The following is a 71275-nucleotide window of genomic DNA, read 5'->3' as shown; positions in this document are numbered from 1 at the left end:
CTGTACAAATTCCAGAGTGAGAAGCAGAAGTAGGCAACATTAGCCTTGTGGGTTACACCTAGTTTGCCAAAGCACCTGTCCTCCCCACTGTTTTTGTATATGGCAGTTATTTGGGGTAGATGTTTGTGGGAAAGCCCTGCAAAGTCAGATACAGCCTGCTGGGCTTAAATTGCCTATCTGTAGTTTGGCATTTAAGACTGGATTGTGGAAGGCATGTGGCCTGTCTGAGTAGTGACTGACATAAGTTTTGAGATTGCACATGAACACATTTGGGCATGATAACATTTGTTTTGTCCTGCACCACTGCATAGAGCTCTGTAACACATGTGTAAGAATTAGCTATAGATTGCATCAGTGCTAGCATTTTCACTATAAATGGGTCCAAGAAATTTCAGATGAGTTTCCCCGAGTATTGTCTGGTTGCCATGCTGAACTTTAGAATGATGATGCGTATCACAGCTTTCTTGATATTAATACGTTTAAAAAGCTAATACATACATGTGGATCTTTTTTTAAAAATAGTTATATGTATACAAGGACAAAATATGGTTATGACATAATTGGACACTGAGTTGTGTCCAATTATGCCTCTCTGCTCACAGAAGTCTCCTTGATCCAGTGGAGGCTTTCAAAAACACAAGTGTAGGAGGCAATTTTTGTTGTTTCTCCCTACCCTCTGAAGTCCCCTGCACCCCCATCCAAGATCTGGTCCAGAGGCTTTGAAACAGTGTGGGAAGTGGTGTGTGTGTGTGTGTGTGCGTGTGTGGTGGTGGGGTTGCTGCAGAAGAAAGGTGGATCTTTTGAAAATTGCCTTCCTCCCGCTTCTGTTGGCAGAAGCTTTAGATGGCGCAAAGAGGCTTCTGTGAGCAGAAAAGCACAATTGGATACAACTCATTATTTCCTCCCTTTTGTTATACATTACTTATTGCGTACGTTTGGCCCTTTAGGAACAATTGCCAAAACTGAGCATAATAAACAGGTGCTGGATAAATTGCAAGTGGAGCGGGAAAGAGGAATCACCGTGAAAGCCCAGACTGCCTCTCTCATTTATAACCATGAAGGAACAAATTACCTCTTAAATCTCATTGATACACCTGTAAGTTAATCATCAGTGTGGCTGGAGTACTGTGAAACTGAGCCATGGTGTGTGCATCCTTATTATGGGGCTGGAGCAAAGTTAGTAGCTGCATTCCAGCAGTTCTGATTTGCTTGTGTCATTAGGTTTATGCAGAGGTACTGTGTTCTATTCGCAGTGAGAAATCCTTATGCATGTGTGAGGGTTAGATCAAACCCCATTGTTATCAGGAAGAAGCGAAGTAGGTTTTTAATTAATCACTAGACACATTGCTGTCAAACTAATACAGCTGATTAACTAAAATAGAAGAAGCTAAGGTACTGAAACAGTTTACAAAGACTGCAGCCAACAAAGCTGGTGAGTCCTCTGGAAATCTTCATCACTACGTTTAAGAACTCACTGGAGACATTGGTTGGCTCTTCTGTCATCTTCAAAAGAGAGCGCAATGCACACTTCTGCTGGCCTAAAACTTAAAACTTTTTTGTGGGGTGGGATTACCATGCCTGGAACCATTTCCTCAGTCACAGCATTTTACCAATTACAGGTCAAGAAAGGTTTCCTAATCTGTTCCCTAATGGGGGTTGGTTCTGGTTAGGATGGTATGATGACCGGGTCCACCAAGATTATGAGGACACTGATATTAGAGCCCCTTATATCATGGAGAACCTGTCCATTATCTCGCTGGTCCTAGATTATCTGCAGCCCCTATTCCATCTCAGAAAATGAATTCATGAAATAGCTGAAACTGGATTAAGGCCTTTTTGGTAAGCAGGCTGACAGTGGGTAACACCATGACTTCATGACATGATATTGACAACCTTCTTAACCAGGCCTCAAATTGTCAAGTAAGCATTGTTCTTTGAAATTCCTTCATTATGCTTTTTTCCCCCTTTTGCTCAGGGCCACGTAGATTTTAACTATGAAGTATCGCGATCATTGTCAGCTTGTCAAGGTGTCTTGCTTGTAGTGGATGCAAATGAGGTAAGGTCTTACAGTATTTTCCTTGGCTGTCTGATGTATAAATTGTACGGGTAACATCCATGTGTTTTGTTCCTTTTCCAAATGTAGATAAGGGATAATTGGTTCGAGAAAAGATCTGTTGACTGCTGTGTATAACTTAAAAACATTGTGGAAAGGGACCAACTAGGTGTCCATCATAGGCATTCCTTTCTTGTGCAACAAACATATTATGGAATTAATGGCTTTGTGAGAGTTTGATCCTGTGTTTTGTCAAACATCATGAGTCCCTCGCTGCTACAAGTGCTAGGGAATAAGCTGCATTGAACACAGTGAGACTTATTTTTGAGTAAACTTGCATAATTCCATTGAGGATTTGGAGGAATCTAGTTTCTGCTCAGTAGTGATTAAACCACGCAAGGTAAGGCATCAAAATTGGAGAGCCAGTGTAGTGTAGTGGTGAGAGTGACGGACTGGGAGCTGGGAGATCCGGGTTCTAGTCCCCACTTGGCCATGGAAGCTCACGGGGTGACTTTGGGCCAGTCACAGACTCTCAGCCCAACCTACTTCACAGGGTTGTTGTGAAGATACAACGGAGAGGAGGAGGATAATGTAAGCCGCCTTGGGTTCCTTGCAAGAGGAAAAAAGGCGGGATATAAATGCAATAACAAACAAACAAACAAATAAATAAATAAAATTCAGAATGGTTGCAGCATTGGTAATAAAGCTCTAGTGCCACTGAGTCAAAACTAATGTTGTTGAGAAGTATCTTGTCTTAAGACTAGAGGGCTCATAAACATTAGATGGTCACAGTGTTGGGAAGCAGGTGGCTGTTCCAGCCTTCTTTTTTTTAGCAGTATTTTTTGCAGTTGTTGCACAGGAGACCAGGCCTTACGATAACAGTGGTGCAGAAATTTGCATTTACCTAGAATTCAAGTCCCAGTGCTTCATTATGGATTCATTTCCCTTCTGGTGGAGCACATATCGTGACCCTGGAATACTTGTGGATGGTTGTGTCTGCATCTTGGGCAAGTACTTGTGACATTGTCAGGCACAGGTCTTTCCTTCACCAACGCTTGCGCCATTTTGTGTGGTTTGTCTTTTTTAATCTTTAAAGCAGCGGTGGGGAACCTCTTCCAGCCCGAGGGCCCAAATTCAATTTTGGAGAAGCTCTTGAGGGGCACATTCCATTGGTGGGCAGGCCCAAAAGCGAAAGGTGTGGGCCTCAAACACAACAGCATATTTTAACTGAACGCTCTTACTGCCAGAAGCCAAGCCTTAGGAGAGGCATTTCAATCTTTGGGAGAAATGGTGTTCTGCCAAAGGCAGAGAGGTCCTTTCTTGGATTCAGAGCAATGACCACATATGGGAGCAAGAGTCAAAAAGCTTTATTAACTATAGCAGGTAGAGTACTACAGTTAAGCATATGATGTTATAAAGCAAACCTAAGCAAAATACCTTACTACTCCGTTCTGCTGTCGGGAGCCCCAGATAATGACAGTGGAGAGATTCCAGTCGGCTGATGCGCAACACCTCTGCTGTCCCGATCTGTGCCGAAGCTCCAACTGGGTGACGCTCCAGAGTGACATATCTACTCAAAGTCCCACGTGGCTGCATGCTGTCTTTCACAGCTCCCTAGTCCATCACACCTGCTGTGATGGGCTCATGATGTCTAAGAATTTTTTCACCTTCAGTTAAATTAGCAGGTGGACCGCAGCCAAAGAGATCCTCCCTGCCTTCCAAGGCCATACCATCCTAACTGGTTAGAAAAACCAGGAGTCAGGCCAAGAGGCTAGAAGGCTCTTAAAGAGGCCTAAGACTTGATTTTTAAGGTCTCACAGGAGTTTCAGGCATAAAAGAAGCAGCTGTAGCACGTCACACTATCTCCTCAACATGCAGAAGTCTTTCTGGGCATTTCCACTACAAATTGGAGGCGGGGGGAACCTGCATAGAAGCCAGGGGACCACAGAACAATTGGCAGCCAGGGGAAAGGGGGTAGCCAGGAAAAAGGTGCCTAGACATGGGGAACCCTGGAGGGCTGGATTGGGACTCTAGGCCCAGGGGCCAAATCAGGCCCTCCTGAAGTTCTGCATCTGTACTTTAGGGGAAGAGCTTGCTCATGCTTTTATCACTCATGTTTGGGAGTGCTCATCTTTAAACAACAGTAGAAATGGGAAGACCACTGTGTGGCCGCACCTCCATGCTGGATTCCCCCTCCCCCCCCGCCGCCGCCGCCGCCACCATTATAACACCTTTCTGCATGCACAGAATTTGACCCAGAAGGGCAGTTTGCATTCAGACCTGGTTTCTGCCGAGATGACCCTTGTGCTCTGGTTGGGGCAGTGGAGGCTGGTGGCTCTGGAAATCAGTGGGGCTGGAAATCCCTTCTGGGTTATAGTCTGAACCAGCCAGAACTCTAAAGGAGCTATCCAAGGTGCTGAGCCCCAGTCCCCAAATAGGTTCAGCACCCTGGATGGCTCCTTTAGAGTTCTGGCTGGTTCTGACTGAAACCCGGAATAGATGCACTGCCCCACCGAAATCAGAGCCACCAGCCTCCACTGGATTGGGGGTGACCCATTACACCACATCTCTTGTTACACAGACAATGTTTTTTGCACATTTCCTTTCCTTTTCTGTGGAACGGTATTTTGAAAAAGTAAAACAAGCACAAGCCCTCAGATATTTAATATTGATGTTTTCTTCTAGGGTATTCAAGCTCAGACAGTGGCAAATTTTTATCTTGCATTTGAAGCACAACTATCAATAATTCCTGTGATAAATAAGGTAATACTGACCACACATCGTGCAGTATTAATAACTCTTAGATAGCTTACAAATATAGAATAATGACTTTCCTGCAGTACCTTCTAGTGCATTTGCGACAGAGGCAAAGCTCAGTAGGGCTGGTCGTCGGGTTGATTGTGTATATTTCTGAATATTTCTCTTCAGTGATTACCTTTTCCTGCCTGTAGTTATAATAAACTATTTCGTACTTTTAAAGCCCCTATGGTCTTCTTATTTCTCCTCCTTGATTTTCTTGATCTTTCATCATGTTCTTTACGCTTTGCTCAGTTAAATGTTGTGGCTAAGCCTCCAGTTTCCTTAGTGATGAATTATCTTTGGTCACTGAGGTTGCAATTCGCTACACTTACCTGGGAGTGAGCCTTATTGAAAATAGTGGGAGTCCTTTCCAAGTAAACATGCATAGGATTGTGCTTCACATCTGGCTTCTCTCTGTGCCTTTTGTGTGTGTGTATGTCTCCTCTTTCCCTGTGCCTCTTATTTACTCTTCTCTTTCTTCTTCAAAGCAGCAACATAGTTTAAAATCTGCTTATTCTGCCTGCATTTTCTTCCATAAACTCATGTTTTGCTGTGCTTCCCCTTTTTACATCTACTGCCTTACTTTTTCTTTTGTAGTTGATTTTAGACTGTGAGGCTGCAGGCAGAGAATTTGTCTTTAAAAAAATAAGATAGATACATTGTACAATGTGTAGCAATTTTAGGCACTTTATAAATTAAGTATGATGGTGAACCAGATCCTTCTGATTTCACATAGTTGCTCTAAATTAGCCTTCCCCAACCTGGTGTCCTCCAGAGGTTTTGGACAACAATTCCCAGCATTCCTGACCATTCACCATGCTGGCTGGGGCTGATGGGCATTGAAGTCCAAAACATCCAGAGGGCACCATGTTGGTGAAGGCTGGTCTAATAAACTCTCCCTCCTTGGTGGAAGGTCACTAGGTTGGTTCTTAAGAAAGACACAGAAACTTTCCAGGTTGCTAGTAAAGGATAGGGGCTGAGGCAGGGGGGACAACAGTGAATGTGCAAACACAACATGCATTTTTTTCAAAACATCAATAAATATGGTTGTCTTCTTTCATGTTTGCTGCAATGCAATTTACTTCAAGTTTCTGATGCATTTTATGTATTGTCCTAACAGTCAAGCTAGTGTAACAAAAACATTATTTTTCAGATTGATCTAAAGCGTGCAAATCCTGAGAGGGTTGAAAATCAAATTGAAAAGGTATTTGATATCCCCAAAGGAGACTGCATTAGGGTAAGAAGCCTTTCTTTTAGGTTTATAAAAGCATGTGTTTTGCGGGTTTGCCTTATAAAAACCCTTCTACATGGAAACCTGACTGTTTAGAAAGAAAATTATATCCTTACAGTGCATGACTGTGCTTGTTTACTCAGAAGTCAGTTGCACTGAGTTCAGTGAAACTACTGTCTAGTAAGTGTGTATAGGATTGCAGCTTTTGTCGTCAGATACCCAAACATAGCAAGGTTGATGCATGCCAAGGAATAGGCTTCTGCACACAGAATGCCTTCCTCCAAGTGTGGGGTAAAATCCCCCAGCATCTAGGACTCAATGGATCTGTGTGTGAGCCCCCCTATTAGGTGGTTGGTATGGCCAGCTTTGAAAGTACCTATCACTTCATTGTCAAGTACCTATCTAGCTGATCATGCACTGACAATCTGTTTGGCTAGTGCCTGTACAGACATGCTTGTATGTGTTAGTGTACTTGGATCTGTGGTTTGAATCCATGGACTGCGGTCAGTTGAATATTACATGTGCTTAAATATCGTGTGGCCTTAAGTGCATGCCTTAACTGTTCTGAATTTCAGTCGTAATGCATATGTTGTCGGTATTGTTTTCACAGTCTTAAATTTTCCTGTTGACTGCTAGAAGAGGGTAAACATGTTTGAAATAAGCTGTTTTTCTACATACTTACAGCATTTGTATCCCACCCTTTAGCCAAAGGCTCCCAAGGCAGCTTACAAAGATAAATAAGACAATCCCTGTCTGCAGGCTTATAATCTAAAAGGGGGACACAAAAGGAAAGGAGATTGGGAGGGAGGAGGAAAGAAAAGCAAATTGAGGCACTAGATTCGTAGTTTCAAAATTCACCAGGTCATGGATGCAGTGGAAGGGCTGCTGCTTCTTCTCCCTCTGACGCCCTCAGCAGTGACAGTTGGTAGCAGGAGGGAGGGAGGCTTTCAGCTGGAGCTGTATCCAGGCACTCTTCTCAGTCCTGTTCTTGTGTGTCTGAATACGCCTGTGGAGTTAACTGTTAGAAGGTGTTGAATAAATGCACTTGTTTACTTTTCCTAGTAAAGGATTTTTTTTAAACTACAGTTTGGCATCATGAGTGAATCATATTGGGTTGGATGAGATTGAGGTGCATGCACCTGGGCTGGTGGGAGCAGCCTTCCCTGCCCTCTCCTGCCTATGGTAGCACCTCCAGCCTCTTGAAGATGTTGGGGGGACACTGCTGAATGGGGTCATCTGTGGTTCTGGGAGGATCCCCTAAAATCGGGTGAAGGCACTTTCCATGAGCGAAGCCCTTCTGTACACAGAAGAGAGATCCTGAATCCAACCCAATATATAAAGCTACCCTTGTGGTTTGCTAGTTAGTGTGCACTCACAGCATTCTCTTGAAATAAGGCTGACCTGCATTTTTAAATTGTCTTAGATTTCTGCAAAACTAGGAACAAATGTTGAAAGAATACTTCCGGAAGTTATTGAAAGGATCCCACCGTAAGTTTTCGTTTCTGGCATCTTCTACTGTTGAGAATTAGTCCGACTTGCAGTCATGTCTAGCTTTCCCCTTCACCCAGTTTAGGGTGTAATCCTATGCATGTTTAGACAGAAGAAAGTCCTACAACTCCCAGCATGTGGCTGACTGCGGCATGCTGGATGTTGCAGGACTTTTTCTGTCCAAACATGCATAGGATTGTACCCTTATATGTTGTACTTTTGAAGCCTTTTAAGAATACCCTTAGTTTGGTGAGTATTAATTTTAGTATATGTGTCTTGTAACTCAAACATGATGAAAAATCAGTATGTGGAGTGGCACAAACATTTCAATATTCAGTGTGCCATATTTATGAATGTTACATGTTATACATGTTTTTCTTATTTGCTGTAGTAACTGGATCTGTAGTTATGTGAGCACTTTAGAAAAATACATATTAGTTGTAGCCCAGTTGTTGTGGGCTGCTTTTATGGTGTTCATTCTAGGCTGTGGAGGATATTGTGAATGAACATTTTTTTGTATTGTATTGATTTTAGATTGTGTTTTTATGGTGCTTATTTTTATTTGTAATATTGTGCTGATTATGGTTATATTGATTTTTTTCTCTTGTTACATTAATTATGGATTTCTGTATTTGTGTGTGCAAGTTGCTTTGAGACTGTTCTTTGCAGTGGGAAGCAACACATAAATGTAATAAATAATAAGTTTTACACTGCAACTCTCTCTCCTAACAGGCCCAGTGTTAGCACACATGACCCACTGAAGGCATTGGTGTTCGACTCTACCTTTGATCATTACAGGGGTGTGATTGCTAACATAGCCCTGTTTGGTGGGGAGGTTCGCAAAGGCCATAGGATCACTTCGGCTCACACAAAAAAGATTTATGAAGTTAATGAAATAGGGATTCTGACACCCAACGAACAGCCAACACATAAATTGTAAGTTTTTAAAGTTTTTGAAAAAGAAAGGAAATTATTTGTGGCCTTTGGAGAGATCAGCTGTTATCTTTTCCTTTGATATGCAGGGCACATGTGGAACAGGGGTATTTTCTTGCTAAGCCCAGTAGGTGGAACTCGCTGATGGCATTTAGGACTTCTTGGTGCCTCTCAGTTCCTGCCTTAGTAGTAGACCATTTCAGGCAACCCCAAAATGCTTGTATTTATGTCAGTTTGCAAAAGCTATGCAACATTTTTTTAAATTAAAGTCTGTAGCTGTGAGCATGGGAGAAAGGATCTGTCAGAATTGTAGGCCGCTGATGATTTGTGACCAATTTCCTAAATAGCCTATCTGTAAGGATTGATTTGCAATATTTAATATATTCAGTATTTCCATATGATGCCCATTTTGTTTAGGTATGCTGGCCAGGTTGGCTATCTAATTGCTGGAATGAAAGATATTACGGAAGCCCAAATAGGAGATACTATCTATTTACGTGACCAGCCAGTGGAGCCATTTCCTGGGTTTAAATCAGCAAAACCAATGGTTTTTGCAGGTGAGGTGCATGTATTCGAAAGATGGGAAGCAGTTTAATGTGTACCACTATTGGGAAAGTGCCCAGGTCCCTTATGGAATCCCCACTGCTACAACTGGAAGCACAGGCTTCTCGCACATATAGAGATATGAAGATCCAGAAAAAACATGGAAAATGGTTTTTCTTCCCCTCTAAAAAACTGGGGAAAAATTATTTATTTATTTATTTAATTTATTAATCACCCATCTGGCTGGTCACCCAGCCACTCTGGGCAATGTACAACAATAAAAACAGTTTATACAATAACATTCAACATTAAAAACATCGCATTTCTAAAATTACCCTAGCCCACCCCAAATGCCTGCCTGAACAACCATGTTTTTAATGCATAGCGGAAGCTCATTAAAGAGGGGGCATGGCGGAGTTCCCTAGGGAGGGAGTTCCACAAAAAAATTTGAACAGCTTTAGACTATGAAATATTTTCTTTTAGAATGATGAATAAAATATTTAATTCAAGGTATTTGTATGTTCTTACTCAGGCTTTACACTTCTAAATGATTTCTAAAAATTATGTAATAAGAAGACTTTCATAGAAAGATTAGAGATGTTAAATTTCTGGAAATAATGAAGCCATGGGGGCAAATGTTTTTTAATCCTTCCAGCATAGTTATTTCTTCCATGCCTTATTAAAATTATTTACGTAATGTATTTTTACTGATAGACATTTAGGGATGCTCTAGGTCATGCTCAGTTTCCCAATGAGTGAGTAGAGTCACCTTATCATAATATGGAAGAAAATGTGCACCCTTGACTGTTTGGGTTTTGTTCTGTAGAATCCGGTGTTCCTGGGCTTGTTCTGATTAGATGCTGTAGCAGTCAGTTCATGTCATTCTAATCTAAAACCTACATGTGAAAGAAACACTATAGGTTATCCCTCCACTGCCACCAGAACAGCATGTGGGTTATCCAACTATGTTTCTTTTTTAAAAATTAGCTTTAAAGTTTGGGTCTATGGAACTCACTGCCATCGTTTTTAATCAAGTTCTCAATTCAACCTCACCACTAGTAAATGCTGCCTCAGCTATAAAAGCTTTTAACTGCTGCCACCAGAATAAACCCTCTCTCTCTAAAAGTAACTCAATAGCCTGGTTCCTATGGCATAAGCATGGGATTGACAGCACCACTAGAGACATTCTTCCAAAATGAACTAAAAATAAGATGTTTATTAACAGAAATTAATTATAAACAAGAATAAAATGTCACTCTTCAAATAATAGGTTGAGATTGCTTAAAGATTCTTAAATTAAATACGGTTGCTTACCATTCCTAAGCTGAGTCCTTCCTAGCTAAATAAAATCTCAAATGCTTTATATTACTACTACTACTACTACTACATTCATATCCCACCTTTTTTCCTCTTGCAAGAAATCCAAGGCAGCTTACATAGACCTTCTCCTCTCAGTTTTATCCTCACAAGAACCCTGTGAGGTAGGGCACCATGTATATTACTTTAAAAAGTATAGTTTATTAAGGCAATAATTTCAAATTTACTGAGTTTACTTTTTAAAGTTTTTAATTTTAATGATAATTTTATCCAAGTTATGTTCTTTTATGTTCCTAAAGCAACCTTCCCCAACCTGGTGCCCTCCAGATGTTTTGGACTACAGCTCTCACAAGTTCTGAGCATTGGCCATGCTGCTTGAGGATGATAAGAGCTGAGGTCCATAACATCTGGAGGACACTAGGTTGGGAGAGGCTCTCCTAAAGCAACAAAGTGACTTTCAATCTGTAAAGAGCGCTAAAAGAAATGAGTATTGCTTATTTTCAATTTTCCCCAACTACCAACTTTTTTCTGAGGTTTTCCTGTGGCTTCAAAATTTCCAGAGATTTTACATGTCTACTCACATTACTCTGGTGACATGGATAAGAGTTCTAGTATGGTAGCTACTTCATGACAAACATAACATGACAAGGAGTCACAAGATGAATGGTGGTTCAGCATCTCACGCTGTCAAGATTAGAGACAAGTGGCTCCTTCAGGAGTCCATAACATGTGGAGTGTGCGTGTATTTACCTGTGTATTGGTAAGAAGCGATTACTGAAGGAAAAGTTACAGATCATTTCAAGTCTTGAATGCTTCACACAGTACTGGGTACTGAAGAGTCCACATAGTTTCAAAGATACAGGGCATTGATCTTAGCAGTATTATATGTGAACAAAATTCTAAGAAATATGGGTGACTTGTTTCTTTAGCTGTTGCAGAAAATAACAAACAGTGCCATCACTTTAGTGGCACTTTATAGAATGAGCACAGAAGAAAGCCTTCTGCCCCAAAGAGCTTACAATTTGGTGTTTGACCAGGGGGAGAGAATACAGGGCTGGAGTCTGGAAGGGGTAAGAATAAAGTCCAAATTACATGTTACATTAATACACTTTTAAAAAAAATCATATTAAGGCTGGCCACGTTTATTTTGAAAGAACAGATGTGTGGGACCCTGGTCCAGACTGGCTGAAAATCACTCAGACTACATGAGCAGCCAACTACCCACACTGTCTGTTCAGGATCCTGGAAGCAACCAAACCACCAGGATAATATCTGAAATTACCCTCATCATGATTAGTACTATAGCTTAATACCTTCTGTCTGTCTGCCTGTCCTTCCATCCCTCCATCTCTCTGTCTCTCATCTATGTAATCTAACGTAACCTAATCTAATCTATATCTCCTCTTCCCACACCTTCCATGCAGTGTGGGTGGGCTGTGGCATATGAAGTCATTGCCTAGCAACTTCTGCACAACAGTAGTATGAAAGCTTTCCCCTGTGTCTATATTTTCCCCTCCTCTATTTGCCAGAAGCAGAGGTTGTGTTTTTTTTTCCTTTTACAGAAATGGGCAAGGGAGGCATTGATCAAACTACATGTTATATTAAACAGCTGGGGAAGGGCAATTCTCAGTCATTCCTCATATAAACAACTACTCAGACTGGCATCCATGTGGTTCTGGATCCCAGTACAAATCATGCTGCTGCAATAAACATCTGAATCTGCCCAAATTAACCTGTTGTCAAAATCAGTGATTTAATTAGAGAATCTAAGAAGACATCATGAGGTGATGTTTGTTTACTGGCTTGGAAGTGTGGGAATGCAGGATCTAAAGGTGTATGCTGCTTCCTATTGAAGAGCAACCAACTTTGCAAGCATTTGCAAGTAGGGAACTTTAGAAGAAAGTGTGTTTTCCCAGAGGAAGGCCTTCAGTGGAAAGCTTCTTCTTCATCATGTCCTGATGGAGTTTAAACATGCCATCACAGGTATAGCTTTTGAGAAAGCACTAGGGTTTTTTGGTCACTGCTGTAATGCAAGTATATTCAAGGAGTCACCTAGAGGATAAGCACTATCTTCTTGTTAACAGCGCTTTCCTTTTGTGCTCACAAAGGATTTCTGTAAGTTATGCAAGGTGATGCTTCAGAGCCTTATTACAACAGTAACTTGGGAAAAGTGGCTTATTGTTTTGCTGAAAGAATCGTAATTTTGGATAGGCTTAAGAATATCTTTTTCTTTTCACATTCATTTAGATAACTAGTTTTACTTTATTAGCTTTAATTTCAAAAAAGCCATTTCCTTCTGTGGAAAATTCCATAAAACATTCCAGCTAATTTATTCCATTGGAAATATATATGAATATATACATATATAATATGAAAATAATATTTAAGACTTTTCTGTGTAAAATGAGACTAAAGAGCTGTAGTTTAAAATGTGCTATATTATTTGTGGGCTGCAATTGAAAAGGTATATGTTGCTGCAAACAGAGCTTTTAAAGTGGGCCTAAAGAAAGTGCTAAGTGCAAAGTATGATGGTATTGATTAGCCACGTTTATCACTCAAAGTTCTGTGTGTATTGACAGGAATGTACCCAGTAGACCAGTCAGAATATAACAACCTGAAAAGTGCTATAGAAAAACTGACACTTAACGACTCTAGTGTTACTGTTCACCGTGATAGTAGCCTTGCCTTGGGAGCTGGATGGAGGTGAGTTTTATTGTGTTCAATCTACTACTTTGGGCTTCAGCTTCAGGGAATTTTTGTAGATGCGATAATCTTTAGTGCAATGTGGAAACTTCTCTTGATTTCATTTGGCTTGAAAGTTAAACTTGCTTAGTTGGCGTTGGTGGGCAAATTATTCTTTAGCATGGTGTAATTGACAATGCAGGTGGCTGGAGAATACAGTGTAAATCTTGTATTTACAGGTTGGGTTTCCTCGGCCTTTTACATATGGAAGTTTTTAATCAGCGTTTGGAGCAAGAATACAATGCATCTGTCATTTTGACAGCCCCTACAGTTCCATATAAGGCAGTTCTTTCTTCAGCGAAATTGATAAAGGTGATGAGGTATTTTTAAATCTAAAGAAACCAAGAAATAAATGATACATGTCACACAGCATCATGGGGCAAATTGTAGCTAAAATGATTAAAAATAAATAAATTTCAAGTGTCAAGGGGTGACACGATGCTATAGCTGGTTTCAGGTGTCATGCTGGGTCAGTTGCCAAGCCATGGTTTTGACAATCAAGAGCACCTTGCAGGCTCACACTCTCCCCCCCCGCCCCCATTGGCCCGATTTCTCCTTGTATTCGTTAGTGTTAACTGGCATAGCATATGTCTGAATCAGTGTAGCTATAGCTTCCAGAAACCTTAGCTAGGCTTTAAACCAGTGATTGAAACCCTACTTTTAATGTTGCTTGCAGTGTCTGGTTAAGCTAGTTATGGTAGTAATAACTGATTACGCTCTTCCAGACCCAATTCTAAACCATAGTTAACATTAACCAGGGAAGGGAGTGGAAAAGAGTGTGTAAGCCTGGTTGGGGGTGGGGCTGGCACCGTGCTTGAGCCTGCAGAACACTCCACATAGCTCAGTCATGGTTTGATGATCAGCTTGGTGTGACTTCTGAATCAGACCTGTATGCTATTATTGCCTTTCTGTGGAACAGTACCTAAATTGTGTTGATTAACTGGCACTAGTAATGAGCCTGTAATTCCACCTGTCTTTGAACCCATTTCATTGGTTCCCCATTTCAACCTGAATCATTGCAAGGGCTCAGAGAGCAATTCAGAGATGGAGAAGAACTACTTAACCTCAGTGGTGGTTGACGGTTGCATCTATGTGTGAGTCACTGTTTTGGGCTTGCCTCCTTCCAGAAAGAAGGGAGTGTGCAGTTCTTACCCTGGGGCTAAGAACTAAGATCTGAAGATAGCAGTTCTTCCCCTTTTGGGGCGTAAGAAGCAGACGAGCCTAGAATTTTAATGAATAAGTGCCTATTCACAATTGTGACAAAGCATTGAGGAATTCGCTTTTGATAGGAATTTGTGGCCAGTAGTCTTGCAAACTGTTCTCTGTTTTTGTAGGAACATGGGAAAGAGGAGGTCACCATTATAAATCCTGCTGAGTTTCCTGATAAGTCAACTGTTGTGGAATATTTGGAGCCTGTTGTTTCGGGTACAATCATAACACCTGATGAATATATTGGGAAAATAATAGCTCTGTGCCAGGTTTGTACCATTGGGTTGCAAACATTAACAAATTAAATGAGGCCATTTTAATTAACCAATGCAGTGGTTTTCACACTTTCAGGAAACAACTTGTCTGCAGCCTAGTGTAGAAACCTTTCATATTGCAGAGGATTCTGGGGGCATATTTTAGAGCACACACTTGGCTCACACTGGCCAGGTATTTTGAGCCTCATTATTACCTGTATGAACTGAGTGTACCCCCTAGAACACACCAAACACTCCCCTGCAGCTGTGCAGTGTAAAGAGGTTCAGTGGTGGGCAACCCCAGGTTCCCCAGAACTACTTAATTCAGACAATTCATGTGGACTAGATGATTATGATAATACAATATAAATTCTTCTTCTTCATCATCATCATAATTTCTCCTTCATCTCCTTCTCCTTCTAGTGTTCATGTTTTATCTTGGCAGTTCTTATAACAACCCTATAAAGTAGATCCTTCAATATTCATTTTGACTGTCAAGCCAGTTTTATAGCTTGTCTGGGCTAAGCACGCAGTTTTCTTTCAGCTTCACAGGTTTTGCTAGATTGCCCTCTGAAAACTTTCCAGCTTTTCAACAGGTTTCAGAGTTGAACACATTATTCCAAAGAAATGCATGTGGTCCAGTAACTGGGCTCCTGTTGAGACAAACCTAACATAAGCCAAAAGATAAGTCTTTGTCCTGAGCAACTTGCAATCTAAATTACAATTCCTCTTTCCATGCTACTTGGGCTCCTGACACCATTTCTCACCCTGCAAGCAAAGCTATAGGACCTCAAAGATGGAGAACCTATGGCCCTCCAGATGTTGGTGGACTCCAACTCGCATAAACCCTGACCATGCTGGCTGGGGCTGATGAGAGCTGGAGTCCATCAACATCGGGGGAGGGGGCACAGGTTCTCCACTCTTGCTGTAGGTGAGCAAGTAAAAATACTTTTCTATGATTTCCAGGAATCTATTGGAACCTTAGCAATAAGAAGTGTTAGGAATTTTGGTGATGGAAAAAAGAACTACTGAAAAAGATGCTAAGCAGGGTCAGCCCTGGTTAGTGCTTGGATGGGAGACCGCCTGGGAATCAGGCTTCCTGCAGTGAGCAGGGGGTTGGACTCGATGGTCTCGTAGGCCCCTTCCAACCCTATGATTCTATGACTATGATTCTATATGCAACAAGATAGGTCAGAAAATAAATCTTTAATGGCTTAGGTATAAATAAATTGCCAGGCTTATTATTATTAGTCCCTCAGTTTAAAATTTACCCATCATGTTTTAGAATTTCACATTTTGTGAAGATTTCTTCTTCTTCTAAACCACACCATCCGAAAAAGGATTTCAGAGCAGTATACGTAAAATGCAATACAATAAAAATTATCTAAACATCAAAAAAATTGAGAGCCATAAAACTGTTTCAACCAGCTAGAAAGATACAAACTTAAATCTGAAATACAACAAAATTGAAAGTTTGTTTTAAAATGCCTGTGCAAATAAAAAGTAAATGGCAGTTGACTCTCAAACTACTGTGTTTCCCGTCAGAATCGAAGGGCTGTTCAGAAGGACCTGGTGTACATTGATGACCACAGAGTCATGATGAAGTATTTCTTTCCACTGAATGAAATTGTAGTCGATTTCTATGACACTCTGAAATCCCTCTCCTCTGGATATGCCAGGTAATGTAATTTTTGTGTCAATGCAGGACATTCAGGGTGTGTGTGTGATTTTCAGAGAACTGGGAACTCTGTGCCAAATTCTAAGATTTTGGAGAAAAGATGGTGTCTCTCCCAAGTGCATGACATGAGGATTGCTGCGATCTTGTCCCTGTTAATGGTGGTAGGCAGAATGGGCAGGCATTGTTATAGAATGAGATGACATGGGCTGTTGATGCGATCACCCCCAAACCCCCTCTCCATTGTTGTGGATCCTGTGTATCACCCTGTTTCTCATTGGAGCTATGAGCAACGAGGCAGGCTGGACAAAGGCTAGAGTGGAAGTGGTGGAAAACATTTTGCGAAAATGATCGAACTTGGGCTAGAACACGTGATCATGCCTATCATGTGGCAGTGAGGGCAGCAAAGAAGGGTTTCTTCACTGCCTCCATTGCATCCTTGAGTAGCCAGCCATCAGAGCTGTTCTGTGTGGTTCAGGGTCTTTTTAACATCTACTCCAGTAAATGGAGTTTTGGAGCCCACGGACACTTGCTGTGACGTATTTGCAAGGCACTTCGAGGGTAAAATTGCTCATCTTTGTGCTGATTTGCAAGTCCAAATGCGGTGTCCAGTGTGCCATCTGGTCTGATTTTGTGGGATCAGTTTCCGCTTTTGAGGCCCGATGATGTGGACAAGCTTGTTGATGTGGTGTGTCCAACTAGTTGTACTCTCAACCTTCATTAGGACGTCATGGCTAATTTGAACTAGACAGAGGGGGCTGACTGGGTGGGTCCAGTCTGTGGTAAACACATCACTGAAGGAAGGGCAGGTGTCCAGTGCTTTGAAGGAGGTGGTGGTGCATCTGCTTGTCAGAAACCCACACTAGACCAAGAGGTTCTTAATGACTACTGCCGGGTCACTAATATCCCCTTCTTAGAGAGAGTGCTCAAGGGGGTGGTGGCCGCAGACCTTCTTGGAAGAAATGGATTTTCAGTCCGGGTTCAGGCCTGGTTCTGGGATTGAATTAGCCTTGGTCACCCTGACAGATGACCTTTAACAGGAGAGAAATAGCAGGAGCACGACCCTGTTTATTCTCCTTGATCTCTGAGGCTTTTAATACAGTTGACTATGGTATCCTTCTGGACCAGCTAGGTGGGGAGTTGGGGCACAGTGCCACAGTGGTTCCAGTCCTTCCTCCTGGGTCATATGCGGGGGACAGGATTGGGTGACCATACCTTGGGCCCATGGAAGGTAAGTTGTGGGGTCCCACCAGGTTCTGTCCTAATGCTATTTAACACCTATATGAAATGGTTGGGAGTGGTTATTGGGAGATTTGGAGTAAAGCATCATCAGTACGTTGATTATATTCAACTCTTATTTCTCTGTATCATCCGAGCCAGGAGTGGTTGTGCAGTCCTGGACTAGTGTCTGGATGCAGTGGTGGGCTGGATGAGGGCCAGTAAGCTGAGGCTGATTCCTGACAAGACAGAGGCACTGTGGATAGGTGGTTCCCTTGTCTGGAAAATAGGGAATTTGCCTGTTATAGATGGGGTTGCACTTCCTAGGAGTGGGTGTGTATCTTGGGAGTACTCCTAGATCCATCAATGTCACTGGAGACACAAACGGCCTCCACAGTGAGGAGTGCCTTTTTCCAACTTTGGTTGGTTCTCCAGCTATAGCCATTCCTGGACAGTGATAGCCTTGGCCACCATGATCCATGCAGTGGTAACCTCAAGATTGGACTATGGCAATGTGCTTTACATGGAGGGCATTTGAGGCTGGCCTGGAATCTGCAGCATGTGCTAGGCTGTTGAGTGGGACAGCCTACTGGGAACATGTTATACCAGTTCTGAAACAGTTGCACTGGCTGCCAATAAACTACCGAGCCAAGTTAAAGGTGCTTTTGCTGACAAATAAAGCCCTGCACTGCTTAGGACCTGGGTACCTGATGGAGCGCCTTCTTCCTTATGTACCTGCCTGAATATTAAGATCCAGTGGGGATGCCCTCTTGATGGTGCCACATTTGCCTGGGGCTCAGTATGCAGCAACCCGAGAGATGGCATTCTTGATACAGGCACTCCAGTTGTGGAACTCTCCCCATTATATATGGTCAGTGCCGACTTACAAGGCTTTGCCGCCAACTAATGATCTATGAATCTGTGTTGCATCTTGTAAACATAATTATCTGTGTTTCTGTTCTCCCCTGTTTGTACTGGTTGGTGCTGTATGTTCTTATTGTGTTTCATTGGTTTGTAGCCTGTTTTGGAATTATTTTATAATGAAAAGCAGGTAATAAATTGTATAAATAAATGTCTGAGGGCAAATAGCCTGCCCTCTTTCTTTTAAGACCTTCCGGTCCTAGGCAGGTTATTTCCTTATTTTACTATCTGCTTTGTTTTTTTGAAGTTTTCTAGCAAACTCTAGTGGAAGCTGGAGGCATACTTTAAAAGAAAAGAGAAAAAAACCTCCAGAAGAGATGTCATCTCAAGTATGGAGGAGCAGTGCCTGCTTGGATCTGTGTCTTTATAGATGTAGTTGAACTAAAGAGTGTACTCAGTATCTTGGTCTGTGGTTGAACAGGGAATAGGTCTGTAGTGGGGTAAGAATTTTCCCACTTTGTAAAAGGTGAACATTTTACTGGGGGACAAAAATTCTGTGTCCTTATTTGAAGAGCTATTCAAATGTTATGTGAAAAATGCTATGTTTTAAAAAGCTAAAATAAAAAAAACATTTTGAGTGATAAATTCAGTGTTAGCTTTTCCTCTTCAGTTTTGACTATGAAGATGCAGGATACCAGACGGCAGATCTTATCAAAATGGACATTCTTTTAAATGGAAATGCTGTAGAAGAACTGGTAACTATTGTACATAAGTAAGTCAACTAAAAATGCACTCCTATTTTCAGAGAAAACTAAGTGTCCATTAGATACCCTCCACAAATCATAAGGAACTTCTTCCAGATATGCTCTTCTTTTGAAGAAACCCAATGTTTGTGGAGTAATGGTCAAACAATTAAACAAAAACAAACAAACCCTCAGATAGGAATGGTTAGAAATATAATGGAGAACTGCAGAAACTGTCTGGGTTTCCATTTAAGTGGGATTTCCTGCTTTTGGTTATATTCCAAAAAACTACCTTTTGAATTCTCAGTTTCATTGTACAAATAGTTTACTCTCAAGTACGATGCTAGATCTGTCTCTTGGAGTGATTTCCTTGCATTAACTCAGCCTTTATCTAGTTAAATTGGAATCTTAACACTTTTTAAGGTTTACAGTGATGGGTTTAGACTTTGATATCAGATGATGATATTCTCCCTTTTTCTTTTTCAGGGACAAAGCATACCCTGTTGCTAAAGCCATGTGTGAACGTTTAAAAGATGTTATTCCAAGACAACTGTTTGAAATAGCTATTCAGGCAGTGGTTGGAAGCAAAATAATTGCAAGAGAAACGTGAGTTGTTAGTCTGGATTCTGTTTTAAAAGGCAACGGAAGTGTAATTTGTTCAACCAGATCTGTACTTGTTGATACTACTACAAACCAAATAAATACATTGCTTTTTTCTTTCATCTCTCTTAACTGTTAAAGTGTTTTCTAGTATTCACTTGATATTCAAATTGAAATCCCAGTCTCTTTAAGGAATACAACTAAAGACAAATTCAAATGCACATGTAAAAGAGGAGTTTCGTTCAACATGATAGTTCATTTACTCTTTGTACCTGCTTCCAGAGCATTTCAGAGACCAGGTTCCCCTGTTGAAAAAGCCCTGCTCCTAGTGGGTGCCAACCTTATTTTAGAGAAGGCATCTAGACCACGGCCAACCTGAGGATCTTAATGTACAGGGATGTTTGTATGGGAGGTGTTCAGCACCTTGAATTTGGCCTGGAGGCTAACCAATAGCCATTGAAGCTTTCTGAACATGGGTGCCATGTGGCCAGTGTTTGCTAGCAATTGCAATGCTGCCTTCTGAATCACTTGAAGTTTTTGAACTATCTTGAAGGGCAGCCGCACATTGAATGCAGAACGGGGGGTATAGTTGGGGCAGTAACAAAATGATCTCCCATTCTGAATAAAAGGAAAACTCTCTTGAAAGGAAGGACAATCACATTTCTCTGTAGCACCTCCGTGAGTAGGAAGTGCATGTGCAGAGTAGGTATCTGAAATATTTTGGACAAATTGTCCTCTTTGCTATGTGAAAAGTAGACAAGAAGTTATATTGGCTCAAGTGTCTTTAAAACGTGTGGTTCAAATAAGCAGACTGTAGGAAGTTCTAGGCTTCATTCAGATCAAATAGTTGTAGGTGCTCAGTACCAAAGTTCATTCGTGATTTGAGGTCACATGCTATTGATTCAGAGCATTTGTGATCCAACACTAGGTCACGCTGTGGAATATCTTTACATTATAACCTCTGAAGAACACAGTTTAGTTTGAGCATTGAAACAAGCAATTTCTCTCTTCCAGGGTCAAAGCTTATAGAAAAAATGTCCTGGCAAAATGTGTAAGTATCTGGATTCTTCATCTTTTGGCAAAAACGGACTGATCATCTCCTTTTTCCTTCAATAGTGTTTCAGATTGCAATTATAGTTTCCTGTGTATTCTTCTGTTGTTCCAGTGATATGCTATCTACATGCTCCTAGTTTTCCAATGTGTTTTCGATTCCTCTTGATGCATTGAGTCAGGAAAACTGACAAGCTTGTTCAAAGCTGTAGATTCAGTATGTCAAGTAAAGAATTCTGATTTGTATAAGTTGTACTACTTAACTCACTCAGAGCTCTGTTACATTCATTGTAGCACTTTTAAATTTATTAGGAACGGTTGATAGCACAGTTGCCACAATTCTGCATAGATCTTTTTATTGTCCAAGGTACTTGCGAAACAGTAGAAGAAATATGGTCAGAGCCTTAGTAAAGCCTCCTGGTTGGTGTTGCGGATTAATTCTATAAAATTTGAATGAACTAACATATATTTTTAAAAAATAGTATGGAGGAGATATTTCACGGAAAATGAAACTTTTGAAGAGGCAAGCAGAAGGAAAGAAGAAGTTGAGGAAAATTGGGAATGTGGAAGTACCAAAGGATGCATTCATCAGTGTTCTAAAGAGACAGCCAGACAAGTAGCTGGAAGTCCACAAATACTGCTTCCAGCTTTTTTTTTTTAAAAGTAAAGCTAAAGAACTGTTTTACTAATGTTATTTATAAGGTGTGTATCCTGTCTTGAACATGATATATCCTATGTATATATACAGCTTGGGCTATGAATGATCTTGATGTAAATGTACATTTGACATATATTCTAATTTAAGAAAACTTTTATAAATGATTGTAAATGGCTAGAAAGCCTGTAACTCTTCAATAAAGCATTCTGGCTGATGGTCAAATATTCAGATGGACCAGCATTACATTACATACCCCCTTCTATTACATAAGCATTTTTGCTAATGTGTTCCAATACAATTCCTTATAGCACCTTATTATGTAGACCACTTTAAAACAGATACTAATTTCTCTCCACTCTTTTGATTACAATCTAGATAATGGCTTGTGCAAACTCTTGGGCAGCCTAGGTAAATAAGTGGTGTAGAAAGGTTGGGCAGGAGGTTGTATGTGAGCATGCTTGTTTATTTTTTTTTAAATACTGTTAGCTATCTTAGCATGGACTGTAAATCCAAATATCTGCCTTGTGGTATATTGTCTCGCTATCTATTAATTTATTCTTTGTTTATACATAAAAGCTTGCACAAGCAGAACATATTTGGATGTTGTAGAACAGTGGAAACATCTTCCAGGTTACAGAAGGGCAACTTTAGATCCAACCTTTCAAATGTATTCTAGTAGACTGCAGGTTGCCTTCCTACTTCAAACAAGTTCCACCATTATATGTAGGCAGTGTCCTATATCTGTAAAATCCCATTTTCTTTGCCACTTCGTTGGTGTGAAGTGACAAAGAAACTTCCACTAGAAAGTTTCAGAAAGTAAACTTCTGTAAAACCCCCACTTCCGTTACAGGGAAGAAAGAAAGCCTCATTCTGTGAACAGAGCTGTTCCTTTTATGGAAAGCTAGATAGGTTCCTAGCCAATCATGGACAGCAGCTATAAAACAAAGGTACATTGCAGGAAGGCACATTTGAACAGAAAAGTTGTTGGCTGACATGGAAAGATGAATATTGGGCCAAGGCTAACTGGAGGTCATGTGGCTACTTTTGAATTGCAATGCGAACAAGAGCCAAGTTGCTTGACTTTATTCGTTAAGTTGAAGAAACTGTAGCGCATGTCTTGTATACTTGTCTGTATATTTTGACTTGAACAGGTCTAAACAACTGTAATAAAGAGTATTTTGATTTGATACTGAGAAGCACCTCAAGATGGCAGCGAGATATAGTGCTGGACTACAGTGTGTGAACAGGTTAAAAGGAGTGGAGGCAGCCATTCTGGTAACCATGTTTGATTGCCTCCAGCAAAACTTACAAGATCTGGATATCTCATAAAGACACAGGAAATAAGTTAGCATCAACATTGTCAAGAGCATGATCTACTACAGCAGGGAAGGGCAAAATTCAGCCTGGCAGGATCTACTTTATTTTCTAGAACCTGAAGATCCACCAACTGTAGCCAGGTGCAAAAGCCGAACCCATAGAATTAAAGAATTCTGAGCCCAAGAGTTTGAGTGCCAGAACTGAATGGAGCTCACAGTCCTTCCACACAAAAATCTACTGGCTTATTTTTCTTCATTGCAGCAATATAACTGTGTGTGTGCCTGTGTGTCGTTTTGTTGTTACCATTTTTGAACCGGGAGTCGGAAACCCTTGCTGATCTACTTCAAATCACCCAGTGATCTACCAGTTGGTACCGATCTATTTTTTGCCACCCTGGTCTACCGCTTATCCTCCATTCTGGCTACCCGGTAATGGACTTGCAACTAGGACTAGGCACCCATTGAGGCCCATGCTCAGCTAGTTTCCCCTTTGCACCATCCACCTGCTTAGGTCATAACTACAATGTATTAATGTAATACATTAAGGTTTTGGATGACAACAGCACTGGCCATGCTGGCTGGGGCTGCGGGGAGTTGTAGCCAAAAACATCTGGAGGACACCAGGTTGGGGAAGGCTGATGCAGGTGATAGCAGCAGAATGTTATCAGTTTAGATGGATTACTCTCCTAGCTCCTCTGCTTGGTCAGCAAGAGTAAAAACTTAGAAGGAAACACTGGTTTTATTCATTTTAGAAGCAACACACAGAGTTGCATTTCATGAACAGGCTTGTTTGCAGCATCACATGATGATTGCTGACATGCAAGAATGAACCACCATAGATTAAGCAGGCCTTTCACCTTACACAGTATCCTTCGATGGAGTTGGTTCACACATTCAACTGCAAGTATTTAGTAGGGTTTTCTCCAAGCTGGTGTCCTCCAGATGTGTTGGACTGCAACTCCCATCATTTTCAGCCGGAAGGGCTAGTGTTTAGCATATAACTGAACCTTAAACTGAAACCATTGGTTTACCTTGCCTGATACTTGACAGAGCGCCTTCTCTCTTACCATTCTGCCTGGTCACTGAGATCATCAGATGAGGTGCCTCTGCTGGTTTCGCATGGACCTACAGCCTGGTTGGAATCTACCCAAGAGCCTTCAGTATGGTAATTCCCTCTGTGGAACTCCCTGCCTCTGGATCTCAAGCAGGCACCAACAATGCTTCCAGCACTTGCTGAAGACATTTTCATTTCAATGAGCCTTTCCCGACTGACGAGACACATTTTTTATTGGTATTGAGGGTTTTTTTAAGAACATTTAGTATTGTGTTTTAGTCCTTTTATCTTTTATTGTTCACTGCTCAGGAATCTGTTTAGATATGGAACAGTATATAAACGTAAATAAAACACTTTTAAAATAAAGTATTTGCTCTGACAGTAGTTGTCCCAGGTCTCAGAGTGAGTCCTCTCATAGCCCTGCTTAAGGTCCTTTAACTAGAAATGTCAGGGATTGGATTCAAGACACAGTACTTGTGCTCAACAACTGAGCTACGGCCCTTCTCCAGTAGTAAAGTGATACAAATGCATGTGTAAGACAGCCCTTACTTCCCTACTATAGTAAACATTTTAAAATTCCTGGATCAGGTATACAACAGACTAGAAAAGGAACAGACGTATTTCACCGTTTGTGTAAGGAGGTCCTGTGTGATCAAGTTGGTTTCTTGCCTTCTAGAAACTGGCACAGTGTACCTTCCCAGGACATAGCACCCTTCTCTCTTTAAAACAACTGTCAAAAAACCAATTGTAGACAATGCAGATAGTTATGTTAAGCTTTACTGGTGTGGCATTTTTACTTGCCATTTAACACAATGGGAAATTTAATGGTTGTATTGGCATTCAAATTGTGTAGAACCCCCCTCCTTTTGTAGGATTAACCATAGCAAACCCTTCAGAACATAAGCTCAAATCATTTAACAAAAGTAAAAACAAGTGCTATAGCAGAAAGTTACATATAAGCCCTAAAAATTAGTCTTAAAGGTGCAATTGACTGCAATATACCTGCATTTGATGCAATTGACCAGCACAGCTACCTCTCTAGAAGCTATCAAGACATTACTGAAATGATCACCTGTAAAGCAAGTGCTATCTTCAAATTCACTTGCATTGATTCTCTGCCCCATAGATAATGAGGTGTAGATTTTAAGGCAACCAACTGCTGAGGTTTAACTGACAGTTCTGTATATGTAAACATTTGATAGTAATATGCCCTCTTATCAGTTCATAAGTTAATATTACAGGTCTACACAGACACACACATATAAATGCCTTGAGACAAAAAAAAAGTGTTTTTATATCTGAGTTACACAACATTTTTCTCTGCTTGTGGGCAGCTTGTCAAAGGCTATTCTCTCAAGTCAAAACTGATCCACTGGTTTCTGATAGGTGTACAGGGTGTAACAGGCAAAACAAATATGGGTAGCAGAAAATGAAGCTTGTAACAGAAAGCAGAAAATGAAGCTTGTAACAGTGCTAAGAGGAATGTGTGTACATTTGGACCATTAGGAAAAATAAGACAAATCCCCCACAGTACTTGAGATTCTCCTGTGTAGCCAGTTCTCAGCATATGGCATAGCGGTAGATTCATCTGTTGCCTAAAAACACTGCCAGGGTCAGCAAAATGGAGTCCAGCTTGGATTCTCGTTCAGTTTTGCTCCTTCATACTGTACAGTGGGTCCACGAGTTTATTGTGCACATGCATTAAACCTTGAGGGGGGGAAAGCAGTATTAGTAATATCTAATGTAGAAGAATGAACTTGAGCACACTCCGGGCAAGAGCAGAGGACAGGAAGGCCTGGTGCTATGGTCCATGGGGTCATGAAGAGTCGGACATGACTTAATGACTGAACTACAACGCAGAAGAACTGCCACTCCGGCCCTTGATTACATTTTTCACAATACTGGATTTGAGATTAAAGATCCCTATGTATGGAAAATAGGGCTGTTCTATTTGAGGCCATGCAACACAGATTAATTCCATTTTACTACTTCAGCCATGTTATAGTCTAGAGACCAAATGAATGAATTTTAGAGACAAACACTGAAGAAAAACCAAGCGTTCCACAGATTGATGTTATCCCTTTGATCTTTTACATGGTGTTAAGTAATATGCTAGATGTATAAGCTCAAGGAATAAATTGTCTATTATTATGGTTTTTTGTTTTTTTTTAAGAAGTGTTTCTTCAGTAACTTGGGGAATGGGAGAAAACAGAGGCATGTTTGGTCTACACATGTAGCAGAATGAGGGGGTAGAGCTCTTGAGTTACTCAAGCAGATGGGGAGACAACGGGTGAGACAAAAGTGGGCACCCTCTTTTGCCACCACATTGTTTAGGCAGCAAATTTAGAGTAGCAGTTTTGGTAACTTTTTAAGGTGGGGCCCAAAATGTTTCCGGGCAGGGAGAGGGTGCTTCCCATGGCAGCACTGATGGTTTCTGCTTTTCTCCCTGTCTCACGATGTAAGAAACTGGCATTATGGCAGCTGCAACGCCTTTTTTTCCCCCAATAGTCAAAACTTCACTCCAGAGGCATTCTGGGAGGTTGGGAATGTTAACTATCACAGCACATTCATACATGCAACTACTCATTTGCTGTCTGGACCTTCACTTGATGGCTTGCATCAATTTTCTCAACAAGCTGTTGCAGATAATACCACCAAAAGGACTTCTGTATCCTCTCAATAGCTTTTCAAAGACATCAGTTTACATAATGAGCTGGGAGTCAACTGCTGAGTTAGCAAGTGGTACAGATGCATGTGTAAACTAGTTTAGACCAGTGGTGGGAACCAGTGGCTCGTGGGCCAGATGTGGCCTGGGAGGGCCTTCTCAACCAGCAAACCCCCCTATCAACTCTGACTTGCCAATGGGGGGCTTTTTTCAAGCCTAATCACTGTGTGCGCATGCACGTGTATCAAGGCTAATTACAGCATAGGGGCAATTGGGTTTTTTTCTGCAGCTGTGGAGAAAAGGGTTAATCCTCTCAAATACTGTGCAACCCCCCCCCTCCCCCAAATCATCTCCCAATGTGGCAATTGAGCCTGAAAGAAGCCTCTCACTGGATCCAATGGGAGGCTTTTTTCAAGTCAATCTGCTGAGGGGTGTGTGCGTATACGTGTGTGTGTGTGTGTGTGTGTGTGTGTGAGAGAGAGAGAGAGAGAGAATGTTGCTTTGGCCCCACTCACTTTTGCGTGTGATTCTGCCCACCACTGGCATGAGGTCCCTGGAAGGCTACTGTCATGGTCCCACTGGAAGAGTCCTCCTCAGAGGAGCTGGAGTCCCAGGACACCCCAGATCAGGTACTGCCACCAGACCAGCAGGAGCCTGGGCCCTTGGGGGTGATGGCTGCAGGTCCATCCCTGTTAGGAGGGGATTCTGCCACTGGGGCAGAGCTGAACAGCTCCCTGGCCCCCAGGAGCGTCGTCGCTTCAAGTGAGAGGCTAGTAGGGCCCTTGCAAGAAGGAGTGCTTGCTTGCAGAGAAGGACTCCTCAGGAGAAAGCAACGCTTCAAGAGCAGGGTGCTGAACAGGCAGTTTGGATTACTGTAGCTGAGCTCTGGGTGGGGCTCAGCAGGCTTTGAGGTTAAAAGTCTTCACTGTAGACCCACCCAGTACTGGAACAACAATGTTCATCCAGCTCCCGTGACATGTACCTTGCCGTGATTGATGCAATCAATACTACTGACCTTTGGACTCCCTATCAACTCTGTCTCTGGGCTGTGCAACTTATCTGACTGATTGCCTGTGTTTTGACCTGTGCGTGTTATTTGGCCCGCTTCTTTCTTAGGCCTGAACCCCACTGGATAGAAATCTGTATGCTGGAACATTTGCTGGCTTCATTGCAATGCCTCTGTGTTAACCCTGCACTCAGAGTCTGCTGCAGTCAAAGCAGGACAGCTACCCACAAGGCAATGTATCACTCAGGCTGGAAAAAAAGGCTCCCTGTCCCCTAATTTAGTCTATCGAAGGACAGTACTCACTTTTAAAATACTTGACAGTTTTAACTCTTAGTTCTAAGGTAGCGTCTTCGTCACATACAAAGATAGTGTGAGGATGTTGCTGAAAAGCAGAAACTGTCCACATGTGATTGACTCCTTCTTCAATTGCCTTGTACAAGGCAAAAGCTTTGTGCGCACCAGTGATTAGAATCATCACCTGGAAACAAACGAAGGTAAATGTATTAAGGTCACTCAAACACTGTCCCTTTGCGAACGTAGATCTGTTGCTGACTGCTACAGCAGAGATTAAGCACATATTTCCTATTGGCTTTTTGAGACATTTTCCCTATGTGTAGGAAATATCCCTACGTCATAATTAGTTTTATGTTATTTACTTTAAAAAATGTCTTGGCTGCCTTTCAGGGCAGAAGCACTCCCAAGGCAGTTCATAGCAATAAAATACATAAAACAGTTAAAATATTAAAAGTGATAAACACATAAACACGATAAAATAACGATAAAACAACAATAAAAGCTGACAATGAAACCAACAACAGCAGCAAAAACAGCAACAATAGCAATCATATCAAGAGAAGGCCATGGTAAAATAATACGTTTTCAAGGCCTTCTTAAAAGCCCGCAATGATGGAGCATGGCAGACCTCCGATGGCAACTTGTTCCAAAGGTGTTCATATAAGACAGGGATGGGCAATTTGTGGCCCTCCAGATGCTTTGGCCTACAAGTTCCCTCAGCCCTAGCCAGCACAGCTAATGGTGAGGCATGATGGGAGTTATAGGCCAAACATCTGGAGGACCACATTATGCACCCGATGTAGGAGAAAACATTTTTTACTGTAAAAAAAAAAAAAAGTACTCTTGTTTTATTTTTAAAGAACACTTCTTCTGAGATTACATCTGTTCCGGCATCAAAATAGGGTGATATACGGGGACTATGGCTTGATTCAGTTCAGTTGGAAGGATAACTCACTAGCAGGGCAAGTGATGTTAATGGAGGTAGGAGTGTTGTGGAAATAAAATTATCCTTTTCCCTGTCTCACTGAGAGGGAAAAAAAAAAGACTTACTGGGCAAAATGAATTTACTTTACAAAGACTGAATCAGACGTTAGTGGAGAACATTTGTAACCACCTGATTAATTCTGAAATGCTTTCTTTTTCATTGTAAATTGTAGTAGACTTATTTCAGATGCAGCTTCTGTCTCAAGAAATGCAAAAAATATCCAGAAGATAAAAACAAATGTTCTTACTTCTCTGGCATCCATTACTGTCCCCACACCAACCGTTAATGCCATCGTTGGAACTTTAGATAAATCCCCATCAAAGTATTTTGCATTTGCCAGTATGGTGTCCATCGCTAACGTCTTCAGTCTTGTTCTTGATACCAAACTTGATCCTGGTTCGTTGAAAGCTATGTGGCCATCTGGACCAATGCCTGGAAAGAGCCAATGATAACTGTGTAAGTAATCCTTATAAATATTATGCTGTAGGTGACATTTATTCTGAGCTATAACTGAAGAACTGAACAATGATAACACTAGCAAGTAACATGTGCTAAGAGGCCTCGCATCAGGTTAACACTGCTGAAATAGTTCCAAATTGGTTTGTAAGTTTTGCCCAAACAATCTTTCTATAAGCTGAATAGTTTGAGTTATCTGACAGCTCACCTTTTTCTGTATAGGTATCTACTTTCTGAAGGGGAGGCCTTGCTTACCATACTGTGGCTTACTGAGGTTTGTTTGGCCACGGTATGGAGGAGGGCCTTCTCAACCGTGGCACCTCTCACATGGAATGATCTCCCCATCAAGATCAGGCAGGCTCCTAGTGTGGAGTGTTCCCGCCAATAATTCAAGACAATTTGTTTGCCCAAGCATTTCCCTGATAGCACTGTTGCCTCTGGTTATTTTTAACGAGATTTTATTTTGGGTTTATTACCATCTTATTGTTTTAATGATTGGTTCTATTGTATTTTAGCATGATTTTATCTTGCAAGCTGCATAGGTTTTTTTTTAACAAAATGAAAAGCAACATGTAAATTCTCTGTAATAAAATAAACAAAATATTGCAACAAATGTGTTTGACAAGTTTCCTGCTTTTTGTAAAGATGACTGGGGAAATCAGGCTGGAATATAGATGAAATATAGAGGCATGTGAAGAAACATGTACCACATTTTACTGCTATATCTGCTATGAACAGAGACTAAATCTAATATAAGCACTTCATGTACACATATAACAGCCTTCCCTAACCTGGTCCTCTCCAGATGTTTTGGACTTCAATTCCCATTAGCCCCAGCTAACATGGCCAATTGTCAGGAAAGCTGGGAGTTGTGGTCCAAATATCTGGAGCACACCAGGTTGGGGAAAGCTGGCAAACAAGTTTAAAGACTGCGAGTAAATGAGAACGAGCCAAGCTTATCGGCTACCCCATGTTTCAGTCTTTTCACCTTCCTTTGTTCCCTCCAGATACTTGAATTACGTTCTGAGCACCACACTGCTCACTCACTGAAAGTTCTCAGTTTTGCATCCATTTAATAAAAAAAAAGTTTACCTCCAACAAATAGATCTATCCCGCCAGCTTCCTCTATCTTTTTTTCAAATGCATCACACTCTGCCTTTAGATCTGGAGCATTTCCATCGAGAATATGAGCATTGTTTGGATCTATATCGATGTGCTTAAAAAAATTGTTCCACATGTAAGAATGGTAGCTTTCCGGATGACTTCTGGGAAGCCCTGGAACAAAACATTTAACCCAACGGCTAATTTAAAATAGTTACTCAATTACTGAAATTATTTTGCAAACAAAATGTAGATTTCCACAGCATACATTAAACAATTCAGAACTATCCTCTTTTGTGTAAGGCCATTTGTGAATTCCGGCCCGTATCAGAAATGCAAACATTTTAAAAGACTTACCCACATATTCATCCATATTGAAGGTCTTCACATATCTGAAAGACAGATCGCCTCTTTTGTGATATTCTATCAGTTTCTGGTAGCATCCCAGAGGCGTACTTCCTGCATTAAGCAAGTTAGGAAAAAAGCCTTTACTTAGCTGCAAAATGTAACGATAGTCACAGATCCTGTTATAGTTACGTTGATCTCTAAACCAACTTTGAGTTTTGTTTCATTTTTTGGGTGCAGAGGGAAAACAGCTCTCCTCCAAGTCCTCAAAGAATATTTTTTTTTTGAGAAAGCAACGTTTTAATGTGTCCAAATGACTGAAATTGCAAAGACATCTGACTTTACCCTGAGCAGTATTTAAAGTGTTATAAAGCTGACTCCATCCTCACTGTAGAAAGAGTGTGACAGTTTTGACACCAAATTGTTTAAGGTGGTTAAGGGCCAGCAAAGAGCTCCAAATGATCTCTCCAGACTGGGGGAACGGGCATTGAAATGGCAAATGCAATTCAGTGTCCAGGTTTGGATGATCATGGGGGAATAACAACGGGGGGAGAAGAAGCCATCATGGCTTCTCCCCCCGCTGTTTCCATAATTACCTGCGCCGCAATATAGACTGGTGTGTTGTTCAAACCTGGTGCAGGCTTTATACAAGCCACGATGTGCGATAGGGGTTGTAGGGTGAGTACAAAGCCACCCTGCTGCACTGCCTTCGTATGGCATGCTAACCTGCATTTCAGCATGGGTAATTATGTAAACAATGGGAACCTGCATGGAGGGAGAAGCCACGATGGTTTCTTTTCCCCCTGCGATCATCCAAACACGCCCAGCATAGGTAAGTGTAAAGTGATGCACATTGGGGCAAGAATTCCTAACTGCTGGTGCCTGAGCTGGTGATGAACGACAAGAATGGTGGTGAACAGTTCAATAAAAGCACTGGACTGGCATGTAGGTGCTGAGAAAAATGTAAAATCCATGCTGAGGATCATTAGGAAAGAAATAGAACATGAAACTATCATAATTCCTTTATACAAATCTATGGTGCAACCACACTTGGAATACTGTGCACAGTTCTGGTCACTGTACCTCAAAAAGGATATTACAGAGCTAGAAAAGGTGCAGAAAAGAGCAAGCAAATGACAAAGGAGCGACTCCTCTATGAGGAAAGGTACAACATTTGGGGGCTTTTTAGGTTATGAAAAAAGGTAAGTAAGAGCAGACATGATAGAGCTGCATAAAATTATGCATGGTGTGGACAAAGTGGACAGGGACAAGTTTTCCTCCCTCTCTCATTATACTAGAAACCAGGGTCATCCCATGAAGCTGAATGGTGGAAGATTCAGGACAGATAAAAGGAAGGACTTCTTCACACAGCACATAGTAAAACTATGGAATTTACTTGCACAAGATATAACAATGGCCACCGATTTGGATGGCTTTAAAAGGGGGTTAGACAAATTCATGAAGGATAAGCTAGTCATGATGGCTATATACTACCTCCAGTATCTGAGGCAGTATGTGTCTGTATATCAGTTGCTGGGGAAGATGGGCGGGAGGATGCTACTGCGCTCTTGTCCTGTTTGTGGGCTTTCCATAGGTGGCCAGTGTGCACAGAATGCTGGATTAGATAGGCCTTTGGTCTGGATTAGAGTGCTGGATTGGACAGGCCTCTAGCATGGCTCTCCTTAGGTTCCTACCCTATGCAGATTTCCTTAGAAACTAATCTCACGGAGTTCAGTGTGTATACAAGGTTTCAGCCTTAGCCCCCACTAAACACAGTCATGGTTGGTTTACAAGTTCACCTGTTCATGAGGCACCACATGCCCGGGCACACTTGTACTGACCTTCAAAAAGGGAATCTTTCCCCAGAAGCCTGAACAGACAACAGGTGTTTGAATGCACTCCCACTTCTAGCAGTCTTTGGGGGCAGTTTCCAGCTCCCCTCCATTCCCCTCCCTGTAACTGACTCACTCTGGAAGCCAGTTCAGGCAGTTCAGGCGGAGTCTGACAGAGAAACCAACGTATGAGCTAGTCCCTAAGCCCCGCCGAAATCAGTGGAAATTGGTTCCAAGTAAACTTGACTAGGCCCTTGTTGAATTTTTTTTCAGGGCTCAACCAATGTTGCCCTGCATGTGTAACGACAACCACGCATTCCTTTGGGAGTGGGCAATGTGCAATGCAGCAGTGGTAGCGTGTGCAATTTTTCTTGCCTTTTCTTCTTCCTGTTATATGACAAAAGCAGATTTCTGTCTGCTTTTTGTGGTCAGAAGGAATTTAGAATTTTAATAAATAATAATAATCCAGTTTCCCCCATCATGGCGCTTTCCAGATGTTTTGGACAACAATTCCCAGCATTCCAGACCGTTGGCCATGTTGGCCGGGGCTGAGAGTCGAAGTCCAAAACATCCTGAGGTGCCAGGTTGGTAAAGGCTGGTTAACCCTTTCCACCCCTGCAATTCTCCCCCACACAAAGATGCATTTGGAACCCTGCAGGAAGAAAAATGGCTTGAGGTAGGGGGAAGTAGCCTCAACAGAATTGGCTATCTGGGTTTTTTCCACATTTGTGAGCACAGCCATTTAGCTCCACCTTCAAGCTATTATTAGGGAAATGAGTCAGTCACAGAGAGAGAACAGAAGCTAGACTGAGGTGGTGGTGGGGGTTTCTGGATAAAAGCAGTGTCCCACTTTTATACACATGAAGTTGAAGAAATAACAAAGGCTTCTTGCTCAATAGTTACAGCACAGGGATACACTTGGTTCTAGTTACTCCCTTTTTTCTCCAACATGACAGTAGCTTCTGCTCAGGGCAGAAAAGCAGCCCAGAGTCACCAAGGGAGCGAAGCCTTGGTCCCAACGCATTCAGTGGTTTGGGACCAAGTTCCTTGAAGGACCGCCTTCATCCACATCAGCCTGCCCACACTTTAAGATCAGAAACAGAGGCCCTTCTCATTTGCCTACTCGTAACAGCAGTCAGGTGCGGGATCACACAGGAGAGGGCCTTCTCTGCAGTGGCTCCGCACCTTTGAACAAGCTGCCATCCTTTGAACAAGCTATGCTCCATCATTGCAGATTTTTAAGAAGGCCTTGAAAACGTATTATTTTACCTTGGCCTTCTCTTGATATGACTGTTCTCATTGCTATTGCTGCTGCTAACGTTGTTGCTGGTTTTATTGTTGGATTTTATTGTTTTTATCACTTTTAATATTTTAATTGTTTTTGTGCATTTTATTGCTATAAGCCACCTTGGGAGGGTGTCTGCCCTGAAAGGCAGTCAAGAAATGTTTTAAATGAATAAATAATGAAAGCCACACTACTGGAACATCAAACCGCTCCTCCTCCCCTACCCCAAGCTTACCAAATAAGAGGATGCATTACCTGTTGGTAAGCCAAGAGTAAAATATCTGCTTTGACTTGGCTTGAACTGGATGATGCGATTGCAGATATACTTGGCAGCCCATTCGCTAGCCAGATCATAGTTATCGAGTATGACCAGCCTCATCCTTTTGCGAAACAGCTCCTGCAGCAAACCAAGGAGCTGAGAGCGAACAAGTTATGCAATTATTCAAAGAGGAACAGAGAGAGCAGGTTTTAAGCCAGGATGGTGCAATCTGTGAACTACAAAAGCCCACCAGCTGTCAGCCTTCCCCAACTTCCAGGATTCCAGGCTGGGGAAGGCTGAGCTATGTAGTGGGACCTGCCAGAGCCTTGACAACTCCACCTGGTTTTGTTTTGTTTTTTTTCTCTCTTGGGCATCCTGCCACATCAGAAGGGTTTTCATGTCCCTGGTGGTCCATCATACCTGTACGGTGATCTCAGGCTTGCTAGGTCACAAACTGTGCAGATCTGTTTTAGGCAGCCTTCACATCCTCTGACTAAACAACAGTTGCTGTCCTATCAAATAGTCAAGAATGGCCCTCTACTTAGGAAACTCATCAAAGACCCTGCAAGTACATTACATTTCTGCAATTTTAATTTGATCAAGAAGTAGTTTAATAGAAACCTCATAATTGGGGGGGGGGGTGGTGGTTAAAAAGCTCAAAATTAAAGAAGCACTGTTCCTAAAAGTGTTAGTTTCTCTAGCAGTAGTAGAAAAGCATACAAGAGATCAGATTATTTTTTTCAAAGTAGGTTTTTTTCCACTGCTGGACAGTAAACCACAAACATAATGGTTGGGGCAGTTACAGAATAGAATAATTGCAGCAGTGATTTTTATTTCTTCTATTCATAAGCCATAATAAAGACAGCCAACCCTATACATGTTTACTCAGAAGCAAGTCCCACTGTGTTCAGTGGAGCTTACTCTTCAGTAAGATTGTTTAGGATTGCAGACTTAGAAAGGCTAAATAAATAACGCAATATCATTTACTGGATTAGCTTAGATTGCTGTACAAATATGCACGTTTTCCGGGAGGCAGAACTCATAAGAAACAACAGATTCTTATAGCACCTTAAAAACTAACATATTTTATTATGCCATAACTTTTTGTGTACTAGAACCCCACCAGAACACGAGATAACTAAAAGCATGCCAAAGAACTTTATGCCCTCCAAAGCCTGCATAGTGCTACAACAAACTTTGATCCAGCAAGGAATATCATAAATGACCTGATATGTTCCTGTATTTTTTACTTTCGGAAAATGTATTCTCCAAGCTGACACAGAATATTAGCTTGCTTCTTTTTCGGTCTCTAGGACTACCAAAACTACTTACAGTCCAAACAGCAATTATTGCCTTTTTGGCTTTATGTTGCAATGTGCAGTCGAATAAAATCAACACCAAAACAGCTACAGATTTCAACGGGGCTAGATTTCATCCATAATGTCCGTAGATCGACCATCCAATGCAACCCTGCTGTAAGATCTCATTTTTTAAAACCAGGACTTGTGAGTAAACTCACACGGGGTTTACAAAAAGGGATATCCATTATGTTCTGCTCTGATTTTTGATTTATTTATTTATTTGGAAGGAGTGTGGGCGGGGGGGGGGGAGAAAAAAACACTTCCAAACCCAGTAAGGTATCTGGCGCCCTCCCGATGTGCTGGCTGGGGATGATGGGAGCTGAAGTTCAACACCTCCGGGGGACCCCAGATGGGGAAAAGCTGCTCTAAGGAGGTCAAGTTTCCCAGGCCATAATTTGCTCCCCAAACGAGCACAGAGCAAGGCACCGGACAGTGGCTGGATCGCTCTGCGCCCCACAAAGCGGCGTTCTTTATTTCACATGCAAAGCGCCCCCTCCCCACCCTCCGCCCTCTGTCAGAACCGTATTGCAAAGCGACAACCCAGGACTCGGCAGCCGCTGTCGCCAACTCCCGCCCCGCTTCGCATTCGCGGAGTCCCGCCGTCCCGCCTCCCGCCCAGCCCAGGCGACCGCACCTCTCGCGCCGCACGACACAGGCAGGTGACTGGCGAAGGGGGCTGCAAAGGAAAAGGAGGACGAGGAAGCCCCGCCGGCCGCGCGACGAGGGGGCGGGGCGGGGCCAAGGCGTCCGGGACGGACGGACCGACGCAACCTCTCGCTGTCTCGACGAGCGCTACAGATGGGGACGGGGCGGAGCCTCTCGGCCGGCGGGGAGGGGAGGGAAGGGGAAGGGAGGAAGAGCCCACTGCGCGTGCGCACGGTGGGCTATATAAACGCGGCCAGCACTCCCCCGCCGCGTCCATTGTGTCTTTTGCGGCCGGCGGGGAGGGTTCGGGGAGGCTCGTCTGGACGTTTATTTGAAGGCGGAATTGGGAATTCCCTTTAATAACAAGGCTCCGTTTAAAGTGCTGCTTTTATGGGCCCGTGTGGTCTTTGGCTAACGGGAGAGGGGATATCCCGGCAAACGGAATAATGGTTCGGCGGGGCCTTCTTTAGTAGCTATGCCTGACCTGGGTCTTTCATATGTAGCGTTCTTAGAGTCTCTCTCCCCGCACCCCAGTGTAATGAAAAAGTGGGGTTCCTTATAGCGCTCCTTCCCTCAGTATGCAGATAACCGCTGCAGGTTTGTAGAGATACTTTTAGTCTTTTGGGACTCTGGTGCAGATCCTTTTGTGTGTGTCTATCTTAGAATCATAGGACAGTAGGGTTGGGAGGGGCATATAATGCCATCGAGTCCAACGCCCTGCTCAGTGCAGGAATCCAAGTCAGAGCATCCCCGACAGATGGCTGTCCAGCCTTGTCTTGAAGGCCTGCAGTGCGGGAGAGCCCACCACCTCCCTAGGTCATTGCTTCCATTGTCGTACTTTTCGACATACAAAATGTGCTTAAACACAAGGCTAGAGGAAAATGCCAGGAAGGGAATTCTTAAGGAGTGCAACTGTGCTCCCCTTACAAGGAAGCTGTTGACACGTGTATCCAGAGCTATGCTGGGGTGCTGGCAGGGTGTGAGGAGTGATGGAGGCGGTTTTTGCCTATCCTTGTTATAAATGTTTTTCCTCTAGAAGGGCCTTTGAGCCTGTCTAGAGAGAGTGCACTGGCAGGGAAGGCCATCAGTTTTCTCATCTCTTGGCCTCCCCGCTCCCCTCCCATCTCACTGGAACACACCCTTTTCCCACTAAGCCTGGATTTGCAACCTCAGAAAGCAGCCAGCATTAGTAATGTGCCAAAATGTTATATTTGTGGAACCATTCCAGCTGTTCCAGTTTTAACTGCGTAATGATTACCTATAACAGTTCCAAAATGTAGTTTCAGGAAAGGCTTATAATTAGCAGGGAATGAAACTCTTAGTTTTGATAGTAGTCCAAAACGTTATGACGCTACATGGTTCCTGAAAGGCTTTTTATATTACCTATGTACTGTAATGATTAGAACACATCGAATCATTAATGTAAGTTAAAACAAAGCAGAAAAATTAGATAATTCACATTCCTTTAAATTAAACATGCTATCGCACCTAAAATAGTGAAATTAATAAGTAAATCTGCATACCATAACATTGAAAAAAAAAGGAACTTCATACTTTCTTTTTTGCTTCAAGTAAGTAAATAATACATACAAATGAAGCCAGTTTAATACATTGATTAAATATATACTAAAAACCAGCTTACTGATGGACTAGACTAGATATAGGCCAACTCAAACAGCAATAACTATTTTTATTCCATTTATATACTGCCCAATGGCCGAAGCTTTCTGGGTGGTTCACAAAAACTAAAACCTAGCAGCATAAAACAATATAAAATATGAAAGCTTAAAACTACAAAATAACAGTACAACCAGAATAAAACCTAGCAGCAATGCAGGGATTTAAAATACAGATTTAATACACCAGAGCTAAAAGAGTAGGAAGCTTAAATTCTTCCTACTAAATTCTAAAATACTGGGAGAATAAAAAGGTCTTCACCTGGTGCTGGAAGGAGTACAACATTTGTTGTTCAGTCGTGTCTGACTCTTCGTGACCCCATGGACCATAGCACGCCAGGCCTTCCTGTCCTGTGCTCTCTCCCGGAGCGTGCTCAAGTCCATATTCATTGCATCGGTGATGCTATCTAGCCATCTCATCCTCTGCCATCCCCTTCTCCTTTTGCCTTCAGTTTTTCCCAGCATCAGGGTCTTTTCCAGAGAGTTTTCTCTTCGCATTGTTGTTCAGTCGTGTCCGACTCTTCGTGACCCCATGGACCATAGCACGCCAGGCTTTCCTGTCCTGCGCTCTCTCCCGGAGTGTGTTCAAGTTCATATTCATTGCATCAGTGATGCTATCTAGCCATCTCATCCTCTGCCGTCCCCTTCTCCTTTTGCCTTCAGTCTTTCCCAGCATCAGGGTCTTTTCCAGAGAGTTTTCTCTTCGCATTAGGTGGCCAAAATATTGGAGCTTCAGCTTCATTATCTGTCCTTCCAATGAGCACTCAGGGTTGATTTCCTTTAGGATGGACTGATTTGACCTCCTTGCAGTCCAGGGCACTCGTAAGAGTCTTCTCCAGCACCACAGTTCGAAAGCATCAATTCTTCGGCGCTCAGCCTTCCTTATAGTCCAGCTCTCACAGCCATACATTACTACTGGGAAAACCATAGCTTTGATTAGACGGACCTTTGTCGGCAAGGTGATGTCTCTGCTTCTTACTATGCTGTCTAGGTTGGCCATAGCTTTCCTCCCAAGGAGCAAGCGTCTTTTAATTTCATGGCTACAGTCACCGTCTGCGGTGATCTTGGAGCCCAAGAAAGTAAAATCTGTCACTGCTTCCATTTCTTCCCCTTCTATATGCCAGGAAGTGATGGGGCCAGATGCCATGATCTTCGTTTTTTTAATGTTGAGTTTCAAACCAGCTTTTGCACTCTCCTCTTTCACCCTCAACAAGAGTCTCTTTAGATCCTCTTCGCTTTCTGCCATTAGGGTGGTATTGTCTGCATATCGGAGGTTGTTGATAATTCTCCCAGCAATCTTAATTCCGACCTGTGATTCATCCAACCCGGCATTTCTCATGATGTACTCTGCATATAAGTTAAATAAGCAGGGTGACAATATGCAGCCTTGTCGTACTCCTTTCCCAATTTTGAACCACTCGGTTGTTCCATGTCTGGTTCTTACTGTTGCTTCTTGACCCTCATACAGGTTTCTCAGACAGGTAAGGTGGTCTGGTACTCCCATCACTTTAAGAATTTGCCACAGTTTGTTGTGATCCACACAATCAAAGGCTTTAGCGTAGTCAATGAAGCAGAAATAGACGTTTTTCTGGAATTCTCTTGCTTTCTCCATGATCCAGCGAATGTTGGCGATTTGATCTCTAGTTCCTCTGCCTCTTCTAAACCCAGCTTGTACTTCCGGTAGTTCTCGGTTCGCATACTGCTGAAGCCTAGCTTGTAGGATTTTGAGCATCACCTTGCTGGCATGTGAAATGAGCGCAATTGTGCGGTAGTTTGAACACTCTTTGGCGTTGCCCTTCTTTGGAATTGGAATGTAAACTGACCTTTTCCAGTCTTGTGGCCACTGTTGAGTGTTCCAGATTTGTTGGCATATTGAATGCAGCACTTTTAACAGCATCATCTTTTAGGATTTTAAATAGCTCAGCTAGAATACTGTCATCTCCGCTAGCTTTGTTGTTACTAATGCTTCCTAAGGCCCACTTGACTTCACTCTCGAGGATGTCCGGCTCAAGTTCAGTGACCGCACTATCATGGCTATCAGGGACATTCAGATTTTTCCTGTATAGTTCTTCTGTGTATTCTTGCCACCTCTTCTTAATGTCATCTGCTTCTGTGGCAGGAAAACCCCTTTAGGGATCTCATTCCATAGCTGGGGTTCCACTACAGAAAAGGCCCTCATCCTGGTAGTCACCTGCCTCATCTCCTTTGTCGGGGCTCCCAAAGAAGACCCCCGAGGATGATATTCAGGTCTGGGCAGGCACATATGGGGGGAGGCGATCCTTCAGATAACCTGGTCCCAAGCCGTTTAGGCTTGCACTAGCACTTTGAGTCGGGCCTGGAAATGGACTAGCGGCCAGTGCAGCTGGAAAAGTACTGGTGTAATGTGATCTCATTGGCCAGTCCCTGTTGACAATCTTGCTGCCCTACTTTGGACTAGCTGAAGTTTCCAGACTGTTTCCAAAGGCAGCTGCACATATAACGCCTTGCAGTAATCCAGATGAGAGGTTATCAGCGCATGGATAACTGTAGCTAGGCTATTTCTGTCCAGATATGGGCATAGTGGCTGGGTGACCGGCCAGATGGGTGATTAAGAGATTTAATACATTAAATAAATATCAACCTAAGGTGATAAAAAGTGCTCCGTGCCACTGCGTTCACCTGTGCATCAAGTGACAGTTCTGGGTCCAACAGCACCCCCAAACTACAAACCTGGTCCTTCGGGAGGAGTGCAACCCCCTCCAGAACAGGTTGAACATCACCTCACCAGGCAGAAGAACCACCCACTAACAGTACCTCCATCTTGTCGGGATTGAGTTTCAGTTTATTGGTCCTCATCCAGTCCATTACCATGGCCAGGCACTGATTCAGAGCAGCCACTGCCTCACCTGTGTTCTGTGAAAAAGAGATAGAGCTGGGTAGCATCCACATATTGATAGCACCTCAGCCCACACCTCCGGATAACCTCCCCCAGCGGTTTCATGTAGATGTTAAACAGCATGGGGGATAAAATAGAGCCCTGTGGAACCCCATGGCACAATTGCCATGGCACAGAGCAATAATCCCCCAGCACCACCTTCTGGAATCGGCCATCCAAGTAGGAGCGGAACCACTGTAGTGTAGTGCAGTGCCTCCAACTCCCAACCCAGACAACCTATCCAGAAGGATACCATGGTTGATGGTATCAAAAGCTGCTGTGTGGTCCAGGAGAATCAACAGGGTCGCACTCCTCTGGCCCTCTCCTGGCAAAGGTCATCCCACAGGGTGACCAAGGCAGTTTCCATTCCATAACCAGGCCTGAAGCCTGATTGAAATGGATCTAGATAATCCGTTTCACTCACGAGTGCCTCATGTTGTCCTGCAACCACCTGCTCAAGCACCTTGCCCAGGAAGGGGATGTTGGCCACTGGCCTATAATTGTTAACATCCTCTGGGTCCAGGTTCAGCTTTTTCAGGAATGGCCTGATTACCACCTCTTTTAAAGAGGCTGGCACCACTCCCCCTCTCAAGGAGGAATTTACAACCTGGACCCAGCCGGACATCTCCTCCTAGTTTGATGTAATAAGCCACAAAGGGAAAGGGTGAGCACACAGGTGCTACTGAGGGTTCCACAGTTTCTCTTCCAGGCCCAGAATGTAGCAGGCCACAAACCACTTTGGAAAGCTCTGCTGGATGTGATTGAGAAGATGCAATGCTCTTGGAGAAGGACTGTCTCTTTGCCACCCTCACCACCCAAGAATAGGCTTGATAATGAGCCCTAACCTGTGTTCAGTCAGACTCAGCACAAGTTTTCCTCCACCTGTTCTAGCCATCTTCCCCTCTTGCTTCATTGCCCTCAGCTCAGATGTATACTAAGGATCTAGTCAGGCTTTGCTCAGAGGGAGAGGGTGCTTGGGTGCAATCATGTCAACCGCCCGAGTCATTTCTGCATTCCACAGAGCGACCTGGGCTTCGACAGGAGCACCAGCCATACTAGCAGGAAAATCCCCCAGAGCCCTCTAGAATCCTTCGGCATCCATTAGCCTGCAGGGGCGGACCATTCTAATAGGTCCCCCATGCTTGCAGAGGGGAAAGGCTGCCGAGAGTCTAAGGTCTCAGTAGGAAGTGATCCGACTATGACAAGGGGACAGATGTTAATTCCCCCGCTTTCAGGTCACCATCTTCCTGCCCAGTCATAAAACCAGATCAAGCATGTGTCCTTTTATTATATGCACTGGACCGATGACATGTTGGGATATCCCCATGGTTGTCATGGCGGCCATGAAGTCCTGAGCCTCTCTGATACAGTGGCCTTGGCATGGAAGTTGAGATCCCCCAGGACCATTATCCTAGGAGTCCTCAACACCAAGTGTGTGACCACCTCTGTCAGCTCAGGCAGGGAGTCTGATGGGCAGTGGGATGGGCGGTACACCAGCAGAATCCCTAATCTGTCCTGGGTACACAACACAAGGTACAGATGCTCAAGATCCACACTTGAATGAACAGGAAGCCTAGAGGGGTAGATCAAATTCCTAGAGACCACAGCAACTTACCCTCCCTGACCCTCGAGTTGGTGTTGGTGCTTCACAGAGAACCCAGGAGGGCACAGCTGGGAGAGAGTAACCCCTCCCAGTTTCCCCACCCAGGTCTCAGTAATACATACCAGGTCGGCCTCCTCATCCACAATCAAATTATGGATGAGGGAGATTTTATTTTGGACCGACCTGGCATTCAGCAGCAGCACCAGACCCGAGGGCAAACTGGTAAGGCTGCCAGGAACCACCAGGTTGGGGGAAGAGCCAGAAGAGGGGATAGCCATAAGGTGCCTAGCCCCTCTTCTCCTCAGCTGGCCTGTTAATCCCCCAATGCCATACCTCCCCCTACCCATGACCACAGTTATGGTTGCACACACACCCAGACCCCATGAGTTACTCACTGTATTTCCCAGGCACATATTAAAAATGTTAAAATATAAAATGTAAAACAATACCAAAGAGAGAGCAACAGCTAAGAAGGAGAAAGTGAAGATCTTTATTTAGCTTTTTAGCTTTCTAGACTTAGCTTTGCTGTTTTAAATCTGTATTTTACATCTCTGCGTTGCTGCTAGGTTTTATTCTGGTGTTCTGGTTGTATTGTTATATTGTGGTTTTAATGTTTTTATATTTTATATTGTTTTACTATGCGCTTTTTGGTTTTAATTTTTGTGAACTGCCCAGAGAGCTTCTGCTATTGGGTGGTATAAAAATAAATAAATAAATAAATAAATTTATTTGCCCTTGTTCTCTGAAGCTGCTGCCCTCTGCTGCTGCTGTTTGCTGCTGTTAGCTGGTTGCAGGTATCTCTGGAAAGGGAGTAGGGAGGGTCTTGTGTGTACTCCTCTCTGCGTCTCCAATTGCAACACTGGCAGCCCTCGCTCTTAAATACCTGTGGGGTAGAGGCTGGTCAGCTGATGACAGTAGCCAGTGGGAGATAATAGCTTTGTGAAGCAGATAGGAATAATTAAAACATAATACTGTTAGACTTTGATAATAATGAGTGCCGATTGCACATTAAACTTATATAAAATAAAAATTAGGATGATATTAGGTATGATATATAATGAAATTAAAATAAAATAAACAGGAACTTATTACTGATAATCATTTACTATAGCAAACAATTAAAAGCTACTTACATATCATAACAGTATAGGTACCTTAACTATATTAAAATTATAAGGTACTTTATAATCACAGGATTTTTCAGCGATAAAATTGTGATGGATACTCACAATACTATATCTACAAACAATTTAAATTACAAAGAACTTTGTAATCACAACAATAAACTTAATAAATAAATTGAAAATAAATTTATATAGCTAACTTTACCAACAGCCTTAAAGTTAAAAAAGGAACCCATAATAAATAAGAATTGGAATTGAGAAATGATAATTTTTCAAGATAAGCAGGACTAAGACGAGTTCTTTGTTCGCTTATAAGATTTCCTGCTTTAGGAAAAAAGCTTTTTAGTGTCTACAGGGAACTGATTTGCCAATACATTAAAGTTTTGCTTTATAATGTTTGACAAAATTGTATAGGATATAGATGCTGGTTCTGTTTCCACCATAGGTTCCTTTGGACCGTGAAATAATTCCATAATGTACTGTTTTTTTTGTCTTTTGTTCATTGCAAGCTGACCAAACTGTAATAATAAACTAAAAGAAATAACAAATTAAAAAATAATGGGCCTATAAAAATGAAATAGAAATACTAATAGAAACACCAAAAAAATAAGAGCAGAAAAGAAATAATGCACTATTTGGAACACAGAACTGGTTAGAATGTGGAATGGTTATAATGGAGAATCTATAAAAATAACAGATAGGAACTCTGCTAGGAACGGTAACTCTCTGGAATGTTTGGAATCAATACGTCACGGGTATTTTAAAATGAAGTAACTGAAACCAGTTCCAGACAACCCTGTGTGTCAGCAACTTTGTGGATGTTCTAGACATCAGAGTCATGTGATGAGGCGAGGGGGGGGGGGCGAGGAAGGAAAAACAACACTCACACACTAACAATCACTACCCGACTTGTATACAGTTCTAAGTCCACACAGTTTCATTTTTCTCACGCTCTAAGCATTATTAGAACTGGATCTACTGAGGAACATGCTGTTTCTGAAACGTTGCTGTTTCTAACTTTGGAATGTTGTTATTTTAGCAGTTACGTTATTTAATGCCCATCCCTAGCCAGCATGGTTTTTTTACGTGGCGGCTGCAAGCGGGAGAGGGATCGGAACTCAGAGTCCTCCCTCCTGAGGTTGTAGCGGTGCCTACGGCTTCAGGAGGGGGACTCTGAACAACCCTATGGATGCGCTGAAGGACCACAGGATTGCTTTCTCCTGAAATCCTGAAAAATAATTTTAGAAATGCTTCCATAAGATAGAATAAAGCTGGTTAGTTGTTTATCTAGTGTGTTTATTTTAAAAACTAGTTGTTGTATGTAGTAGGATAAATTATGCGGCCCCATAATTTACATGAGATTTTTAGAAAGCACCTGTTTCCTAATTTTCCTCTGCTAAGCAAATATTTTCAAAGATGATTTTCAGCCCACATTGGTGGTTAATTTGTGGTTTTCCTAAAATGGTGCATGAAAGCAATTTACTACATAGGTTTAAACTTAGCAAAAATGAGAAAGGATGGTTAAGGTTGAAAATGAAGAACTGCAATAAGCAAGTATAATATAACATTCAGGGGATGCATGAAATTCTTTTTTGAAGAATCTTGTTATTTAAGCAATATTCCTTCTAAAGATTAGGTGTTGTTGACTTTATCTGGGGTGAGAGGGTATAAATACAAATACCCAGCATCAAAGTAATTTTCTGATACTCCAAAATATGGAAATCCTACGTTCTTTACCAGTTCTAAAATCTCCTATGATGAACATCAGATCTAGCCCATATTTGAGAGAGGTATAAAAGAGATCTCTCATGATTCAAATGTCAAGACTACTGATGTATATATTTACAATGTCACATTCAATGGCTCTGTGTCGGCGCTAACATACCGATAGGAAATAAGCGAACAAGCACACAACTGTAAATAGGTCAGCTAATAGTAGTATAATGTTCTACCAATATGATCACACAAGGAACGTAGTGGGTGTTAGTGCTCTATTTAAAATAGATTGTTGTTGTAACAATATAATTAAACATGAAAACAATATGAATACAATTGTACATATATTGGAAGATAACAGAAGCATCTTTATCACAGGTATATACATATTATAATTTGTTCAAAGGATCTCAAAGTCCATCCAAAAAGTCTTACAGGAATCCGGTGTAATCTTGTTTTGCATATGAGTTGCTTCCTCAGATAAATAATAACTGTAAAGATATTAAGATATTAAGCTCTATAGTCACAAATATATATGCACAAATATGTGCACACACGTGTGTGCATGCATATGCACATAGGTACACACACAGTATTTATTATATTTATATTCACATTAGTTGTCAGTTATCATATGTATATGTACAAAAACATTATTTCAAATAAACACAAATGTTCTTGTTAAGAATTGTTACCATAATCTTATCAAAAATTATTTACATGAAAGTGGGGCTGTACTTTATAAGCAAGGAAATTGTTTCAACTCACTGTCCTTAGACTCAACAAAAAATGCTGTGCCAGTATTGTAATCTGAATAGTTTTTTGAATGAGGCTGCTTAATCTGCTGGCATAGCTTGCATTTTATCTCATAGAGCTTCACAGAACTAAGAAAGAACAACACTTAAAGCATATGGTATCAGTGCATTACCGAAAAGTTTCTTTGAAATGAGACACAAAGTAACCAAACAAACCTCAAACCACAGTAATTTCTCCTGCTCTAACGTTGATAAATTGAGTTGGCACCTGTGAGCATACCAATTCATAGCAAGTTTTAAGTACCCAGTGTTGAAGAAAGGCTAAGTCATCCACATTGCTGTTAAAGGTATAGTGTTTGGCTTCCTATGCCATCAGAAAAATACTCCCAATACAAATGCCTTTATATATTACACATAAGATGCCAGATCCAGAGAAACATCCAGACCTTTAGGGATCACAGACTGTAGTTTAAAAATCCACTCCGCCTCCTTACATAGTAAGTTATTAAAATCTGTCCAATTGTATTTATGTGAATAAATTCTATCTATAACTAGGAACTTAAAAGTCCTCATGCGTATGAGCCCGTTCTGCAAAATGTTGCACCAAAGGAGCATCCAAAACACAGTTTCTTAATTTGGATCGATCTTCAATAATCCTAGTTCAAATGGTACAAGACGTTTTTCCTACATACAATAACCCACATTGGCAAATAATAACATAGATAATTCATTTGGTCGCACAGTTGGACAAATGATGCAGTTCAAAATGCCGATGATCCATGGGATGTTCGAAGATTTTGACTGGTAAGGAAAGATCACATATAGAGTAGCCTCCACATTTGTAATGCCCATAAGGTGAAGTTGCATGTTGTGCAGATGGATCAATATCTGAGTGTACTAGATAGTCTCTAAGGTTTTTTGTCGATCTAAATCCTATACGTGAAGCCAGGTATATGGCTTACTATATGCCAATATTTATATATTGCTTTTTTGCTAGAGAAGGACAAATTAGAATACTTCAGAGAGATTGTAATATTATTAGATCCCCTACCAGGTGGATTTAATAACAGGTCTAGGCACTGCATCTGCTCGTGTTTCAGCATCCCTTATACCATTCGAACTACGTTCATTGTGTGTTCATATCGTTAAAACATTATACTACTATTACCTGACCTATTTACGGTTGGATACCAGTTGGACTAACCTGCTGTGCTCCCTGTTTCCATAAACCCTCTTCTGCTGTCACTGCTGTTTGAGAGCAACCTAATGACACTGAGTACTAAGTAAATTCCACTGATCAATTAGGTGGGAACCCAGACTTCCTTTCTGTTGCTGTTACCCTGACACTGTCTTGTTGCTGATTTTGTTTACCTGATTGGCAGTTTGAGGCTGTTTAGTTTCTCAAGAAGAAACTCTTTCCTCCTCACCTCTTGTCAATTTCCAATATTGTAGAGTCCTCCTTGCTGGGTGTGAATCCTGATGGCTGCCACAAAGAACAATTTGCAGGGCTATCAGTTAAGGGTATCGATGATTAGGAGGGACTATAGCGGTCAGCTGCAATCTGGTTGCCCTTGATTGATATGTTCCACATGGACAGGGGTTTCGGCATGCCATTGACTGAGGATGGACCTTCTTATGGCAATGCCAAAAATACCAGTTTGAGCAAAGTGATTGGACGCCCAGTACTCTGCCTGGGTTGCAAATGTACAACAAACCAGCGGCACCAGTTACACCTTGGGCTTCTCCACTAAGAGGCTTTTTGTCCTGTGATTTTACCAGGGCTTTGGTTTCCAAATTCTTTCTGGGATTAAGATCACCCTTTACATGCACTTCGCTTCCCCCCCCACCTTTCCCCCCTTTATCCACAAGTTCTATATGTTTTATTTATATAGCCACTAGATGGTGCTGTGGTCTAGCACCTCTTATTGTGGGATTTCCTCTTTTCATGGAGAAATGGAAAATGGATCTTTTTGTTACCACATTATTTCTATTTTGATTGAAGCCGCAGAAATGCTTGGAAAGTACAAGAGAGGTGCCGGAGGTTGACAACATCATGTAAACTTCTGTGAGTGACCAATCTCAATTTCAAGATAAAAGCCCTGTGTGGAGAAGCCCCGTAAGTGTTGTGTATTGAACTAGCTGTCTTCATTAGTTCTTTCAGAAAGATGGGAAGTACTTCAGATTTCTCTTTGAAGTCTGCAATATTCTTGCAATAGCCTATATTTAGTTGTTTTAATTGATGAAGGAAACTCTGTTATTTAGTTTTCTATTAATGCATGTTATAGACTCCTATATCATCTTCATATAATCCCAGTTTATGCTTCTTCCCCTGGATTTCAGTTCCTCTGATAAACTAGCCACTGGTGTTGTGTGAAATATATTCACTGGCCACCAGATGGCAGAAAAGGCTAATAAATGGCTAAGCAATGGCTTTAAAAATACTAGCTGCCAACTCTGCAATAGCCTTATAACTCATGACTATTCTGATTGGTTTGAGTGGCAGTATCTCTTTGTGCTATGCGCTGACCTCTTGAAGTGGGAATTGCAAGAACTGCAAGTCGCCTGCCTGGACAGGGAGAGAAAATATACCTGAGCAGCTAGCTAGCTTGCTTGCTTGCTTGCTTGCTTTCTTTCTTTCTTTCTTTCTTTCTTTCACAATATTTTTAGGCCATCTCCAAGGGCGCCACTCTCTCAGGGTGGCTTGCGTATTGAAAACAACAACACCAATACAAGATAGAACAACAAATAAACCTTTATTGCAGACCATCACTTTTTCTGCATGTGCACATAATTTTGTGGTGGATGTGACGATCTCATTCATGCATCTGAGTTCAGAGAATCTTCTACCTATTTCACTTTCATCAAATTTCTTTCACCTTGGCCAATCCTTTCACCTTTACTTTGAGAGGGGTCATATGTCAGTGTCTTTCTTTGCTCTTTGAATGAAGTCTCTGTGGCAGTTCTTCTCTTCAAGATCTTTTCCCCAGATCATAGTACACCAATTACTTTGGATTAGGGATGTCAGAGAATTTCTCCACGAATCCCAGGACGGGACCTTGCTCGAATGTCCCTGGCGGCGGCGGCCGGTCTTTTGACCGGCCGCCGCCGCCACCATTTCCAAGTAAAACAAACAAACAAACGAACGTGATAGGCTACGTAAAGATTTACGTACCCTATCACGGCTAGATTTTTTTTAAAAAAACCACCGTGATAGGCTACGTAAATGTTTACGTAGCCTATCACGGCTGACTTTGGGGGAAAAAAAAAACCCCGTACGCAAATGGCGGCGCCCATGGGCGCCGCCATTTGCATTCCTTATTTTGGCACGTTTAGTCTACGTAAACATTTACGTAGACTACGGCGGAAATAAGGGGAACGCAAATAGTGTTGCCCTTATTTTTGCCGTAGTCTACGTAAATGTTTACGTAGACTACACATGCCAAAATAACGCGAATGGTGGCACCCATGGGCACCGCCATTTGCGTACGCGCTTTTTTTTTTTAAGTCAGCTGTGATAGGCTATGTAAACATTTATGTAGCCTATCACCGCTGACTGCAGGGACGCAAATGGCGGTGGCTACGGCCGCCGCCATTTGCATCCTGGCAGGAGACGAGGTTTCGCGGCCGGAGGGACGGGACGCCTCCCCCCCGGCCAGAATTTCGGCGGGGAGGGACGGGACGCCTCCCCCCCTGGCCAGAATTTCGGGGGGAGGGACGGAGCACCTTCCCCCCACCGCGAAGCAAGCGTTGGGATCAGGTAAGGGACTTTCGTCTATCCCTGCTTTGGATACTTTGAATCTTCTATTCCTTGGAGCTCATGCCATTCCACCTCATCTATCCAGATGTTAGAGCCAAGTTTGACTTTTACGTACGTTTGAATATATTTCTCCATTCCTGTAATGGCAGAAACTGATATTCTTTGTTCTGTCTTCTGTACGTGGGCCCAGGCTCAGTGGATTCTTGTATAGCGTTTTCAAATTCTAGGACTTCTTGCAATTCTAGGAAGAACTCCTTATCACAGCATTAACAGCTTCAAATAATTTTATGTTTGAAAGAAGGGAAGTAAGAAGGGAGTAGGACCTTTGTGTCATGACTCCCCTGGAGGATTCCTTGTCAGAGGACGTTCTGGAGCCCTTGGAACCAAGTGTTCACAGGGAACAGGATGCTTCAGAGGATCCTTGGGCCACTCAAGACAGTGCTGGGTCCACAAGAGAGATGGCTTCTGCTTCTCAAGAGGCAGAGAGCTTGCTTCAGAGGCAGCGGGGATGCTGAGCCACTACCTAGCTCTCTGTAACACCAGCGCTTAAAGATACAGGCTAGGACGGTGGCCAGGCAAAGAAGACTTGCAGAGGAAGACTCCTTAGGAGTAAAGGCCTCCTTGTGAGCAAGGGCCTCACAAGTAAGGCTTCTGTCAGAAGGCCTATAATGACCTGCCTGCAGCTGAGCCTTGGGCTCAGGATTATAAGCCGCAGTCTTAGGCTAAAAGAGTTGTTGTGTTCCAGCTCTGATCCTGCTTGCATTCTCCCTGACTGCCTAGCCCTTGGCCCACTGAACTGCCTTGTGTTGGACATGGGGTTTCCTTGTGACTCTGTCTGGACTTGCCCTGGGTATTAACTCTCTGATTGAACTCTACTGGCTTAGACCTTGGACTGCATTGGGACCATGCTTGCAGATCACCCCTGCCTGAATTGTTGCTCTTGCAGATCACCCTTGCCTGAATTGTCGCTCTTTGCCTGCACCCAGCTGGCCTAGATCTTGAACTGCCTTGTAAAACTGCTCCTAGAACATGCCTTGCCTGAAGCAGGACACCTTGCAATTTGACATTGAGCTCTGACAGCTATTGACCATAAATTCCATGTCACACTGCCACTTGGGGTCACAGTTCCCCCCCCTTTCCCCATGAAATGTTTCACTTCATTCCCCTCCCAGATTAATAACTGCATCCACGTATACCTTCTGCTTAGCCATCACACTTCACAATAATGAACCAAATTACCGCTCTCTAATTCAGGGACTTTCAATAGCTCTTTAAACTGGCGGCTGTTTAATCCTCTGTTTTTATTAATGAAGTTAATGCTTCATAGTGCGATCGACATAAAGTTCAGTTGCGTGGGCTGCGCACAAGGTTTCTCTTGTTAAATGATGCATTACGCAGCCCACTTGGATCAAGGCTGACGTGGTGGCCCATTTCTTTATTGGCTAGGGCAACTAATCCCTTTCTGAGATCCAACCATAGCAGGAGCACCATCAGTAGTAAGACCTTCCCCATTTTTCAAATAGTTGAAGCCAGTGTAGTGCTGACATATCTTCTCAAAAATACCTTCACTTTTGGAGACGTCATATATTGATACTAGAGGAAGCAATTCCTTTTGACTCTCAAAACCTGGTAAGATTCCACACAGGAAAATACCCAGCTGAGCTGTACTCATTATGCCTGTATCATCAATAGCCAAAGTAAAAACCCAAATCATCTGCAGAATCTTTCAGGTTTTTCAATACCCTGTGCCCTGTCATTAATTCAACCTGACATATTCTTGTGGTGATGCTCAGACTCAAATAATTTTAAATTTTTCTGGAGCCAATAAAACTATGCTTGCAACAATGTATAGATTTTATAGACTTGTCTTCTGAATGAGACCAACTTTTTGAGGTGAGGGTTTTGTGTGTCTGTGATAAGTTCACTAACCACGCTAGCTTGCATAACACTGTCCATCTCCTTTCTTGGTCTTGTGAAGAATTTGTTTCTGCACATTCATGTTCTATTTAAGTACCTTAATTTTGTCCACATGGAGTTTTGTTTGTAATTCTTATTTAATATGCTTTGTATTGCAGTGTCATTCTAGGTTTGTTTTTGTTTTTTTAGGACAGAAATTGCTTTTTCACAAATCCAGTAAGCCAGTTTGGATTTTACCTATGCTTGCGCGCGCACGCACACACACACACACACACACACTTTCTTCATTTTCATTAAACACGTCACTGCATCGACATTTCTTCTTTGGTTTGCAGTATCCATTTTATATGTACTTACTTTTTTACAATCGCCAAGGAACCCACGACAGTATACAGTAGCTGAAGAAAGAACGTTGAAATGCAAGGAATGTACTGGTAGGGTAGGGAGGAAATGACAACCATGACATACACATGAGATGTGGAAGTTAGTCACTTGTTGCCATGCCAATGCAAACGTTCCTCTGCTACCCACGCTCCTATCAACAGTTTAGAATAAGAAACTATGATAGACTGCATGCATTTAAAAATGCTGTTTTTAAAAAGTTAGTGTGAATGTCTTGCAACCAGCCTGATGAAATTAAGCAATGGAGTGGATTTGGCCAATGGGTTGTAGATTTCCCTGTAGATTCCACTTCCCTATTTGAGAGGAAGCCCAAGGTTTTGCAGTTCAGTTGATAGAAGAACACTTTTTCTGATACATAATTATCAGTTTGCGTGACCAGTATTGGACATCTTATACTATCAGTGGGGCCTCAGCGAACGGGGTCCCAGTTTAACCTCAGCTTCCTGAGTTCTCAACACAAATGCTTTCAGTAAGAGGTATTCTAATGTTTGATCACTAGATGTCATTATAGGAGTATTCTGTAGCTCACCTTATTTAGGGATGTACGAAAGTCACTTACCTTTTCGCAGCTTTGATTTGCGGTGGGGGGAGGCGCTCCGTCCCTCCCCCGGAATACTCCCTGGGCTGTCTCTGCTCCGCGGCGGCTCCGTAGAGCCGCCAGCCAGGGCCGTCCACAGCTGGAATTCTGGCCATGGCCAGCTGCTGCAGCCGCCATAGTGGCCACCATTTGCGACCTGCCAGGCTGCCGTGATAGGCTACGTAAGTATTTGTGTAGCCTATCACGGCAAAGAGCAGGGGCGCAAACGGCGGCTGCTATGCCGTTTGCGCACCTGCTCTTTGCCGTGATAGGCTACGTAAATACTTACGTAGCCTATCATGGCAGCCTGGCAGGATGCAAATGGAGGCCACAGCAGCCGGCCAAGAGACCAGCTGCCGGAGCCACCGCTGGAGCAGCCGCCCCAGGTAAGCTTCGTCCCGGGGGGGATTCCGTGGGGTGGGGGGGTGGAGGCCGTTCCGCCATGGGTTTCGGGAAATCCGTGGCAGAATTCTCCGCCATCCCTACCTTTATTTAGAAGTGTGCGTGAGAGAGAGAGAGAACGCATGCAGCACAGAATCTGACAAGGCTCAGCAGTTTCTAGCCAGGAATGACCACCTTCTGGCTTCACTGTTCTTGTTGCAGGTAGGGATGGTGGAGAATTTCTCCACGAATCTTCGGGAGGCTGAATGCCAACGCATTCGGCCCCCCGAAATTGGTGGGGAAATTCTCCGCCGGCCCCCTGCCCCCCCCCCCGGGATGGGACTTACCGTGGCCGAATGTCCCTCTCGGCGGCGGGTCCCGGCGGCGGTTCGGCGGCATTTTGGCGGGGGCGGCAGCCGGTATCCTGACCGGCTGCTGCTGCCGCCATTGCAAAAAAAAAAAAGTAAAATAAAAAAACACACACACACCCCTGATAGGCTATGTAACGATTTACGTAGCCTATCACGGCTAGATTTCCAAAGTCAGCCGTGATAGGCTACGTAAATCGTCACGTAGCCTATCACGGGTGACTTTGGAAAAAAAAAAGCGTGTACGCAAATGGCGGCGGCCCATGTGTGCCGCCATTTGCGTTCCTTATTTTGACACGTCTACGTAAAGATTTATGTAGACTACGGCGAAAATAAGGGAACGCTATTTGCGTTGCCCTTATTTTCGCCGTAGTCTACGTAAATCTTTACGTAGACTAGACGTGTCAAAATAAGGAACACAAATGGCGGTCCCCAGGGGAGCCGCCATTTGCGTACGTGCTTTTTTTTTTTTTCAGTCACCCGTGATAGGCTATGTGACGATTTACATAGCCTGTCATGGCTGACTTTGGAAATCTAGCCGTGATAGGCTACGTAAATCGTTACGTAGCCTATCACGGGTGTGTGTATGTGTGTGTGTTTTTTTACTTTTTTTTCGTGGCCAGGTAGACGGGGCGCTTCTACCCGGCCTGAATTTCGGCGGGGCGCCTCCCCCCCGCCTGAACTTTGGGGGGAGAACCGAAGCGCCTCCCGCCCACCGCAAAGCAAGCTTCGAGAACAGGTAAGGGACTTTCGTCCATCCCTAGTTGCAGGTTGCCAACGTTGCTGCAATTCCCAGTGTGGCTCACCTGCCAGGGGAATTTAGAAAGGTGAACAAGGTAGTTTTCACCCCCCATTTTTTTCCAGGCCTGCTACATGCCAGTCTCCCTCAGCCCATAATGCAGGTTCTGCATGTTTACCTCTTGTTATCCCTGTACCACTATCATACACAACAATTAACAATATTATAGTAAGATGTAACACAGTAATCTGGCACATCGTTGGATGGAAATACTAGGGTGTAGTGCAGTACAAAATTAACGTGCCTTATTGCTTCTTGCCAGAATGGCTAAGTAATTTTGCAAGACCATAGCACAGGTATCACGGTTCCTCCAGCACATCTCCAGTATCTATCATTGTCTCATTTGTGACATTCCCAGCTTGGCAAACTCAAAAAGGACCTTTAGACATTGTTCATAGAGCATCACTGGCTAAGAAGAGACCTCCCACCCAAGAATCCACACTCACACCAGAATTTTAGGATAACACCACTTGGCACATTTATTTATCATGAACATGGATTTAAAATGCACAAGCTAATTTGGGGGGAATTAACTTGGGGGATGTCCCCATGGGGGTTTTGCTGTGAGTTTGCTGTGTCTGATAGTCGTTTGGGGCACATGAAGTCATGGCCATCCCGCAGCCACGCTGGAGTTTTGCAACGGAAAAACTATTTTTTTTCTGAGACTACTTTTAGTCTGATTATTTTCCTTAATTTGTCTTCTCTGCGCTTCTGTTGCGATATGCACCAACTCCTCCACATTTATTTCAGTATGATAGCCCTGCCCAGGGGTGTGTCTTTCACCTGGCCATGACCTCACTGACCCTGGTCAAGGGGTGTTTCCTCATGCTCCCCCCCGTGTTTCCTCAATGTTTCCACCATTTTGCGGCTGGCTGTTGCGGAATTCTGAGCTACCTCATGGTATTTACTTTGCCTGGCCTACCACTAAACTCTGGTGACCATACCTGTAAAGTGAAGGTGTGCTCCACCCAGCAGCCTCTAACTTTTAAAAAATCCTTTAAAATAAATAAGGCGTAAAAGCACAATGTCAAAATAGCACATTAGTGCTACATCATGAACCCAAAGAGCTCCAGTTTCACCAACCACAGCTGCTTGGGGCTGTAAAGTGTATCGCTTCCTGTTTATCATAATGGGCCATACTTAAAGTCATTACAGCAGGAGCATGCTAAAGCATATTTAGTGGGACAGCTAGAACAACATTTCAGGGGCTAAGGCTTGCACTTGTAAAAGCGGTTTGAGGGAGTGGAGACTCACTGTGCCCTACGTGTTGCTCTAGGCAAGGGAGCTATGGCCAGATTACAGTTCCTGAAGTAGTTACTGTGGGACTCCACACTTGCGCATTTAATACCTGTAGTTAAAGTGAGCTTTCGGTTCTACAAAGTTGTTAAAGCACTTCTGGGAGCTTGGGAGGGCTGTGGTTGAGTGGCTGATTTTGGAAAGCAGTTGCTGCGGTCCACCGAGAAAGTGCATGTATGGCTAAAAGCAGCAGGGTAGAGTGCGAGTAGTAAGCTTTAGGGCATTAAATCGCAATTGTGCAGTAGCGAAATTCCTGCCAAGGTCATTTGGCTGTGCTCCCCCCCTTTTCAGAATATTGCCCTTCCTTTTTCTCCCCAGGGCTTCTGGTGAGGTACTATTCCTGAATTGGTTGCAGTGGCTTCAGCAGAGTCTGCTAACAAGGGCTGTGGGGTATCTTGAAAGTATGAGGAAATCATGGATCTCCTCGACATATGTGGGGCAGGGGGGAGCAGAAGATCCAGGAGCAGCTTCACTCCAGCCACAGGAACACAGATTAGTATGCGCAGATTTCCTGCCAAATTACCATCAGGGGTCACAGTCGAAGTGCAGTGGAGTGCAGGATAAAGACCAAAGCATCCCCGTGTCATATGGGTGAAACAATCAGCACGTGAGAACCACCCTTGGCTGCAATACAGCGAGGGAACCACAACTTTTTGAACCCCTCCTGATCTGAAAGAGAGGAAGTGAATGAGTAGTTGCTCTCCAGTGCAACAAGAGCAATTCCCCATATTGCCACTGGCATTCCCCTAGCCCCTTTCCCGATGAGCACGTTCTGAAGAAGCTGCCCTCCCCCCCACTCCAAAGTAAGGACCCCTTACTTCAAAGTAAGGACTGAAACCGCTGGCTCCCCCCCCCCCACTTGCTGTGCAGTGCTACAGCAGGCGATGAGCACATTCTGAAGAAGTAACCCTCCAAATCAGGACCCTGTGGTCCCACTGAACCTGCAGGCTTTCCCAACCCCTTGCTGCACAGTGCTACAGCAGGCATACCTGGGCTATGTTCCGAGCGTCACTGTCCTCAGCACGAGATGTTCCATGGCTAGGCACACCTCAACCACAATGCTTGCCGTAGTGGTTCTTCCAACGCCAAACTGATGAGCAGCCTCCCTGTACATGCACGCATTAGCCTGGTGCCATTTGCAGATTGCCACATGTTTAAAGACTGGAATTGACTCCCTCATGTTGGTGATCTGCCTTTCCAGCACTAGTTGAAGAGCCTCTGCAATTTCAAAAAGGGTCCCCCATGTCATCCTGAAGTTAGCAATCCACTGCTCATCATCCCACATTTTGAGAACAAAGCTCTCCCACCAGGCCTAGCTGGTAGGGAAACACCACCGACACTGTTCTGTTTTGGGCCTGGTCGTGCAGAATGGAGCAGGCTTCTCCTTCCCATAGAGCCATAAGGCAGCTCTCCTCCTATGCCTTTGCCTCCTATCCCTCAGCGTCTTCAAGTGGGACCCCTGATCCTGTAGGAGCAGCAGAAGGGAGAGCATAGCCTGAATGTTGGACACCAGCATGCAGTCACCGAGATGCACATCTGCACACAGTGAGGGTCCATGTTGGAATGGCTGCTCTGCACATGACCAGGAAGTTTTCCCACATCTGGCTAGGGATGGCGGAGAATTTCTCCCCGAAACTTCGGGGGGCCGAGCGCCAACGTGTTCGGCCCCCCGAACAAGTTTCGGGGAGAAATCCTCCGAACCCCCCCCGCACCCCCCCCCGGGACGGGACTTACCTTCACCGAATGTCCCTCCCGGTGGCGGGTCCGGCCGGCGGTTCGGCGGGTGTTCGAGCGGGGTGGGAGCGGCAGCCGGTCTTTCGACCGGCTGCCGCCGCCATTGAAATCAAAGAAAAAAAAAACGCCCCCTGATAGGCTACGTGACGATTCATGTAGCCTATCACGGCTAGCTTTGCAAAGTCAGCCGTGATAGGCTACGTCAATCGTCACGTAGCCTATCACGGGTGCCTTTTAAAAAAAAAAAAAAGCGCGTACGGATAATGGCGGCCCCCATAGGGAGCCGCCATTCCCGTTACTTATTTGGTCGCTGTAGTCTACGTAAATGTTTACGTAGACTACAGCGACTAAATAAGGAACGCGAATGGCGGCTCCCTATGGGGGCCACCATTAGTGTACGCGCTTTTTTTTTTTTAAAGTCACCCGTGATAGGCTACGTGACAATTGACGTAGCCTATCATGGCTGACTTTCAGATCTAGCCGTGATAGGCTACGTGAATCGTCACGTAGCCTATCGTGGCGTTTTTTTTTTAAAAAAAAAACTTTCGCGGCCGGGGCGAGGCGGGAAGCCTCCTCCCGGGCCTGAATTTCAGCCGGGGCGAGGCGGGAAGCCTCCTCCCCGGCCTGAATTTCGGCCGGGGCGAGGCGGGAAGCCTCCCCCCCCCGGCCTGAACTTCGTGGGGGGAGCAGCGAAACGCCTCCCCCCCACCGCGAACGTCCTTCGACGACAGGTAAGGGACTTTTGTCCACCCCTACGATCTGGCCAGGCTGGAAAACACCTGTGTGTGTGCGTGCGGGGGAGTGGTTCTGCTGGACTGAGCACCGAGTGGAGGTTCCAGTCAGAGCGGTGATGTAGTGACAGCCCCTTTATTCTTTAGCACAGATGCACTACAGGGAATCTATGGCATTGCAATTATTCGAAATAGCACATTTGTGCAAGAGAACATATACTCGCTATAGCGCAATAGTGAAATTACACCACACTGCCAGCGGGACACTGACTGCAGCTGTTTGCGGTTGTGGCTAACCAAAATCATACTGTAGTTGCACCTTCTAAAGTGCTTTAAAAGGCACAAACACAAGTACGGATGCAGAGCAAAGCCCCCCCAGGAAGGAACTACTCCACCTGATGGTTACACTATCCCAAGTTAAATGAAAACAAGGGTCCATGCATTCAGTCCTGTCGCTACTGCACTATTGCGGTTTTAGAGGGAATATAATAAAAAAAATGAGGGGAGTTGGGCATAGGTTGGGGAGGCAGGGGGTGCTAACATGCACACAGGCCAGAGGGCAGAAAAGGCGAGGGTGGGAGGGAGGGAACAGGCTCTCTAAAGGATCATCTCTAAATGATGTGGAGTGGGATTTCACCCAGTAGCCACTCAACAATTCATGGTAAGCTGCTGTGTGTCCCCAGATGGAGCAGATGTGACTTAAGCAAAAATCGCAACAAAGTGGAGAGAGAACTCCCCCTTGGTAAAGCAATGGAATATACATATAAGCATCATAATGACAACCTGCAAGCCTCCCTTTGTGATCTGTGCACTGCATGGGGAAATTAGCTATGTTCTCGGCAAGGCCAGTTTTTTAAACCCCAAACAAGGCTGCAGACATATGCCAACAGTCTGTTCTGCAGGGGAAGGGATGGATTGATTGGGATGACAGCACAAGGGGGAGGGGATTAGGTAATGTGGAGTCCCTAACACCCATTTGTGTAGGTAAAGGATATGGGGGGAGTGAGCATCAAGTGGAGCAGACTCAGCAGAGAGAGCGGGTTGGAGGGAAAGCTAAATTAATAGGAAGGGGATTGTGTTCTAGCTACACCCAGCATCTGCTCACTGTAGGTTACAAGTAGGGGGTCTACTTGAACCTTATAACTCTCAACTTGTGCCTTGTGGGCTTATTTCCTGTTTACTCGAGCCTGTTCAGCCATCATTTCCCTTTACTATTGGAAGAAATAACTACAGGGTGGCTATGGGACCCTAAAATCTTAAGTAAACAAAAGGGAAGCTGCAAAAGAGATCTCGCCTACGATCCTTTCCACTAGCAAAGGCAGGGGAAGATGCGCTCAAAAGCTGGCACTTTGACCAAACCAGTTAAAGGCTGGGGAACTAAATTACTTAAGCACGCACACAAGTGCTTGCTCAGAAAGTGAGGGTAGAACGAATGGAGGTTACGTTCATAGCAGAACCTTCAAGAACTTTCTCCTTTCCTTGGACGGAAGGCCTTTCCTGGGGTCTGTCTTGATGCACGATTTGCTGCGAAGTCAGAGCAATCCAAGTTCCTTCGCAGCAGATGGTGTCATCACCAATCCACTGCCAACCAGCCACTTCCTTCTTGAAAAGCTGCATTTTCAGAAACCCGTTTGACTTTTAATTGAAAGTGGCTCCTTGGCAGTTTTACCACAGTGTGCCATATCTCTCTCCCCCCCCCCGCATTAAATCCTGTGTGTGCCTCTGTAACTTGGCAGTGATGTGGTCAAGGGGGTGGGATGCCTCATTCCTTCTTGTTTCCCCAATGGAAGTAGTTTTTCCCATTGAGAAAATCCCCAGGAGTGCAGCAGCAACTCCTCATATTACCACAGTAGTGGGCACACTCATTCACCTTGGCTAGTCTGCTTTTAATCTTTAACATATTCCCCCCCTTCTGTGCGTGTTCACTCAAAAGTAAGAAATAAATCTCACTCCCTTGCAGTGAAAGGGTTAAAGTCTAACTTTAGTAACTCTCACTTCTCCAATGCTCTCTTAAATTGCTATTGCGATGTGCTTCTTTGATGTTCTGTAGTTTCTGATTTAAAGTCATTTCTCCATTGTTATGTAAAGTCCCTTCTCTGCTTTATTGCTTTATCACAGTAATGATCTTTTGGTTGATGGGAGCTTCTCTTTGCAAGCAGGGAGAAGTGGGGGGGTTGAAGCAATAGACAAAAGGGCACACATGGAGAAAAATGGAGTGGGAGCAATAACTCCGCAGCAGATTGCTGGAATGTGGTGAAATTGGGGCAGGGGGGAGGTCTCAGGGGGAGCCTTCAGATGCTGTGCAAAATACTGGGGATTTTGGCTTCTTCAGGGAAATTTGCACACATGGGAAAAAATTAGTTGCTTTCCATTCATAATAATGAAGTAGCAGGAGGGAGCCTGGAAGCAAGCCTCTCTCATTGGTTGAGCAGCCCCTGCCAGTTTGATGATATTTAGTTCTAGTCCCCCCCCACACACACACACACGCACACGGAAGTATGTTCCTTTCAAGTGCTGTGTGACCCCTGAAAACTGGGTTTTAAAGGTATGGTACACTCGTCTTAGCTTGCTTTGTGTGTCCCTGATGGACCAAAGCCAATTCATTCCATGAAAATCCGGGTAATACTCTAATGCACTTCTCATTCCGTTGTTGTGAAGATCCCCTGGACTGGAAATACTGGGAAGCGTTGAAACTCTGGGGTTGGAGAAACACCAGCAAAAATGTTCCCTCTTAAAAAGAGGCTTTTGTTCCAGGACAGGAGCCACAGACCTACCCAGCGAAGCTGCTGTGAGCTGGGGGAAGAACTAGGCTCAGGAATGGCAGAACCTCAGCATCTACTACCCTTATTGTAAGCTGTGCCCACTTGGAGAGCTGGCAAGCGGGATACTGGAGCTTTTCTTCCTGGAGAAGGATTGACCCAGAGATTGCATAGCGGTTCCTCAAGAGACCCGAACACCCAAGCTTGTCTGTGGGGAGAGCGGGTAAAGTTTGCCTGTTGACCCATGACATGGTCATGGTTTTAATGTTCTATATATTTTAAATTGTTTTATTGTGTGTTGTTTGGTTTTAGTTTTTGTGAACCGCCCAGAGAGCTTCGGCTATTGGGCGGTATAGAAATAAATAAATAAATAAATGGCACCAAAGATGGCACCCATGGCTACTGAAAACCTCACTTTTTTTTACTTTTTGCACCAAGGAATTGACATCACGATTGGTATGACACCTCAACCAAAACTGGAAATGGCTGTGCTTGTCCTCAGACAAAGGACCTGATCGCTCTTCCAGCAAAAGCTATTCCTGACACAAAAAGAATACTTAGGGAATATTGCCAATCTCAATGATGCACATTGGGGAAGCCTATTCATGACATTTTGCAATATGCATCACTCCTTTTCCCTCAGTGCCTATGAAAATTTGCAAGTTTAATCAGAATCTGGTGATGTCTGATCTAGCTTGGTGTACATGACATAACTACTGAGGAAGATCCTTTTGTCTCCCTGCTTTGTTGAGGTTGGGGGTGAAAAGCCAAAAGCTTCACTCTAAAACCAAGATGCTTCTTAAGAAAGCTTACTAATACTTGAAAGAGTTGTGTATAATTTAAGTATAGAAGTCTATAGGCCTCTATCAACTCTTGAATTCAGGTCAAGGTTGTAAAGGTATGGAAATATTTCTGGAACTTCAGGCGTGATGAATGTGTTAAATCAAGATGTATAAACTTGGCAATAGCCAGCATAGTTAGTGGTGAAGGATGATGGGAGTTGTAGGCCAAAACATCTGGATGGTCACAAGTCGCCCACCCCTGCTGTAAAAGAGGCGCCTGCTGAAAGTTTGCTTCTCTTTCACATTCAAACAATTCTAAAACAGCTCGTCACCATGGCCAGTGTTTGACACCCAGTTCTCATCTGCTCACTTTGAACCCCAAAACAAGTCGCCTTAGGAATGAAATATGCAGGATTCATATACAAACCCTTTTAGTAGGTGAACGTATCTATGGAAGTGCTTTGCCCGCCGTGAGATTGACAAGCTTGCTGTGATTTGCAATAAATGCGGATCGTAAGTGTGGTTAGGAAAGGAGGGTGGTTGTGTGAATGTAGGAACCCCTTCTGTGAGAAGGCACCTTGAGCTTCATCACTCTCATTCCAAAGAGATTCGTCAAGAGCCTTCTCCACCACCAGAACTTCAGATTCCAAATTGCGTGGAAATGATGTACTAGTGCAGTAAATTGTATGGAACAATTTTTAGATAGTACCACGGCTCTCCCCAACAAACCAATTTCTCTAACAGAAACATGAGCACTAATGAAGAAACATGGCCCAAACAGCATTAACGTCAGCAAAGTACACTTACCATGCCCTTACTGAGAGCATAGCTGCTTCCAGGCTACCATTTTCTGCAGAGGAAGATGCATTTCTTTATTCTGTAAAGACACTTGCTTCTGGTTGGAATACGCCTACCCCATTAGTATCTTTGTAACTTTGCTTTTCGTGCCCTGGAAAAAGACATTAAGGCCTCCATCCAGCATATTGTTAGCAGAATGATTTGTTCAGCTAGCAGAACTCGGTTGCCTTTTCATGTTGTGCACCTGGTTGCACATGCATTAGAGCTAGCTGTGAACTCCCCAAACTAGTATCTTCTCCAAATATATGCCAACTGTGAAGGGATCAAATGTGGGTTTATAGTTAACAAACCAAAAAACAACAACATTGGCATATCACCTCTGAACTTATGCCGAAGTTTTGTGCAAGTTTTATGCCACAAACCCCAAGTTTTGTGCCAGCACCCGAAGTGTGAAAAGGATACACTCTTAGGTGGGGCCTGGCAACTGCAAAAATGTTCATATTCTCATATTGCCTCAATACCTGTGCCATAAATCCCCAGTGTTGTGCCAGTACCCCAAGCATGAAAACAACATGCCCTTAGGTGGGGCCTGGGTTGAAAAATCTACATTGTCATATCACCTCCAAACCCATGCCAAAAGTTTGTGCTAGTTTGTGCCATTTTGTGCCACAAATCCCAAGTTTTGTGCCAGCACCAAAAGTGTGAAAATGACATATCCCTTCCAAATCCAAAGGCGCCACTGAGTATGGACTGTAATAATAATGTATTTATTGTGCCGATCTCTAAAATACTCGAGGACTACAAAAAGTATTTATTATGCAGATACCTAAAATGCTCTACACATTTCGAGACTAGCTGTCTTCCCCAGGAGCAATTGATCTGTTTAAAATATATTAATAATACACATATTTTTGTTGTATAGTGAAGTTAACATATACAACTCTTAAAAATCTTAAAAATTAGTTCTCAACCGTAATATTTAGAGCTATTTTTCTTTACAACACGTACACTTGATTAAAACCATACTTATATAATAATGGGGAGTGAGACACACTTCCTTATATTCTTTCTATTAAATCTAATTATAAAAAGTATATATGCTTCAAATTAATATTTACAAACACATAACAAGTCCTTACTTTACCAACTACTTCATCCAAATTGTACCATGTAACACATTTGTTTCTAATGTTTTTTGACTGTCTATCAGTATTTTCAAAACAAACTCTTTTGTTACCATACTTGTGCTATATTACCATGAAAAAACAAATTAACTTTAGTCAAACTGTCTTCTCTGATTCTTCTTCTTATAGTGCCATCTCCTATCGGAGGTTAGCTATCGTTAGAGCTATCTTTGTTTTTGACGCCGCTGCTCTGAATAGTTGTGTAGAAGTACAGCTGAACCATTCCCTCAGATTCTTTAACCATGATGTTCGTCTTCTTCCTGTTGATCTTTTTCCTTCCATTTTCCCTTCTATAATGGGTTGGAGTATGGCATAATTTTTGCCTCAGATAATATGACCAAGGTATTGTAACCTTCTTCTTTTGATGGTCCTTACCAATTCTGTTTGTTTACTCTGTATAGTACATTCTCATGTGTTACTCGATCAGTCCATGGTATTTTCAGCATGTGCTGGTATATCCACATTTCACATGATTTGATTTTCCTCAGATTGTTCTTTTTAAGTGTCCAAACCTCCACTCTATAGAATAATATTGAGCACACATAGCATCTTACCTTCTGAATCCTTACTGCAAGATTTAGGTCCCGATTACATAATAATTGTTTCATTTTAACAAACGCTGTTCTTGCCATCTCCAGTCTTGCATTTATCTCTTGTATTTGTTCATTTCTTTCATTGAGCCAAGTGCCTAGGTATTTGTATTTGTATTTTGTGACTCGTTCAATTGGTGGTTTTTTTGCTTATCACCATATATTTTGTTTTCTTGATATTTATTTTAAGGCCATACTCATTACTTACTTTATCAATCCGATCTAGTAATTTTTGTAAGTCGGATATATTGTCATTACTATGGTGTCATCAGCATATTGAACTGTGTTAATATTTTTCCATTGATGCTTATGCCAGCCATTTGTTTGGCAAGTGCTTCATTAAATATAGCTTCAGAATGTACACTAAACAGCATAGGTGATAGGACCCAGCTTTGTTTTACTCCTCTCAAAATTTGAATTTCTTCAGTTAGCCCTCCATCTATATGAACTGAGGCTGTTTGATTCCAATACAAATTTTCTATAATCTGAATCTCTTGACTATCGATATCGCTTTTTCTCAGTATGTCAGTCAGTCGCTCATGATGAACTTTATCAAATGCTTCTCATAATCAATACATCCCATATATAGGTCTTTATTATCAAGACATCTTTGAATTAAGATGTTAACTCCAAATAATGCTTCTCCAGTTCCCATCCCGCTTCTAAATCCAAACTGCATTTCACTTATATACAATTCTAATATACATTCAATTGTGAATAATTTTAAGAAGTATTTTTAACGGATGGCACATAAGGCTGATTGTTCTGTATTTGGAGCATTCTTTAGCATTGTCTTTTTGGGGCAATACTACGAATGCTGATTTAAGCCATTCTCTTGGCATGATACCAGTTTTATAGATAGTATTATATAAATGTATCAAGAGTTGCATTTCATCCCCTTCTGAGTAGTTCAATTGGTATCCCATCAGGGCCAACAGCCTTTCCCCCCCTTTACATTCCTTATAGCATAATCTTCCTCCCCACACATAGTATCAGATCCATGTCTAACTCCATCCTCTTTATTCAACTCTGGTCTCATATCATCAAAGAATTCCTTAATGTATTCTTCCCATCTCTTAAGTTTTGGTGATAATTCTACTATAATTGTTCCATATTTATCTTTCAATAAACTGGACTGTTTCTTTTTCCCCTACAGCTGTCACTTCCTTCATTTTTTAATGTAAACCAAATGTGTCATGCTTGCTCTCTAGTTCTTCAGTTTCTTTACATCTGTCTACCATACATTTCTCTTTCGCTCCTATGATCTTATACTTTATTATTTTATATATATATCATATTTCATCATATCACGTCCCTTATATTTTCTTCTTCCTTCCATCAAAGCCAGGATCTCAGAGGTCATCCATTTTTGCTTTCCTGTAAATCTGTTCTTTTTAAAATTGGTCTTAATTGCTTTCAGTATAGCTCCTTTTATTTCATTCCACCTTTCACTGACATTTAAGTAGGTTTCATTGTTGCTCTTAATATTTTGTAAATTCTCCTTTATTTTTCTCTTCACCTCTTCTTTATTTCAGTATTTCTAAGCATATCAATATTTAAGGTTTGTGGTGTTCTGTCTTAATTTCTTTAATCTTATAGTAAAAACTGTAACAAGATGTTGCAGATATCTTCTTGCAGATAAGATATAAAACTTATCTTTAACAACAACTGTAAATTATCCATTTAAAATGAGCTTTCCATAAAATCTATCTTAGTTGAAATAATGCTGCTACTGCCAACAAACTAGCGGATAACTTTGCTGTTGTATATTAAACCATCTATAGAACAAACCTTTAGCTTCTAAAATGCTTAGCAGGCAAAACAATCTTAATCTGTTTGCTTTTTTTGCTATATCATCCCGAAATCCCAAACCACAATTTACCTCTTAGATGAGCCTGCTTCTGTTTCTTTTGAAACTCTTCTTTTCTATTTGCTGTGAAGGGTTTGATTAAGATTGAGCTTTTTATGTTTCTGCTTTCTGTAGACCTGCAGCTGTGTAATCTGATCTTATTGTCCTTAAAGCAGTATTCAGCCCATTTAACTCTAAAGTAGTATCTCCTCGTGTATGCCAGAACAGATTGCCTAGTAGTTATTCACTTTCATTGATAGGCCTTATTCTTTTACTGCTTTTCTTATTCTTATTTAATTAATATATTTCATTAATTGCTATCTTTTTATTTTATTGAAGCGTTCTTGTTGCACAAAGAGAAAAATATTGGGTTTTGGTGGCTATTTTTATAGCAAAGCAGCAAGTCCATGTTCTTCATTCAGCCCACTAGGCTTCAGTGTATTCAGTTTTAAAATCCAGAAAACTTCTGTCTTTAAGAAGATGTTCATTAGAAGGCAGTGATCCAAACAACAAAGAAGGACAAATATGAAGTGGAGTGCCCATGTTCTATATAATGACTAAATAGTGCCCCCTGCCTTCTTTAAATGTTACTTAGATGTTTCCCCACTAGCGTCCTTATAGGTCTGATTGTTTTTCCCATGTATATTTTCTTACAGGGACACTGTATCACATATACCACAAAGGAACTAATACAGGCAGAAAAATGCCTTACATCATATATTCTGTCATCCACAGGATTTTTAAATTTGGTGTATTTGCTTGTATATTTGTACATGCCACAGTGGCCTCATGGATGATGGCCAAGTGGGCAGTTAGCCTCTATCAATTATGACGGACGAGGAACTGTCTCAGCGTAAGTGTTACTGCGTACCACCCATTTTTTCAAATTTATGGTATGTCTGTCTGTTATTCATGGGTTTTCACTATACCCTGGCACATTTCTTAACTATGTGCCAATATTTTAAAATACTTTTTCATATAAAATGGGTAGTATGGTCAAGTGTTAGACTTTGCACAAATGCTCATGTGTGAAAATTTGTAAATTCCCCCCAAATGTGCAAAATCCCGCCAAATGTGCATTTTCATGCTTTAGCCTATGGGGAAATGCACATTTTTGGCCATTTTTTTTTTAGTTGCATATTTTTTGATGATGAAATTTGCACAAAATTGGGAAAGTTAGAAAAATGGTCTGCAAGTCGGCATACTCCACCGGACAGGGGAAAACCTTGTCCGCTGCAGAATCTACCAATTAGATTAATCAAAATCTGAACTCATTTGGTTCCTTTGCGGATTTCTCCAACATCCCTAATTATGGGTACTTTGTTTATTCACTCCTCTCCACATAATATAGTCACTCCTTCAGCTTGGGTGATGGACCATCTATTTTGCTGTTGTTAAGTAATGCCTCTGCATCTTAGGGATGCACATTTATAAAGTTTGGGGTTTTTTTCCCACTTAAGTTTTTTAAATTTTTTTTGTAATTTTCTTTTGTATAGGTTTCTTTTAATCTTTATTTAATTCAGGAGTATCAGGAATTGCTGAACGAAGAGAAGAATGTTGGGTTCGCCTCTAATAATGAGAAACGTTGTTTCTAGTAACATATGAAGACAAGTGCAGTTGTTAAAGTACCTATTATTCTAATTGATGAAATTTAAATGATAATCCATTAAAGTCAAAACCAAAATTACTTGCATAAGAGTAATCTTTTCTTATTTTGTTAAACAGTTAGAGAAAAAGAAGAAAAACACTACCTTTGCCCATCAGTAGGTAGAACAATATGCATAGAAGGAAAAACAAGTTTTTCCTTTGCCTCTTGCGTGACTAGTACAAACTAGTGTTTCTTTTCTTGCAACAGTAAGGTTTCTTTTTTTGAGGAGTAGAAAAATACTACCTTTGCTCATCAGTAGGCAGAAGCATCTTACAGAAAGAAAAATACATTTTTCTGTTGCACTTTTCACATAAAAAAGTGGTATTTATTTTCTTACAACATTAACCAAAACATCTATAGAGACAATAGAAGAAAAATAAAATCGTATGTTCGCATTAGTACTGAAGGATGAACATTACAATTGTAGAACTCCAATTATCCAGAGATTCTGCAATTTGTGATAGTGCATCAAGATTTTTGGCCTGGAACTCATTTACCATTTTGGCTCTCATCTCCATATATACATCTTTACAGCATTCCTTGGTGTAAATGAGAGCTGATCCATTTGGCAACTCTGCTCCTGCAGTGGCTTTTATTGCTGTTGTTCTGGGGCAAAGATTGGCAGGTCAAGTCACACTGATAATATCAATGTGTCTCATCCCACTATGTATGTCTGCACCCGTATGCTTATATTCCAAATGGTTTTAGACCTAAATTGTAATGCTGTGCACTTAGGTCCACATGTTGACATCTCATGTGAGATGTACTCCACCAAATCTGTGTTGAAGTGGCTACTGCCCAGCTGCTCTTGAATTTTCCTCTCTCCCCAAATGCTGAAGAATTCCTGGTGTGGCCAAAATATACTTCACCTGCGATGGGCATTTAGCACATCGCCAACTGCGGCCATTTCCAGAGCAAGGATTGGAATGCGAGTGAGTCCCTGAAGCAGCTACAGAAGGTGAAGATGAAACATAGGGCGTGGGCATGTACCACTCCCACTGCATCATTAGCGTTGACATCACAACCACTCCCACTCCACAACCATTCCCACCAACACATAGCAGAAAATAGCAGAATGTCACAACTACACTGGTTGATGATGCAGCCTTTGTTTCGCATTGGAAAAAATACTGCATTTTCCACACTAAAAGAACATACAGGAAAAGTGGTAAGAAAGCATGGGAGAAACACTGGAGGAAAATGTTGTTTAAAGCACCAGTAAACTTCTGCGACTGGCGATTGGCAAGAGCAAAATAAAAGTCTCATCTAGAAAAGCCGATAGTAACATGCCCCCAGATTTCAGACCCATACAACATTTTGGAAATAATTTGACCACAAAATATTTTTAGAGCAGGATCAATCAAATGGCCTCCCTTATTATAGCCAAGTCCTGGGAAAATGGGAGTCTTCCAGTCATTGTGATCCATCCACTGTGTAGCAACTGAAGGGCTAAGCACACTATAAGATATCTAGTAAAGCTCTTTCCATGTGCTTTCTTTACTGAGTGAGCAAACACCCACAGCAGCCTACGATGGGTTCCCCAACAGCCATTGGGACTTCTGTGCACTGTGAAACCTGTTGTGGAAAGGTGGTTACATGCATGGCAGTGGGGCTTGCTTTCAAATTGTGTAGAGCACTGAGACAATGAACAGTAAGAATATCTGTAATGCGGTGGGTTTCATCATGACCACATTCATTGCTGTTACGCACAGGATGAAAGAATCGCTTCCCAAACATAGTGTTCCAAGTCCATCTTGCTCTAATACATGCCCAAAGTTAGGTGGAACTGCACTACATGTTTGTATAATACAATGTAAAAAGTAAGAATCTTGGCTATTAAACCAGTTTCATTTTATAGATGTATTGTAAAAATATATAGAATCAATAAGAGATAACATTGCTTGTATTAAAATGTATGGGTTTGTAAAGATCTTTTTTTCAAAAACATCACATCGACTCAGTTTTGTAATTAAATTGAAACTTAAATGAAACATAGTTGTATTAAAATGTTGTGTTGAAAATTTAGGAGTATATGAACTTAAAACACCTCTTTAATCTTTTGTTTCCTCTGGTATTATATACCATATTTTGAGGTGAACGTTATTCAGACATTGATATCCAACCCATGCTCTTTATTTCCTAAAACTGGTTGTAGCTTCCAGTATTTATCACTAGTTGCTCGTACATTTCTTGAAGCAATATGGGAGGATTATTTTGTGTGCGTGTGTATAAAGCTCAATACATCAAGGGCTTAATAGTATTAAGGACTATACGCATCCAGATGGAAAATAGTGATTTTTATTACTCTGAAACACCGATTATTTGAACATTGGTTATTTGAACATTAGTTATCAAAAATTATTGGTTGTGTGTAATACCTATAATACGGGTTGTTTTAATTGCATTTTTCAGTGCTTGTTCCTTGTGAATTACACCCAGTCAGTAAGTAGTGGACATTTTCAGGGGTTCCAGGGTTTACCCAGGGTTTACTTTCCTTATAAGGAGGTCCCTGGAAGCTTATGTCATTTCTGTGATATAAGATTTATTTACACATATATTGAGGGGGAGCATAAAATGAAGATCCACATCATTAACAGTCAGATTCTGGCTCCTCATCAGAATCAGATGTCTAGTGAAACCCACAGTGCCTGCAGAGAGGAAAGTCTGCCTCCGTTCAGTTTCAGCACAAACTAACTTCCTGCTAATACTGTACACACAGACTTCACTCACCCTGTCCCCTTGACTCATCTTTCTTCCCTCATCTAGTCATCTCAACCCATCACCTATACCTTTTTGGGCCATCCCAGTTGTCTTTGAAAGACATCAACAAATGTTGATCAACTATCAATGGCTATCATCTGTCCTTGTCAGGTCTTAAGAGGATTGCCTCAATGAATTCACACTGACTGATACGTTTACAGAAACCTTAGCCTCAAAAATTGCAAAGTTGGAAAGGATCCCAAATCTCTTCTCAACCAGAGGCAGGGGCTGTAAGGGATCCCTGAAAGGCCATTCAGACAAACCCCAAATCCATGCTGGTAATATCCAAATAGAAATGGATCATGGGATCCTTACAGTTTGACTTCCTAATGAAGGGCTCTGAGGACCTTTTAAGTGCTTTCCCTAGTTTCCATAGAGCTTTTCTACATGAGCGATTTATTGCATGCTCATGATTGGTCACTGACAGAAGTTTGCAGGCCCTTTACATGATGTTGCCAGCCTCCAGGATGTCTCCCGTGCTTTCCCCCTTTGTTTTGTTGTTGTTTATTCGTTCAGTCGCTTCCGACTCTTCGTGACTTCATGGACCAGCCCATGCTGTCGCCACCCCCAGCTCCCCAAGGTCGAGTCTGTCACCTCCAGAATATCATCCATCCATCTTGCCCTTGGTCGGCCCCTCTTCCTTTTGCCTTCCACGTTCCCTGGCATCAGCATCTTCTCCAGGGTATCCTGTCTTCTCATTATGTGGCCAAAGTACTTCAGTTTTGCCTTTCATATCATTCCCTCAAGTGAGCAGTCTGGCTTTATTTCCTGGAGTATGGACTTGTTTTATCTTCTTGCAGTCCAAGGCACCTCCAGAATTTTCCTCCAACACCACAGTTCAAAAGCATCTATCTTCCTTCATTCAGCCTTCCTTATGGTCCAGCTCTCACATTCATAGGATACTACGGGGAATACATTGCTTTAACTATGCGGACCTTTGTTGTCAGTGTGATGTCTCTGCTCTTATCTATTTTATCAAGATTTGTCATTGCTCTCCTCCCAAGAAGTAAATGTCTTCTGATTTCCTGGCTGCAGTCAGCATCTGCAGTAATCTTTGCGCCTAGAAAGACAAAGTCTGTCACTGCCTCCACGTTTCCTCCCTCTATTTGCCAGTTATCAATCAAGCTGGCTGCCATAATCTTGGTTTTGTTGAGGTTTAACTGCAACCCAGCTTTTG

General features: G+C 42.5%; 2 protein-coding genes and 1 long non-coding RNA gene across 13 annotated transcripts in view; 1 reads left to right on the top strand and 2 right to left on the bottom strand.

Moving 5' to 3' along the window:
* Positions 1–22560, top strand: part of GUF1 (GTP binding elongation factor GUF1) — a 29614-nt gene extending 7054 nt beyond the window's left edge. For all 5 annotated transcript variants that reach the window (XM_084856865.1, XM_084856860.1, XM_084856862.1 and 2 more), the window contains 15 exons: positions 948–1096; positions 1976–2056; positions 4739–4816; positions 6006–6089; positions 7507–7571; positions 8304–8507; positions 8922–9061; positions 12944–13067; positions 13286–13418; positions 14441–14584; positions 16115–16248; positions 18994–19095; positions 19553–19672; positions 20681–20717; positions 21199–22560. In XM_084856865.1, coding sequence (XP_084712991.1) covers positions 948–1096; positions 1976–2056; positions 4739–4816; positions 6006–6089; positions 7507–7571; positions 8304–8507; positions 8922–9061; positions 12944–13067; positions 13286–13418; positions 14441–14584; positions 16115–16248; positions 18994–19095; positions 19553–19672; positions 20681–20717; positions 21199–21336 — 1733 coding nt within the window. In that variant the 3' untranslated portion in view covers positions 21337–22560. The remainder of the gene's footprint in view (positions 1–947; positions 1097–1975; positions 2057–4738; positions 4817–6005; positions 6090–7506; positions 7572–8303; positions 8508–8921; positions 9062–12943; positions 13068–13285; positions 13419–14440; positions 14585–16114; positions 16249–18993; positions 19096–19552; positions 19673–20680; positions 20718–21198) is intronic.
* Positions 22561–24005: 1445 nt separating this feature from the next.
* Positions 24006–36139, bottom strand: GNPDA2 (glucosamine-6-phosphate deaminase 2). 7 transcript variants are annotated; one of them, XM_084856867.1, is made up of 8 exons: positions 35968–36139; positions 34393–34534; positions 33969–34128; positions 30609–30710; positions 30243–30425; positions 28942–29126; positions 27719–27893; positions 24006–25451 (listed from the first exon to the last, which is right to left on the bottom strand). In XM_084856867.1, exons 3-8 carry the CDS (start codon positions 34090–34092, stop codon positions 25390–25392), a joined length of 831 nt encoding a protein of 276 aa, XP_084712993.1. In that variant the 5' UTR covers positions 34093–34128; positions 34393–34534; positions 35968–36139; the 3' UTR covers positions 24006–25389. The 7 variants fall into 7 exon arrangements, 6 of the variants coding, with proteins under 6 accessions (XP_084712993.1, XP_084712994.1, XP_084712996.1 ...); XM_084856868.1 differs by having other exon boundaries at positions 34393–34484; XM_084856870.1 differs by having other exon boundaries at positions 30609–30643; positions 34393–34484.
* Positions 36140–54423: 18284 nt separating this feature from the next.
* LOC146344190 (uncharacterized) lies at positions 54424–65778 on the bottom strand. The gene is made up of 4 exons (XR_014792172.1): positions 65724–65778; positions 62077–62218; positions 56253–56481; positions 54424–55932 (listed from the first exon to the last, which is right to left on the bottom strand). It is a non-coding gene; the product is annotated as an uncharacterized LOC146344190 (long non-coding RNA).
* Positions 65779–71275: the final 5497 nt, after the last annotated feature.

Source organism: Heloderma suspectum, chromosome 5 (assembly GCF_057233095.1).
Source record: "Heloderma suspectum isolate Gila_16-S chromosome 5, 16-S_ref, whole genome shotgun sequence".
Classification (NCBI taxonomy): Eukaryota; Metazoa; Chordata; class Lepidosauria; order Squamata; family Helodermatidae; genus Heloderma; species Heloderma suspectum.
The sequence above is the reverse complement of the archived record's forward strand: the minus strand, read 5'-3'. Positions and strand labels throughout refer to the sequence as shown.

Bases quoted from the DNA above. Each gene is read 5' to 3' on its own strand.
- GNPDA2 (XM_084856867.1), bottom strand. From the start codon at position 34,092: ATGAGGCTGGTCATACTCGATAACTATGATCTGGCTAGCGAATGGGCT. The intron at 30,711-33,968 runs GTAATGCATCCT...TGCTTAATGCAG, and splicing joins TACTCTTGGCTTACCAACAG to GAAGTACGCCTCTGGGATGC. The intron at 25,452-27,718 runs GTGAGTACTGTC...CCCCCCCTCAAG, and splicing joins AACTGTCAAGTATTTTAAAA to GTTTAATGCATGTGCACAAT.